Raw genomic sequence first — 61,297 nt, forward strand, 5'->3', positions numbered from 1 at the left:
AGCCAGTTGGCCCTGACTCTACCGTCCACCTTCGGTCAGTGCTCATCAGAACAGGAAGATGAGGTCGTGTTGCCTCGCCTTTCGCTGGGATGGCTGTGGAATATTGCGTGAAAATAATCCTGGAGTAGTACGGTAAAGTGACTAATTAAACCCAAGAAACACTGACCCCAGCATAACTATGCTAGAGGCACTGTTTTAATGCTCTGGGGCGCTCTGATTAAACCCCTTTAACAGATGAAGACACTGGGCTTACCAGGAAGCTCCTTGCACAAGTCCCAGTCCTTCTAAGTGGCTCCCGGGGTTGGAGGTTAACCTCTCTGCTCCAGGACCCACCTGGCCAGGCAGGCACTCCCCTCCTTCTGCCTGGAGTCACAGCGCTGCACTGAGCTGGCTCCCACCCATCTCTCTCCTGGAGACTCAGATGGCCCTGGTGAAAAGGAGGTGACAATTCAGAGCTCAGACCCCTCTGCTTCTGCTTCTCTCTTTAAAAATCAAAACCTGCAGGTGGCTTTGGCTCTCCTGTGGAGCTGCAGAACACGATCCCGGCCTGGTTTTGTCCCGAGCCTCCTGTCCAGCTTCTAGGGATGAGGCAGCACCTTGGATAATGCCGATGGGTAACTGGGGACTGAGCGTTTAATTCTGGAGCAGAGCCCGCAGTGACCTAGTTACGGAGGCTCCCTCAGGATCACTGCTCCCTAAGGAAGAAGGAGAGTTTTTTAGGCCCTTGATAATGCTTGGTGGGGCTTTTAATGGCCTAACCTGTCATTCAGGTTACATCTCTCCAAGTACAATTAAGAGCAGAGCTCTGTGGTCAAAATAATTCTTGTGCTTCTATTGAGCACTTACTATATACTGTATATCTGACCTGGCACCCTCCTCCAAAGGACCCAAAGCAACGCATAGATAATTTTACCGTGTTTATTCCTCACACAGCCATATGGGTTAGGCCTATCAATCTCCACTTTAAAAGGGAGGGGCATACATAGCTTGTAGGTTCCAGAACCTTGAGTCAAATTCTGGTCTGTCCAACTCTAAACTTCACGGGGGCCAGGGGCCTTGCAGGGTTTCTGAAGCAAACACAGGCACTTGATGTATGTTACTGGCAGCACCCAGTTTTGTCTCCAGATAACAGTTCTGGCTACTGTGACCCGCACACATTGTCAAATTGTCTAAGAGGGCATTTCACTTATATAGGGACTAATACAGTTTAGTGTGGCAACTTGCAGTCTACACCCCTCACCAGGGGTTTTTTACATATTCAGGATGAAAGATTTTAAAATATATATGTATTTATTGAACTTAGAGCAAGAGGAAGAAAGAGGGCAAGAGAGATAGAAACACTGATGAGAGAAACATCAACATCCATCAGCTGCCTCCTGCACACCCCCTGCTGGGGATCAAGCCTGTAACGGGGCATGTGCCCTGACTGGTGGGAATGGAACTGGTGGGAATCGAACTGGTGACCTCTTGGTGCATGGGTCAGCGCTCAACCACAGAGCCACACTGGCTGGGCAAGGATGAAAGATTTGATAGCCAGTGGATTATATAGGTTTCATTCTATGTTAATGGCAGAAGTCCTCTTGGGGAAAATAGGAAATCAAACCACAAAGGCAGAATCCATCTTCCTCCAGGCAAGTCCAACTAAAACCACTGCACACAGGCCTGTGTGTGTTTCTGAGGGTGTGCAGGTGTAGCAGCGAGGACTTGCTCACCCCCAGATAAGACTCAGCAATGATGGTGCCTCATCTGTCTATTTACTCTGTTATCACGGAGAATTGTCCACTACCCAGAGTAACTCTCATGGACCCCAATCCCTGTTGTCAATCCCACTGAAAAAAAGGAGAAAAATGATTCATTAAAATACAGACAGTCCTTGGGTTATGTCAGACTCGACGTATGTTGTGTCGTGGTTACATCATCATCTCCTATCCTAGCTAATAAAAGAGTAATATGCAAATTGACCATAACTCCAACACACAAGATGGCCGCCACAAGATGGCCTGCAGAGGAGGGCAGTTGAGGGTGACCAGGCTGGTCGTGGAGGGCAGTTCGGGAGACCAGGCCTGCAAGGGAGGACGGTTGGGGGGGACCCTGGCCTGCGGGGGAGGGCAGTTAGGGGCAACCAGGCCAGTAGGGGAGGGTAGTTAAGGGTGACCAGGCCTGCAGGGGATGACAGTTGGTGGTGACCAGGCCTGCATGGGAGGATATTTGGGGGCGACCAGGCTGGCAAGGGAGGGCAGTTAGGGGTTACCAGGCCAGCAGGGGAGGGCAGTTGGTGTGACCAGGCCTGCAGGGGAGGGCAGGTAGGAGCAACCAGGCTGGCAGGGGAGGGAAGTTAGGGGCAATCGGGTTGGCAGGCGAGCAGTTAGGCGTCAATCAGGCTGGCAGGGGAGTGGTTAGGGATTGATCAGGCTGGCAGGCAGGAGTGGTTAGGGGCAATCAGGTGGGCAGGCAGGCGAGTGGTTGGGAACCAGCAGTCCTGGATTGTGAGAGGGATGTCCGACTGCCTGTTTAGGCCCGATCCCATTGGGTTGAGAGAAACCCTCCCCCCGTGCATGAATTTCGTGCACCAGGCCTCTAGTTTATTTATTAAAAAAAGTTCTGTCATTTCGACATATGTACATATGTGCTTTATGTTTTTTATTATTTACCACAAGGTCAGGAATTATCTTTCTTTTAAATTTTTTTTTTTTACTGTTTCACTTCATTACTGCTGTGTATGTGCTCCATGTGAGTAATGTAGGTGGGTCCCGACTTATGGCAAAAATCGCGTTACATCGCGCCATAGGAATGGATCTCCGATGTAACCTGAGGACCTACTGTAAGCTCTTCTTGAGATCCAAGTGCAAAGACAAAATTGGGGGTTCTCTGAAAGCTCTAGGGGGATTTTGTGACATCAGAGACAGTTTCCATGGCAACCACATTTCCAAATGCATCTTTAGCAGGGCTCCTCTAAAGCCATGTTACCTGATGACTTGTTATAATACAGAATGAAAACAGCTATTTTGTCTTTCTATTTGTGCAGTACTGTCGCCTTTCCAAAACTTGAATCTTTGGAAGATGGCTTCCTTCTTTATTTCTAACTTAAATTATATATTATACATGGCACATCACAGGGCATGTGGAGGTTTACATATAATAAAAGTCGGCATATATGTCTCATAACTGTGCATTAGGTCTTAGTCTTCTGGTAGATTATTGAAGTTGTATGAATACGGTACCAAACCCATCCCTACATACAGTATTCCCAGCTTCAAGAAGAAACACAAACCTGACCAGAGAGATGAGACAGCAGCTGACAGACCTTCATGTGAAACAGCTTCGATGAGCTCCTGAAAGGTTTTGTTCACTTCCATGTCTAGAATTATCTCCTGTTGACGAGTTCTAAATCTGCATTTCAATCCACATCTGAACACCCAACAGACAACTAGAATTCTACACATTAAAAAATGATATCACTACCTTTCTTCAAAAACGTTCTCTTCCTATATTCCCTACCCTAATAAATGATACAATTTCCCACTGCTCAATCAGAGTAATAAAGTCAAATTGATTCTAACTAAAGAACTCTGGCCGAAACCGGTTTGGCTCAGTGGATAGAGCGTCGGCCTGCGGACTAAAAGGTCCCAGGTTCGATTCCGGTCAAGGGCATGTACCTTGGTTGCGGGCACATCTCCAGTAGGGGTTGTGCAAGAGGCAGCTGATCAATGTATCTCTATCATCGATGTTTCTAACTCTCTATCCCTCTCTTCCTCTCTGTAAAAAATCAATAAAATATATTTAAAAAAAAAAAAAAGAACTCTGGCCATTTCCCTCTAAAAATCAGTTCATGAAAGAGAATTCACCAACAGGTGATCTTAAACTGTTCAATTTACAAGTTGTTTATAGATATGTACTTATTGTCATTTTATTATTCATACTAGAGGCCCAGTGCACAAAATTTGTGCAGGGAGTGGTGGTGTCCTTCAGCCCAGCCTGCACACTCTCCAACCTGGGACATCCTTCTCACAATCCACGGCTGCTGGCTCCCAAACCCTCCCTTGCCTGCATGCTTGCCTGATTGCCCCTAACCGCTTCTGCCTGCCAGCCTGATCTCCCCCTAACCACTCCCCTGCCAACCTGATTGACACCTAACTGATCGCCTGCCAACCCAATTGCCCCTAACTGCCCTCCCCTGACAGCCTGGTCACCCCTAACTGCCTTCCATTGCCAGCCTGGTCACCTCTAACTGCCCTCCCCTGTGAGCCTGGTCACGCCTAACTGTCCTCCCCTGCAGGTCTGGTCACCCCCAACTGCCCTCCCCTACAGGCCTGATCCCTCCCAAATGCCCTCCCCTGCCTGATCACTCATAACTGTTTGCGGGGGCAGGGGGGAGAGACAGCCTGCGAGGGGCTGTCTGCCTACCTGATCACCCCTAATCACTGGCCTGCCTACCTGATCACCCCTAACCACTCTGCCTGCCTGCTTGATCACCCTTAACCACTTGCTTGGGGGCAGGGCCAGCCCGGTGAGGGGCCGTGGTGGTTCTGGTCTCTGGTTGGTTTGGTCGTTATGCTTATGGTGACTGGCCTTTTATCATATAAGATTATGTATGACAGGATATTGTAAAAATTATGAAAAAAATTTAAAAATATATATTTTATTGTTTTTTTTACAGAGAAGAAGGGAGAGGGATAAGAGTTAGAAACATCGATGAGAGAGAAACATTGATCAGTTGCCTCTTGCACACCCCCTACTGGGGTTATGCCCACAACCAAGGTACATGCCCTTGGCCAGAATCAAACTTGGGACCCTTCAGTCCACAGGCCGACGCTCTATCCACTGAGCCAAACCGATTAGGGCTAAGTTATGAAATTTTTATTAAAACTTTTCTTACGTACTGTTATATTGTCTGGGCCGCAAAAATATTCATTGTGGGCTGCATGTGGCCCATGGGCCGTGAGTTTGATATGCTTGCCATACAATATTGGCTAAAACAGGTCAGGGACCCACGGTTATAAAACAGCGTTTATCTTAGTAAATATATTCCATGGCATTGGCAGTGGTCAGCACAATTGATATCTGCCAAATGTTTATGTCCAGCTCAGACCTATGTCCTGCACTGTCAACAGACTGTCAGACATCCTCACCAGAATATCTCTCAGACACCTAAGACTCAACCATGTGAAATAAATTGATCCCTAAAATGTTCTTCTCCTGTTTTTAATAAAAGCAAAACACAAGAGTAATAACTAAAATGAACACAATCTTCTTATTCTGGTGTGACCTCTCCATCCAGCCTGAAATCATAGATGTTGATGATTGAGCTGAAACTTAACTTCTCAGCCTGTCACTCATTAGTTTGTTACCATATGCAAAGCAAAACTGCCTATTTGGCATGGATAATGAGAGACCACATCTTTGTCTCTTGGATCTTTTAACTTTATTCTTTTTTTTTTTTTAATCTTTGAAAAAATTTTAAAGTATTTTTTATTGATTTTTAGAGAGAGAGGAAGGAAGAGGGAGAGAAACAGCAATGTGAGAGCATAACATCAATATGCTGCCTCCTGCATGCCCCTACTCGGGATCGAGCCCACTACCCAGACATGTGCCCTGACTGGAATCAAACCTGCCACCTTTTAGCGTACAGGACGACGCTCCAACCAACTGAGCCACATCGGCCAGGGCAGCTGGGCAGTATTTATAAAAGCTAAACATAAGCCTACTCTATGATCCAGCAGATCCACATCTAAGTATAATGCTTAGTTCAATCAAAATACATGTTCAAAATTGTTTCTAAAAGTGATAGAGGCAGAAATAGAATATTGGGAACCAGCTAGAATTGTAAGAAATATTAATAATGCTCTATTAACCATGATTGTTTTGTTCTGATTAAAGAAGGCACATTCTAACCTGGTTGGCAGTTACACGCAGGACCTGGGAGCTCACCTGGAAATGCAGCCCATCCTCCCCTTTGTCTATTCTCATGGAAAGATGAACAACCTTGTTGCAGAAACCAGAATCACCAGCCCTTTGAAGACCCCAGCCTATGCATGTCACGAAGCCCTTTGAAGATCCCCAGACTCTGCTTACCTGTTAACTGCCCATTGGCGTACCCTTTGGCTACTTTCCCATGTAATCTTTGTCCTTCTACCCAATATAAGCAGCTGGCTTATGGGGGGCTGCAGAGCAGATTTTTGTGGGTGACCTGCTGCTCTCCCATGCTGCGGGCAGTATTGGAATAAATGCCAATATATGATTCAACTCTGTCTCTGCTAAATTGACTCAAGTAGTGACAGAAAGCACGAATCCACTTATTGTCCAGTTACAAACACTGTATTAATAATAGGCAAGAAATTGAAAGTATCTCACTTTATTAACAGGCTAGATAATTATATATTCACATAATGGAATACTACACAGCAATATAAAATAATAAATCTATTTATATATACTACAATATAGATGAATAACACAGGCTTTAGGTTTCCTAAATTCAGGGATCTAGTCAATCTCATTTCAATCTTCCCTTTATATGCTTATTCTTTTCTTTTTGGCAACATTAAACAAAATCATAGGGCAAAATTAAACAGTTAATCAAACTTCCTCTATTTCCCAACAGAAGTGAATATTCCTAAGGAAAAGTCCATGATTCAAAATATTTCCCAGCACTTCATTTGCCATTGCTTCTTAAAGAAACTGTTATCAATAATAGTTGAGTTTAGGCAAAAATTATCACTAATAATAAAAAGTGCAATATGCTCATTAGACCGGACATCCTTCCGGATGACCTTCTGGACGAAGCCAGGGCTGCGAGGGAAGCCCAGGTCCCGGGTGACAGAGGAGAGCTGGTGCCCGCAGCCAGGGGAAGAAAGGCCTACTCTTGCATGAATTTTCGTGCATCAGGCCTTTAGTTCTCTAAATAATTCTCTAAAAAGAATGGATTTTTTTAAACATAAAGCTCCATTTTCTATTACTTAATATGGCAGGTTTATGAACTTATCATGAGGTCACCATCTCTTACCCATATGCCTCATTATTACAATATCAAGGCTTCTGCAATCCCTGAAAATTCTATAGCAATTGCCTCTCCTAAGAAGCAACAGCTTGGTACCCACAGCCACCAAGGGCTCTGTGACTTCCTCCAGACCGGTGTCACCCATTGACACAGAGTGTGAGCCATATATACAATTCTGAACTCTCTACTAGATACCTTAAAAAAGAAACAGATAAATTCATTTTAATGATCTATTTTATTTAACGTAATATATCCAAAATGTTATCATTTCAACATGTAATCAAGTAAAAAAGTATCCATGAGATATTTTCTATTATTTTTCATATTCTCCCAAGATTCAGTGTGTATTTTACACCTACTTTGCAAACCTACAGTATGTCTCAATTTGGATGACCACACTTCAAGTGCTCAATAAAAGTGGTTGGCAAACTCATTAGTCAACAGAGCCAAATATCAACAGTACAACGATTGAAATTTCTTTTGAGAGCCAAATTTTTTAAACTTAAACTTCTTCTAACGCCACTTCTTCAAAATAGACTCGCCCAGACCGTGGTATTTTGTGGAAGAGCCGCACTCAAGGGGTCAAAGAGCCGCATGTGGTTCGCGAGCCACAGTTTGCCAACCACGGCTCAATACCATCATGAACCTGACTACCAGATTAGGTATTGCAGTTTCCAATCGTCTTAGACCACAACCAAGATAACCCTTGAAATGAGACTCTGAACTCTGTCTCAGCCTTGATATGACACCTCTACCAAGCATCTTTACACCCCATCAAACTCAATTTCTCTCCCCGGAAGCCCTAGCTCCCTCACCGATGTCCCACTACTCCACCCACCAATCCAGTGGTCGTCATTCCTGCCTGTGAAACCTAATGTACTTCCCACTTCCACACTACAAAATTCATCAGGCACCCATCTTGTCATTTTGCCAAGACTAACTCAGCAAAAGTGTTCACTTACTACTCTCTTACAAAATGTGCTGTATTGAAATTATTTTGTGAAAGTAGCATGAGATTACTGTTAATACATTTGCAATTTGGACGTGGTAGGTCAACTAACATGTGAAATGAAATCTTCCAAGAAAGAGATGGGGCAAGAAAACATGACATAAGGGAAAACAAATTGGATTGGGATTCAAGCTGGGATGTCAGTTCCAGCTCTGCCACCAGAAAGCTTTATATTCCCGGACAACCTACAAATACTTCTGACTCTCCAAAGTGTGATGCAGTATATAAAATTCTAGACTAAATGATTCTGAAGCCCCATTCAATATTGGGTACTCTATAATTGCAGAAACTATTTTCATAAAATGAAGAAGGAAGATTTAGGGGATGAGAATGAGAGGGAATAAACCCATTTGGGACAGTTAAAATTTCCTTTATATATAGAATGGAAAACATGAAGCTTGAATTCCTTATCAAAAGTAAAAATAGAAATAAAATTAAAAATTCCTCATCTGTGTTCTCAATTCCTAGTTTTTCTTTTCCAAACGGAAGTTATTCTGTCCAAGGATTTCTTCAGGGCAAATTTCACATCCTTATTCCTCAGGCTGTAGATTAATGGGTTCAACATGGGCACCACGATGGTATAGAAGAGAGAAGACACTTTGCCCTGGTCAAGGGGTAAAACAGAAGGCGGTTTGAGGTACATGAAAGCTCCTGACCCAAAGAAAAGAGAAACTGCCATGATGTGGGAGCTGCAGGTGCTGAAGGCTTTGGACCTGCCTTCAGTGGAGCTAATGTGGAGAATGCTGGAAAGAATGAAGCCGTAGGAGATAAAAATGGTAACAATAGGCAGCCCAATGCCAACGGCCACGATAAAAAAGACCACCAGCAAATTCACGTAAGAGCTGTTGCAGGCCAGCTCGAGGAAAGGAATGATGTCACACATATAATGATTGACAAGGTTGTCAGCACAAAAGGTCAGAAACATTATATGTCCTATATGCGCCACAGCCCCCCAAGTCCCCATCCCATAGACTCCCAGCAGAAGGGACAAACACATCTGCGGAGACATGGTGACCGTGTACAACAGTGGCTTGCAGATGGCAACATAGCGGTCATATGCCATGGCTGAGAGGACGAAGGATTCCGAAAACACAAAGAAACAGAAGAAAAAGAACTGAGTCACACATCCCGCATAGGAGATGGTGTTCTTCTTTGAGACAAAACTCGTCAGCATTTTGGGGGTGACGGTAGTGGAGAAACTCAAATCTATGAAGGACAAGTTGAAGAGGAAAAAATACATGGGAATATGAAGGTGAGAGTTCAGCCCAATCAGCGTGATCATGCCCAGGTTCCCCACCACAGTGACCAGGTAAAAACCCAGAAACAGAAAGAAGAGGGGGAGCTGGAGTCCTGGCCGGTCTGTCAAGCCCGAGAGGATAAACTCTGTCACCAAGGAGCTGTTATCTGCAGCCATTCTCCTCCGGGAGGGTCTGGGAGGGAAAAGGAAAAGAATTGCTTAGAGAAAGAGAGGGGAAGAACCCCATTCTTGAGAACAGTATTCGAACACAGGTTTTGAACGGGAAAGAAGATGGCATTTTCTTGTACCTGCATCTCTGTCTTTATGGTCCCAAAGTGCCTTGAGCCATGCTAGTAACTGTGGGTGAAATCTGCCTCCCAGGTAAGGGCGAATCCAACTGAGGAGAAAGTCCACCGAGCCTGGCTGGGGTGACCCTGCAGCCTGCCTCTTCCTTCCCTCTAAAGCCCTCGCTCAAGTTCTGTAAGACCTTCTCTCGGGAGCTGTTGAGAGGCTGAAGCCAGTTGGCCCTGCCTAGACCGTCCACCTTCGGTCAGTGCTCATCAGAACAGGAAGATGAGGTCGTGTTGCCTCGCCTTTAGCTGGGATGGCTGTGGAATATTGCGTGAAAATAATCCTGGAGTAGTACGGTAAAGTGACTAATTAAACCCAAGAAACACTGACCCCAGCATAACTATGCTAGTGGCACTGTTTTAATGCTCTGGGGCGCTCTGATTAAACCCCTTTTACAGATGAAGACACTGGGCTTACCAGTAAGCTCCTTGCACAAGTCCCAGTCCTTCTAAGTGGCTCCCGGGGTTGGAGGTTAACCTCTCTGCTCCAGGACCCACCTGGCCAGGCAGGCACTCCCCTCCTTCTGCCTGGAGTCACAGCGCTGCACTGAGCTGGCTCCCACCCATCTCTCTCCTGGAGACTCAGATGGCCCTGGTGAAAAGGAGGTGACAATTCAGAGCTCAGACCCCTCTGCTTCTGCTTCTCTCCTTTAAAAATCAAAACCTCCAGGTGGCTTTGGCTCTCCTGTGGAGCTGCAGAACACGATCCCGGCCTGGTTTTGTCCCGAGCCTCCTGTCCAGCTTCTAGGGATGAGGCAGCACCTTGGATAACGCCGATGGGTAACTGGGGACTGAGCGTTTAATTCTGGAGCAGAGCCCGCAGTGACCTAGTTACGGAGGCTCCCTCAGGATCACTGCTCCCTAAGGAAGAAGGAGAGTTTTTTAGGCCCTTGATAATGCTTGGTGGGGCTTTTAATGGCCTAACCTGTCATTCAGGTTACATCTCTCCAAGTACAATTAAGAGCAGAGCTCTGTGGTCAAAATAATTCTTGTGCTTCTATTGAGCACTTACTATATACTGTATATCTGACCTGGCACCCTCCTCCAAAGGACCCAAAGCAACGCATAGATAATTTTACCGTGTTTGCTCCTCACACAGCCATATGGGTTAGGCCTATCAATCTCCACTTTAAAAGGGAGGGGCACACATAGCTTGTAGGTTCCAGAACCTTGAGTCAAATTCTGGTCTGTCCAACTCTAAACTTCACGGGGGCCAGGGGCCTTGCAGGGTTTCTGAAGCAAACACAGGCACTTGATGTATGTTACTGGCAGCACCCAGTTTTGTCTCCAGACAACGGTTCTGGCTACTGTGACCCACACACATTGTCAAATTGTCTAAGAGGGCATTTCACTTATATAGGGACTAATACAGTTTAGTGTGGCAACTTGCAGTCTACACCCCTCACCAGGGGTTTTTTACATATTCAGAATGAAAGATTTTTTAAAATATATATTTATTGAACTTAGAGAGAGGAAGGGAGAGGGAGAGAGAGATAGAAATACTGATGAGAGAAACATCAACATCCATCAGCTGCCTCCTGCACACCCCCTACTGGGGATAGAGCCTGTAACGGGGCATGTACCCTGACTGGTGGGAATCAAATTGGTGGGAATCGAACTGGTGACCTCTTGGTGCATGGGTCAGCGCTCAACCACAGAGCCACACTGGCTGGGCAAGGATGAAAGATTTGATAGCCAGTGGATTATATATGTTTCATTCTATGTTAATGGCAGAAGTCCTCTTGGGGAAAATAGGAAATCAAACCACAAAGGCAGAATCCATCTTCCTCCAGGCAAGTCCAACTAAAACCACTGCACACAGGCCTGTGTGTGTTTCTGAGGGTGTGCAGGTGTAGCAGCGAGGACTTGCTCACCCCCAGATAAGACTCAGCAATGATGGTGCCTCATCTGTCTATTTACTCTGTTATCACGGAGAATTGTCCACTACCCAGAGTAACTCTCATGGACCCCAATCCCTGTTGTCGATCCCACTGAAAATAAAGGAGAAAAATAATTCATTAAAATACAGACAGTCCTCGGGTTATGTCAGACTCGACGTATGTTGTGTCATGGTTATGTCATCATCTCCTATCCTATCTAATAAAAGAGTAATATGCAAATTGACCATCACTCCAACACAGAAGATGGCTACCACAAGATGGCCGGCAGAGGAGGGAAGCTGAGGGCAGTTTGGGGAGACCAGGCTGGTAGAGGAGGGCAGTTTGGGGAGACCAGGCCTGAAAGGGAGGACAGTTGGGGGGGACCCAGGCCTGCAGGGGAAGGCAGTTGGGCGGGACCAGGCCTGCAGGGGAGGGAAGTTAGGAGCAACTAGCCCAGCAGGGGAGGGCAGTTAAGGGTGACCAGGCCTGTAGGGGAGGATAGTTTGGGGTGACCAGGCTGGCAAGGGAGGGCAGTTAGGGGTTACCAGGCCAGCAGGGGAGGACAGTTGGGGTGACCAGGCCTGCAGGCGAGGGCAGTTAGGGGCAATCGGGCTGGCAGGGGAGCAGTTAGGCATCTATCAGGCTGGCAGGGGAGTGGTTAGGGGGTGATCAGGCTGGCAGGCAGAAGCGATTAGGGGCAATCAGGTGGGCAGGCAGGTGAGTGGTTGGGAACCAGCAGTCCTGGATTGTGAGAGGGATGTCCGACTGCTTGTTTAGGCCCGATCCCATTGGGTTGAGGGACATCCCCCTGTGCATGAATTTTGTGCACCAGGCCTCTAGTTTATTTATTAAAAAAAAGTTCTGTCATTTTGACATATGTACATATGTGCTTTATGTTTTTTATTATTTACCACAAGTAAAGGTCAGGAATTGTTATCTTTCTTTTATTTTTTTTTAATTTTTTTTTACTGTTTCACTTCATTACTGCTGTGTATGTTCTCCGTGTGAGTGACGTAGGTGCTTATGTAGGTGGGTCCCGACTTATGGCAAAAATCGTGTTACACTGTGCCATAGGAATGGATCTCTGACGTAACCAGAAGACCTACTGTAAGCTCTTCTTGAGATCCAAGTGCAAAGACAAAATTGGGGGTTCTCTGAAAGCTCTAGGGGGGGTTTGTGACATCAGAGACAGTTTCCATGGCAACCTCATTTCCAAATGCATCTTCAGCAGGGCTCCTTAAAGCCATGTTACCTGATGACTTGTTATAATACAGAATGAAAACAGCTATTTTGTCTTTCTATTTGTGCAGTACTGTCGCCTTTCCAAAACTGGAATCTTTGGAAGATGGCTTCCTTCTTTATTTCTAACTTAAATTATATATTATACATGGCACATCACAGGGCATGTGGAGATTTACATATAATAAAAGTCGGCATATATGTCACATAACTGTGCATTAGGTCTTGGTCTTCTGGTAGATTATTGAAGTTGCATGAATATGGTACCAAACCCATCCCTACATACAGTATTCTCAGCTTCAAGAAGAAACACAAACCTGACCAGAGAGATGAGACAGCAGCTGACAGACCTTCATGTGAAACAGCTTCGATGAGCTCCTGAAAGGTTTTGTTGACTTCCATCTCCTGTTGACAAGTTCTAAATCTGTATTTCAATCCACATCTGAACACCCAACAGACAACTAGAATTCTACACATTAAAAAATGATATCACTACCTTTCTTCAAAAACGTTCTCTTCCTATACTCCCTACCTTAATAAATGATATAATTTCCCACTGCTCAATCACAGTAATAAAGTCCAATTGATTCTAACTAAAGGAGTCAGGCCATTTCCCTGAAAAAAATCAGTTCATGAAAGTGAATTCACCAACAGGTGATTTTAAACTGGTCAATTTACAAGTTGTTTATAGATATGTATTTATTGCCATTTTATTATACATATATTTGATCTTTTTTTTCCTTCTTTTTCAAGAAGAACCTTTAACATTTCTTGAACTACTAGTTTTGTGGTGATAAACTCCTTTAGCATTTTCTTGTCTGGGAAGCTCTTTATCTGTCTTTTGAATCTAAAGTGTAGTTTTGCTTGGTATAATAATCTTGGTTGTGTTACTGGAATAAATAGGTTCTTCCATGGTGTCACAGGAAATGAATTTCAGGGACACACATATAAGAAGATTTTAAGCACAAGTGGTAAGATTTATTAGAGCGAAACAAAGGAAGGGCTTAGGATAGAAGAGGCAAGATCACAGCAGCATGAGTGTGCCCAGACTGGGCTGCCTAGACTCAGGGAAAGATATTATAGAGGCAAAAAGGAGAGTCCTTAAAGCCCACTGCTTCCCTGATTGTAAGTTTCATGGGGACCCTTAGAGTTTAGGAGAAAAGAAAACAAAAGTACGGTCCAAGAGAAGGAAGGGCACACAGGGCACAGAGGTCCCCGCAAAGGCTGCCACACTCAACAAGGCACTTCCCGGCACTCAGCTGGGAGACTGCGTTCACTGCCACCAGGTACACCATGCCCAATGCCTCATCCATGACCAAGTGATTCAGCTCAGTCTCACTGTGGAAGAAGTCCAGCTTCCAGGGTGCCCACCAGGACCAGGAGGGCCAGTGCCAGGAGTTGCTATGCCATTACCCTGGCACCCAAGGCTTCAGCAGTCAAGCTCAGTCTCTGCTTCCAGCTGTTCTCTGGCCTATGTAAGTACCAAAAAAAGAGACTGGGACCTTTGTTAAGCTTCCTTCTATTTCCTTGGGCCTGGGAGAAGAGAGTAGGCTTTATTTCAAGCCGTCCAATCTCTTTCCCAGATTGTCCCAGGTTTCTCTCATCCCCTTCATGGTCACCATTTTGGCTTCTACCCCACATGCACCAGTGAAAGGACTTCTTCTGCACTAGCTTCTCCTTCCCCCACTTAGTGGGGTGGACTCGCTGGGGAGACTGTAAAACTTAATCAGGCTTCTGATTGGTTCGCTCCTCATTAGAAAATCAGAAGTCACACAATGAAGGTTAATATCCAACTAACTGCCTACTATAACATTCGTATGTCCTTGCTTTTATCACTTTGAATATTTTGTGCCAACCCCTTCTGGCCTGAAATGTTTCTGCTGAGAAATCAGCTGACAGTCTTATGGGAGCTCTCTTGTAGATAACTAACTGCTTTTCTCTTGTTGCTTTTAAGATTCTCTCTCTTTGTCTTTGAATAACAGAGTGACATTAATTGATTCACCCAATAAATATTAAATGAGAAACTATGTTTGGCACTGTTTTAGGGACCGTGCTACACAAAACAAAGTTCCCTGCCTTTGTTGAGCTTTTACTCTAGTAGGGGGAAAGACAGACAATTAATAACATAAGTAACTTACATAATATTTTAGAAAATAATAGGAGCTAAAAAAAAAAACAAAACAAAGAAAGGGGTATGGGTTGTGAGCTGTATGTTTAAATAGGATAGTAAATTAGGCAATTTAAGGAAAGTCTTGAGAGAGTATGGTCAGAGTTGTGCTGTTAACATCAACTACTCTAATGAACTCACAAGTGAAATACCACTCCTCCCAGGCAATGCATTATTGTCCTGGGCCTCAGTGAATGGCTTCGCCATAAGCACTGGCTCTAGTCAGGGGAAGCCAAGGACCTTTCTGAGCTTTCTTAGAAAATCAGAAGTCACACGACGAAGGTCAAAACCCACACACATTTCTGGTCTTCAAATAGCCAGCGCCAGCAGCTCTAAATTCCCTTAATTTCCAAATCAGCTCTCAGGACGGGATCTGATAAACCCCTTTGTACAGGGACTAATTGAGCTGGTGTGTAGCTACCTTTACTCCAAATATATTCACACGGCATTTACGATGTTGTTAGCCAAAGGCAGGAGGGATCTCTATTTGGAGAAACTCAAGCTTCAGTGAACAAGTGATTAAGCTATGTTTTTTTTTAAATCAGGGCATCTCATGAGAAGTTGATGAAATCATTCCACAAATGCAGAAACCCAGCTTCTTGTCAAGTCCAACTACAGTCACTATACCTATCTCTATGCTTACGTGTGTGCCCACATCAATCAATGTCTGCTTGCTTATCCACCTCTGTGAGACATGTTGAGCTAATACTCCATAATAATGGTGCTTTATTTGCAGATTTACACTTAGAACTTTGCTGTGTCCTCCAATGGCTCTAATGAATCCCCAAGCCTAATCTTAATCCCACTACACGCAAGTTAGACGTGGAGAAAAACAACGAACTATCATAAACTCTCTTAGGAATGCAACTGCAAAGAAGACCTCGGGGGTTCATTAAAAGTTCACTTTTCTCTAGGAGCCTTTGAGGATTCTTGTCTGTATGATGCAATACCAGGTAAACTTCTGCTGAGTTGATATCACTTCAGAGACTATTGCCGTGAAAACTGTATTTCAAATGCATTTCACCTATGGCTTCTCCAAGATCAAGTTCACTGATGGCTTGCTTTAACACAAGCAGGAAGCAGTATAGAAAGAAATTTATTTTTGACCATATTCATTTTGGCACGAACCCTGAATCTCTGCTTCATAGTTTCTTTGCTTTAGTTATTTCTAGCTCAGATCTAGTGTATGTTTTTATTTTATCATATATAATGTAAATCTGATACTCAAACATGTATATAATGTCTTACCTATATGTTTCAGAGTCCATCAAGAGCACTAGCATAGACTTTAGTAAGTTGTTCCTCACTCTCCACCAGAGAAACACGAAAACACACATTATTCCAAAAATGAGCCTCTCTGGTACCTAACTTTTGGCCTTGAAACACCATTTTACCTCTAAAAGAAACCAAGTTTCTGGAGGAAATGGTTATTTCCTGGTCTGAAGAATGAAACCTATGAGATGAGCTTGGAACATCTTGTCATATCAGATAGCAAGGAAGCAATTAGAGACTAATAGCATTGCCAAAAAGACAGGAGGAAAACAGAAGAGAATTCTGCAGGCCAAAGAAAAAAGTTTGGCAACAAAACAATAAAAATTGCAGTAGAGTGAAACCATAAAATATGTTTAAATTAGTGAGAGTATAAATATACTAAAGAAAAATAACTGGTCACTGGTCACCTTTGGAGGATAATAAAAAACTAAAACATTATCTAAACTAATAAAAGGGTAATATGCATATTAGTCACAATGCCCTCACAGTAACAACCCAACAGCAGGCTGGCTGCATGGGGCGACCAGGCCGGGAGGGGGGTTAGGGAGGAACGACCAAACGACTGACCAGCAGGCTGCGTGGGGCAACCAGGCCGGAAGGGGGGTTAGCAAGGGACGACCAAATGACTGAGCAGCAGGCTGCATGGGGCGACCAGGCCACAGGGGGGGTTAGCGAAGGACGACTAAAAGACTGACCAGCAGGCTGCATGGGGTGACCAGGCAAGCAGGGGGGGCAGTGAGGGGTGACCAGGCCAGCAGAGGGGGGCAGTTGGGGGCAACCAGGCCAGTGGGAGGGCAGTTGGGGGTGACCAGGATGACAGGGGGGCAGTGAGGGGCGAGCAGGCCAGCAAAGGGGGGCAGTGAGGGGCAACCAGGCCAGCAGGGGGGGCACTAAGGGGCGACCAGCCTGGTGGGGGAGGGCAGTTAGGGGTGATCAGGCTGGCAGGCAGAGGCAGTTAGGGGTGATCAGGCAGGCAGGCAGCTGAGCAGTTAGGAGCCAGCGGTCCCGGATTGTGAGAGGGGTGTCCAACTGCCAGTTTTGGCCTGATCTCTGAGATTGGGCCAAAACCGGCAGTCAGATATCCCCCAAGGGGTCCCAGATTAGAGAGGGTGCAGGCTGGGCTGAGGGGACCCCCTCTCTCCTGTGCACAAATTTCGTGCACCGGGCCTCTAGTTTTAAATATTATAAAATGAAAGCAATGTGTTTTTATTTGAGCTGTAGTGGATACATGAACCTATGCATGCAATCAAATTGCATCAATTACATACATATACAAATGAGTATTGGCAAAACTGTGGAAACCTGAGTAAGATCAGTGGACTGTGTGTGGCAATTTGCACTATCTGGAGTGTGAAGTTGTAGTATAATTTTGCAAAATGTTATCAACTTGGGAAACTGTACAAAGGGTGCAGAGGATCTCTCTATATTATATCTTACAACTGCATGTAAATCTATAATTATTTCAAAATCCTATCTAATAAGAGTAATATGCAGATTGACCATCACTCCAACACACAAGATGGCTGCCCCCATGTGGTCAAAGATCCTGCCCCCATGTGGACACATGATGGCCATCAGCAGAGGAGGGCAGTTGGGAAGGACCAGGCCTGCAAGGGAGGGCAGTTGGGGCGATCAAGCCTGCAGGGGAGGGCAGTTAGGGGTGACCAGGCCTGCAGGGGAGGGAAGTTAGGGGCAAACAGGCTGGCAGAGGAGCAGTTAGGCATCAATCAGGCTGGCAGGGGAGTGGTTAGGGTGTGATCAGGCTGGCAGGTAGAAGCGGTTAGGGGCAATCAGGAAGGTAGGCAGGAGAGCGGTTGGGAGCCAGCAGTCCTGGATTGTGGGAGGGATGTCCAACTGCACATTTCGGCCCAATCCCTCCTCTGCCGGCCTGGTCACCTGGTGGGATCAGGCCTAAACGGGCAGTCGGACATCCCCCAAGGGGTCCCAGATTGGAGAGGGTGCAGGCTGGGCTGAGGGACACCCCCCCGTGCATGAATTTCGTGCACCGGGCTTCTAGTAGTTTAATAAAAATCTTCATTAGCAATATTTTCATGGATAATATGTTACTAAATGTATTCTTTTTTCTTTTTTTGTTTTTTTTCTGAAAGTATTTTTGAAAAGTACATTTTCTTATGAACATATTTCACTTATGAATGAGGATATATGTATGAAGAGTTCTTATAAGTCTACTAGAGGCCCAATGCATGAAATTTGTGCACTTGGGGGGGGTCCCTCAGCCCGGCCTGTGCTCTCTCACAATCCAGGAACCCTTGGGGGATGTCCAACTGACGGCTTAGGCCTTAAGCCAGCAGTTGGACATCCTTAGCGCTGGTGCAGAGGTGGGAGAGGCTCCTGCCACCACTGCTGTGCTCGCCAACTGTTAGCCAGCTCAGGGCTCGCTCCTCCTGTGGGAGCACACTGACCACCAGGGGGCAGCTCCTGCATTGAGTGTCTGCCCCTTGGTGGTCAGTGCATGTCATAGAGACCAGTCAGTCCACCGTTCGGTCAATTTGCATATTAGCCTTTTATTATATAGGATTTTCTTGTGTCTCTCAACCTCCTGCCATTCTATACTGTCAGTGTGTAGGTATAACGCCAGGGTGACATTTTAATGTTCCTTATAAATTCACATTGCTTGGCTAAAATTGTATGGTTGGTTTTAGTAAAATATTTGAATTTGCTTAAGCCTAGTTAATTATGTGTAATGACAAGTAATCATAATGATAGTAACTGGTGATGATGTTGATGGTAATGACTGAGTTGGTTTTGGTGGTGGGTGGTGGTGGTGGTGGTGGTGGTGGTGTTGATGGTGATGGTGATGGTGATGGTAATGGTGATGATGGTGATGGTGATGATGATAGTGGTGGTGATGATGGTTATCATGGTTGATGACTGGGTTGTTCGTAAAATGTTTGAATGTTAGCATTAGATTCTAAATCTCCCAAGCTGCAAGATAACTCTATCAAAGGAAAATTACCACACCTGGGAAACAAAACGTGATTCACAGCAGAGATGTAAACCAAGACTTAATTGTTCCTTTAGCAAGGACTCCAGTCTCTGAAGTGACTGCATCCCATGAGAGGCTCTGCCCATAGACATATAAACATACGCCCAGGTCTCCCAACCTCAGGGCCCATTTTTTTTTTTTTTTTACTACTGCAATAGCCCCTTTGAGTAAATTTAAGACTAGAAATAAATCTGTATGGTTCTCTCATTTTTCTGACATTTATTTTCTGATTGTTGAAACCAAGGCATCCTCTAAAATTTCCAGGAGACTTCCATTCTTCCTCAGCACAGGTATTTACAGATTTAAAGCAATTTTATGAAAAATATATATTTCATGAACTCCTGTTTTTAATGTGTGATATTTCCACCATATGTTTTCCTTCATCTCTAAGTGTTTTCTCTTTGTGTGTTCTCATCAACAGCAATTCTGAGCCTTTGATGGTCTACTAAAACTAGAGGTAATAATTGTAATAGCTCATATCAAATATGTGGGTCATATTTTTCTATTTATACCATTAGATGACTATGAGAGTAAAAATGAAAACAATTCTGTCTTGTATTTTCCCATCTGCCCTGCTTTGTAAAGCACTTTGAATTCTGGTAATGGAATATTTAAGGTGGATTTTCTATCTTTTGGGTTGTTTTAAGAGGTAGAAGGGGATATATAAGAATTTTTAATCTATTGTTATCTAGAGGAAATTTATTTTTGTCTTTGTAATAAATAGAAATAATATTCAAATAATCTTAGCTACCTCTGGTAGTAGTTATCATGAAGTTAAATGCTTCTTAAATACCTCACCACCAATCATGTAACAAATAAAGTTTAAAATGCAATGCAGATTTTATTCTCTTAAACCACATCCTAAGGATTTAAAGACTCCTACACCTAGGAAAAAATAAATACAGTTAGTGCTGGCGTTATTAATATAGGACCCAAATGAGACAGTGTCTTTTAAAGTGCTACATTAAAAACCAGGCTAAAATGTTTTTAAAAATACATATATACCTATACACATGTAAATGCATGTATGCACTGAAAAAATCAAGAAGGGTAGTCATTACCAGTGTCAGTCTCCAAGGAGCAGGAAAGTGGTATTTTATTTTTGCTTATTTGAACTCCTACTTTTCTACAATGAACATATACTACCTGGGTAATTTTCTTACCTGAAACCAGCAATAAAATCTTTCCTCTACCTCCCAAAACTCAATAAATTACAAAATGAGAATAAATTTCTACACAGAGATAAGCTACAGCAAAACAACATAGCTTAGTAGAACGAAACAGACTGGTGGTGAGAAGTTCTGGGTGTTAGGCCCAGTTCTGCCTCTTTTAGAGCTTCAATTTCCTAGCGAATGGAAAAAATAACATAGCATTCCTCTTTTTTCTATGCTATGCACAACCCAAGGCATCAAGTGTAAAGCACGTTCAACTACAACATTTCTTAGAGCTGCCGGTGTGCAGATATGGAAGGCTACACACTAGGGCAGTGGTCGGCAAACTCATTAGTCAACAGAGCCAAATATCAACAGTACAACGATTGAAATTTCTTTTGAGAGCCTAATTTTTTAAACTTAAACTACTTCTAACGCCACCTCTTCAAAATAGACTCGCCCAGACCGTGGTATTTTGTGGAAGAGCCACACTCAAGGGGCCAAAGAGCCGCATGTGGCTCGTGAGCCACAGTTTGCCGACCAGGGCACTAGGGCCAAGAAAAGAAGCTAATGACCAAGAGAGAGTCGTCTGAGCCCCAAGTCCCAGTAATGGAGTCTGGCACTCAGTCTTCTCAATATGAAAATGGGAATGAAAATCCGATTCTAAACACCTTTCTCCTCATACCCCCAAATTTTAGGAGGAGTTAATAAGATGGACCTTTGAAGAGCATTATAGAAAAGTTAATAATTATATAAGGAAGCATTAAAATAGTGAGAGTTTGTGGTTTTCTTTCTTTTTTAAAAAATATATATTTTTTATTGATTTCAAAGAAGAAGGGAGAGGGAGAGATAGAAACATCAATGATGAGAGAGAATCATCATTTGCACACACCACACTGGGGGGTCAAGCCCCCAACCCTGGCATATGCCCTGACCGGGAATCGAACGTGACCTCCTGGTTCATAGGTCGATGCTCAAATACTGAGGCACACTGGCTGGGCAGTTTATAGTTTTTAGCTTAAGAAATACATCTCAGAGACAGTATGTCCGTCTATAGGTCTCATATCCAGCAATGATGATCCATGCTTCTTAGGTTCATGTCTATAATTGGAGTCCTTTGCCAGTAGGTAGGTAATGGGGCCATGGTTTAACATTATGATCTGGAAATTATAATGGTAATGATGACGGAAATAATAATAATGATGGCTGTTGCGCACTTATTCTGGACTAGTCTGTGTGCCAAGGCCCAGGCTGCATCACAGATCAATTAAACAGAGCCTCTGTTGGTGGAACCCAGATATCATTCCCTCCTTTTTAAATGCTTCAGGTAGTTATACAGTCAGTGTTGACAACCACAGTCTTATGGGCTAAAGTTTAGTAAAGAACAAATTCTAGACACCTACTGATAACTCACGTTTTTATAGCAACTGAATACTTGCAAAAAAATTCTAGCCCTAACTGGTTTGGCTCAGTGGATAGAGCGTCGGCGGGTGGACCAAAGGGTCCTGGGTTCGATTCCAGTCAAGGGCACAGACCTCAGTTGCAGACTCCTCCCTGGCCAGGCCCTGATCAGGGCTCGTGCAGGAGGCAACCAATTGATGTGTTTCTCTCACGTCGATATTTCTCTCTGTCTTTCCTTCTCTTTTTCACTCTCTAAAAATCAATGGAAAAATATCCTTGGGTGAATATTAAAAATGTAATTTCTAAATGTGCATTATCCAATATTAGTTTTACACCCACTTTGAGAAATGCTATTACTAACTTCTTTATCTTTCAGATACAAATGGATTTGTACTCAGTGATACAGTTGCCCTGTCAGTGCCTCCATTTTAGATAGGCATCCATACATTCATATTCAGTAAACATTTAGGAATTGCATAGATGACAGTGAAATTTCATTTTTTTAAGCAAAATACATCACCAACTATAAAATATGAAATACACTGCTTGTTACCTACAGGGCAGAGGTTCTCGAACTTTATCATGCACTGCCATCACCTGGAGAGAATGTTACACCCAGATTGCTGGGCCCCATCCCCCAAGTTCCTGACTTGGCAGGTATGCAGTGAGGCCTGAGAGTCTGCCTCTCTAATGTACAGGTAACACTGAGGAGGCTGGTCCGAGGACCACACTTTAGGGTATTTGAGAAACATAAAAGTGTTAGACGATCCAGCTCTTGGCCCCTTTTTTCCTCTCATCTCCTTGATCTTTGAAACACCCAGGATCTGGTCTTCCTCCCAGCAAACAGCAGGATGAGGGAAGGATGCACCAAGAAAGAGCCCACACACCCAGTTGGTGTGGTTCAGTGGTTGAGCGTCGACCTGTGAACCAGGAGGTCAGGGGTTCGATTCCTGGTCAGGGCACATGACTGGGTTGCAGGCTCGATCCCCAGGGTGGGGTATGCAGGAGGCAGCCAATCCGAAACATCATCATTGATGTTTCTATCTCTCCCTCTCCCTTCCTTTATGAAATCAATAAAAATATATAAGGAAGGAAGGAAGGAAGGAAGGAAGGAAGGAAGGAAGGAAGGAAGGAAGGAAGGGCCCAGGATCATCAGCTGCTCCAAATGCTCAACTAGCTTCACCAGACAGTCCCAGATGCAGCCTCTCACAAGTTCTCTCTTCTCCCCACAGGGCTCCCAAACAAAGGAAAATGGCCGCAGAGAATCACTCCATGGTGGTGACAGAGTTCATTCTCCGGGGACTGACAAATCGACCCGAGCTCCAGCTCCCCCTCTTCCTCCTCTTCCTGGGGATCTACTCGGTCACCACGATGGGGAACCTGGGCATGATAGCGCTGATCCGCCTGAATGCTCAGCTTCACACCCCCATGTACTACTTCCTCAGCAACCTGTCCCTCGTGGACCTCTGCTACTCCTCCGTCATTACCCCCAAAATGCTGGTGCACTTCGTGTCAGAGAAGAACGCCATCTCCTACGCGGGGTGCATGTCACAGCTCTACTTCTTCCTTGTGTTTGTCATCGCTGAGTGCTACATGCTGACAGTGATGGCCTACGACCGCTATGTTGCCATCTGCAGGCCTTTGCTCTACAACATCATCATGTCTCATCACGTCTGCTCCCTGCTGGTGGCTGTGGTCTACGCCATGGGGCTCGTTGGCTCAACAATCGAGACCGGCCTCATGTTAAAGCTGCCCTATTGTGAGGTCCTCATCAGTCATTACTTCTGTGACATCCTCCCCCTCATGAAGCTCTCCTGCTCCAGCACCTACGTCGTCGAGGTGGTCGTCTTTTTCTTAGCTGGATTCAACATCATCGTCACCAGCTTGACAGTCCTCTTTTCCTACGCCTTCATCTTCTCCAGCATCCTCCGCATCAGCACCACAGAGGGACGGTCCAGAGCCTTCAGCACCTGCAGCTCCCACCTTGCAGCTGTGGGGATGTTCTATGGGTCGACGGCATTCATGTACTTAAAACCCTCCACCGCCAGTTCCCTGGCCCAGGAGAGCGTGGCCTCTGTGTTCTACACCACAGTGATCCCCATGCTGAACCCCCTCATCTACAGTTTGAGGAACAAGGAGGTAAAGGCTGCCATACAGAGAACGCTGCGGAGAAAAATGTTTTGATGCAGAAGTTTTTCTTCCTCGATTTGAAAAGTACGTTGTTACAAACGCCAGCGAGAAGCCCTCTGAATGCCCAACCACAATGGGGAACCATCACTTTTCTCTACTTTTTAATTTTTTTAATCCTCATCCAAGGATATGTTCATTGATTTTAGAGAGAGGGACAGGGAGAGAGAAACACCGATGTGAGAAAGAACATTAATTGGTTGCCTTCAGAACACGCTCTGACCAGGGACCGAACCCACAACCTGGCTATGTGCCTTGACTGGGAATTGAACCCGCAACCTTTTGGTGTATGGAGTGAGGCTCCAACCAACTGAGCCACACAGGCCAGGTTTTGAGAGCTTACTCTGAGTCATGCAACTCTTCTAAATGCTTTATGAGTATTATTTTAATTAACCCTTACAATAGATAGGTACCATTGTTATCCCCATTTTACAGATTTGGAAACTTGGTTTAGTCACTTGTTCAAGGTCACATAGCTGGTAAACAAAGACACTGGGATTTAAACTCAAGCCTAAGTGACTCCAAAGCCCACACTCCTGGCTCTCAATCGTCATCCCCTTTGCTTTAGGCCAGTGGTCGGCAAACTGCGGCTCTTTGACTAATGAGTTTGCGGACCACTGACCTAGACTCTCGATCCCAATAATTACAGGCTGTTGTTGTTCCTTGTGATTAAGCCCCTATCCCAGTGGTCGGCAAACTCATTAGTCAACAGAGCGGCAAACCGCTGCTTTAGGCCAATACTCCCTTTGAACAGCCTATGAAGCTTGCCTAATTACGCTTTTCCAAATTTCAAGTGCCTCCTGAAAATAATTTCCCAGCCTCCCATTTTTATCATCCGCCCTAGCCTCTTCCCATTTACAAAAACTTCTCCGGGATGACGGAGGAAAGATTACACTAGAGTCACCAACTCAATCTGGTTTTAGAACTGCGAGTCCCACGTCCTGGGAGACCACTCGATCCCAAACCAACCAGAAGGCTTGTCCATCCAAGGTCACATGCTGCAGAAGCTCTTCCTGCTTAAACAACTGACAGACCTACTGCCAACCTCACTCAGTGAACCCAGTGGCCACAGGACAAAGTTCCTCCCTGCCCTCCCTGCCCCCCTTGCTTATAACGACATCAAGGATATGGGGTTTGTGGAATCCTCTTGTTATTTCTAGCTATTTTGGGTATAATGTTCTGCCAGCCAATGGTTTACTATGGGAAACAAAAATAACTCTAGTTTTCTCAAGCAGAAAGATATTTCATACAGGGAATGACTTGTTTACAGTTTTTGAACAACTGAAGAAGGGATGAGGGAGCCCCCAAACTGACTCTGAAATCGATGTGACCCAGAGGTCAGGAAGCTCACGTCTGTCACCAGGAGCAGTGCCTCTCACACTCACAAAATTGGTAACTACACAACTGGACCCTAGTTGGAAACGCAGATTTGGGGGCCTGCTCCACACCCACAGGATTACTGGGTGGGGCCCAGCAGTCTGTGTTTTCATAAGCCTTTGGATAATTCTGATACGTACTGAAGTGAGAACCACCTCACTCCCACCTTCCAAATCTCACACTGATTCGCATCCAGGGCTCCAGCTACAAGCAAACCTGGGATACGTAATTTTTATTTATTTTATTTTTTAAATATATTTTTATTGATTTCAGAGAAGAAGGGAGAGAAAGGGATAGAAACATCAATGATGAGAAGAATCATTGATTGGCTGCCTCCTGCACACCCCTGACTGGGAATCAAACAGTGACCTCCTGGTTCATAGGTCGACGCTCAACCGCTGAGCCACGCTGGCCGGGCGGATATGTAATTTTTAGCTCTCAGACCTGACTACCAGGAGGGTGGGAGGATTGCTGAAGAGCTGTTATGGCCAAGTGGCCACTCTACCCTTTTCTTCCTGACCTTCCTCCAGCAGGAGCTGAGACCTCTACCACTACAGGTCCCCTCTAACTAGAAGAAAATGTAGGGGAAAAAAAATCTTTGTTATCTAAAGATGAGAAAACCATAAAGCCAAATAAATGGGTGAATTTGATAATATTAGCTGAATGATTTTTGTTTAGTAAAGGACACGGGGGATAGACTTAACAGAAAGGTCACAAAAAGGAAGGAGATATCAAACTGGCATGTTTTAGGAACTTCAACATCGACAAAAACAAAATGGGCACAGCATACAGAACAAACAGTTTACAGAACAGAAAACCCGAAGTGCCCCTCAGCATACGAGGAGATGCTGGAACCTATTGCTAATCAGAGGAAGTGCAAAATCAAAGAAGTCGTGTCTTTACACCCACCACTGGGCAAATCAACAGGTAAACTGTAGTGGAGACTTTGCAGCCGTTAGAAGCAAAGGATTCGCTCGGAGCCATAGTGCTCTGAGAAAAGCGAGGAAGATAAAGAGACATAAAGCACACTGTTATTGGCAGTGCCCTCAGCGGTCCCCAGACCTATCTCTTGCTTCAACAGTGTTTCGACGGAACTGACCCAGGGACGCCCCTTCTTCCAGCTTCCGACCACCCTCCAACCTCTTTTCCAGTCACCGCCTTCCGAACCACCTCAGCCAGCCTCACCTCTGAGACCAGCCAACACTGTTTGTTTTTTTGTTTTTGACCTTAACTCCTATCGCCGAACAACCATGAGCTCCCAAATTCGTCAGAATTATTCCACTGAGGCCGAGGCCGAGGCTGCCGTCAACCACTGGCCAGCCTGCCTCTGCGGCCGCCCACACCTACCTCTCTCTGGGCTTCTATTTCCACCCCGACGATGTGGCTCTGGAGGGTGAGTTGGTGGAGAAGATGCTGGAGGGCGTGGAGCATCTTGTAAACATGCAAAACCTGCGAGGTGGCCGGGTTCTCTCCCAGGATGTGCTGAGGCCTCCCCAAGGTGAGTGGGGTGACACTCAGGACGCCACGGAAGCCGTGGAGGGGAACCTCAACCAGGCCCTTGTGGAGCTGCAGGCCCTGGTTCCGCCCGCACAACCCTCAGCTCCGTGACTTCCGGGAGAACCACTTCCTGGGTGAGCAGGTGAAACTCATCAAGAAGGTGGGCAACACCTGGCTCCCCTCCGCAGGCGGCCGGCCCCCAGGCTGGGCTGGGCGAGGATCGAGGATCTCTTCGAAAGGCTCACCCCCAAGCATGACCAGGAGCCTGTGGAGCCCAGAGGCCTTTGAGGGGCCCCTCTGCATCCCCCTGGTGTCTGCCTTTTGCCTGAGCCTCTCCCTGAAAACTACTAGCCATTCTTTTAACCACCCTGAAGCCCTCTCGCAAGCATTGGATCGAATGGAAACAATAAAGCTTTTTGCAGCAAAAACAAACAAAACAAAACCAACCATGATGTTATTTATGTATATTAAAGTTACATGCACACAAACCGGAAAAAAATACTTAGAAAGAAAAAAAATAACTAATACTCATTAGGCAGGTTAGAATGGTTACCTAGAGAGCTAAGATGCCTGGAAGTAGGGAGTGAGAAAAAAACAAAAACAAAACAGAAACAAAAATTCCTTTTCCTAGCCCTAACTGGTTTGGCTCAATGGATAGAGCGTGGGCCTGCGGACTGAAGGGTCCCAGGTTCCATTCCGGTCAAGGGCACATGCCTGGGTTGTGGGCTTGATCCCCAGGAGGGGGTGTGCAGGAGGCAGCCAATCAATGATTCTCTCTCATCATTGATGTTTCTATCTCTCTCTCTCTTCCTCTCTAAAATCAATAAAATATATATTTTTAAAAAATTCCTTTTCCTAGACCCACCCCCAGGTGCATACTAGTTAACACACCCAGGAGGCTCTGGCTCAGAGTTAGCCACTCCCCTGTTGAGTAGGGAGACAGGCAGGCCCCTACCCTTAATATTGTGGGCCCCGGGGAAAGACTCTCTAAATGTTTATTTATTTTCATTTAAAAATATTTATTCACTAAGTTGATTGGGGTGACATTGGTCAACATGAACATAAAGGTTTCAGGTGTGGGTTTCTATGTTACAAGGTCTGTATATTGCACTGTGTATCCATCGCCCAAAGTCAAATCTCCTGTCACCTTATAGTATGACCCCCGTGTCCCCCCACCCCCCTGCCCTCTGACAACCACCACACTGCTGTTTGTGTTCACGAGTTTCAGTTTCATATCCCAGATATTCTAAATATTTAGAAGTTAAAAATCAAGCTAACGAAAGGCTAAATATTTTCTCCTTCCTACCTTGACAAATATACCTTCATAATTAGAGAAGACCCTGTTTAAATTTACAAATAGGAGAATTCTGAGTTCCATGCCCAGAATGAAATACCAGAGTGTTGACATAAGAATGTCCAAACCCAGTAGGGAATTTTTATGAGTTTATTTGCACCCAAACTGACAATGGCCTGGAAGCAAGACCTCAAATGCTCTTGGAAAATGACAGTCTTGCAGCTTCTTTTATGCATTTGAAACTAAGGAGGGAACAGAAGGAAGATGACAGGAAGCTGGGAGAAAGCGGGAGGCGGGGACTGGGTTACCGAACAGCTAAGATGACGTGCCCCATTAGGGGTGGTTACAGTTACTTCAAAAGTGTGCACAGAAACAACGGACAGGGCTTGCTTAAGGCAAAGATGAACCTTTTACTAAAACAAGTTATAGGCCTGGCGTCCTGTTAGGAATTTATGATCAGCTCTCCCCCGGAGGGTGCTTTCTGTAGAACCCCTTTTTCATCCCTAAGAGGAAGGCTCTTCCTGGTCCCCAGCCCCCTGCCCACCACAGCTCCCCCTCCACTTCCCATTCCCAGTTTGGTCCACTCCACAGGTGTGGACATGACCTGTTTCCAAGCCCCGTGCATTAAGCCCTGCCCTCAGCACCCCGTAACCATCCCTTTGGTCGAGGGGTGAACGACCAGCTGGGTGGTCTGTCTTTTGGGGGATGGGCCTTGGAAGAGATCTATAAGCAGGTACAGTCAGCATGTCAAACTCACAGCCCGTGGGCCACATGTGGCCCACAACAAATATTTTTGCGGCCCAGCCAATATAATGGTAAGAAACCTTTTAATAAAAATTTCATAACTTAATTTTTACAATATCCTATTATACATACTTCTTAGTAATGAACTACAACATTCGCTAATGACTGATTACTATAATCGTGTTGCATTCATTTCCCTTAAGCACCATACGCGCAGGTGTCCATTTCTCCCCACTGATACTAGCAGCGAATATTTTAGCAGCTGACTGCCATGTCATTAGTCTTGGACTGACTTGTTTGATTTGTACAACAGAAAATATTTTGCTTTTTTTGCCGAAGCCGGTTTGGCTCAGTGGATAGAGCGTCGGTCTGCGGACTGAAGGGTCCCAGGTTCGATTCCGGTCAAGGGCATATACGTTGGTTGCGGGCACATCCCCGGTGGGGGGTGTGCAGAAGGCAGCTGGTCGATGTTTCTCTCTCATCGATGTTTCTAGCTCTCTATTCCCTCTCCCTTCCTCTCTGTAAAAAATCAATAAAAAATATATCTAAAAAAAAAAAAAGAAAATATTTTGCTTTTGGAGAACAAGAAAAATAGGTTTATTTGCATTATGCTTATTAATTTGTGCAGTTATTCAGGGTCTGGTAAGTTAATGTTCAAGAAAAAATATTAATTTTTATTAAAATGTTCTATTATTTTATGTTAACAATTACTCATTTATTTCAGCTCTTTGTATTCAGCATGTCTCTATTGAAATAAACATACATTTCTATGAAAGTTGAAGCTTTTGTTATTTTTGTGGCCCTCATAAACTTAAACCTTGTTTATTTGGCCCGTGTTAGCCTTTGAGTTTGACATGCTTGAGGTACAGGGTAGCTGGGCAGGGAATCCTGGTATCCAACACTGAAAGCAAAGTCCAGGAGGTACATGGGCTCTGGCTGGGCACATCCCCTTGGTTTCGTTCACCCCTGGGAAGGGACACAGCCAGAGGAGGGCCGAGGAAGGGCACCTCTTAGCAAGTCCCAGAGGGCTACTGTGGAGAGATGACCTTTGCCCATGTGTCCTCCTATAGCTGCTCCTCCTGTCCCCAACTGGCAAGTCCCACAGTTGAGATAAAATGTTTGTCCCTCAACAATGTAAGAAACGTCCAAACCTGTAGTGGATTTTAAATATATTTATTTATTGACTTTAGAGAGGCAGGGAGAGGGAGAGATAGATGCAAACATCAATGATGAGAGAGAACCACTGATTAGCCACCTCCTGCATGCCCCACACTGGGGACCAAACTCACAACCTGGACATGTGCACTGACCAGGAATCGAACCGTGACCTCCTGGTTCATAGGTGGATGCTCAACCACTGAGCAACACTGGCTGGGCCCTGTAGAGGATTTTTATAAGTGTTTATTCTAGCCAAAACTGATGACAATTGCCAGGAAGCAATGCTAAAGTGCTTTGGAGAATGACAATTTTGCAATTTTTTTATGCATTTAAAATTAAGGATAGACCATAAGGAAGATTCATGAAGGTGGGGAAAGCAAGGAGGGGATCTGATTACAGGATAGTTAATAAGCTTATGTACTCTATTGAGGGTGGTCACCTCTTCGAGGGTCATGACATCCGGTATTTCAAAGATTTGTCAACCTACATGCACAATAACAATGGACAAGGCTGCCTTAAAAACCTCTCACTAAAGAAGTTATAGTCTTGGGGCATGATGACCCACCATGACCTGACCAGGTAGGAATTTATGATGTATTAGCATTCCCTTTTCATTCACACCCTCGTATTAGAGTGTAAGAAGCATCTTTTTAGCATGATTACCCACCATGACCTGACCAGGTAGGAATTTATGATGTATTAGCATTCCCTTTTCATTCACACCCTCGTATTAGAGTGTAAGAAGCATCTTTTTAAAAAGTGAATTCAAATTTACGTGCAGAAGACCATTTGTTATGGGAAAATCATATTACATTTAAGTCAAATTTTATTTCAGCTCTCTCGTCCCCACTCCCTTATTATGGGTGTGGCGTAGTGTTTCCCTAAAAAGAAAGACTATGTGAGCGTGTATTTCATTAGCTTCTTATTCAGTTTTCGTACCGCTGATGTAGAAGAAATATGGACGCATGGAGCATTCTCTCAAACGTGTCCTCTGAGGAGCACACTCAGCCTAAACTTCACAAGGTCTCTCCCTTTTTGGCCTACGGTTAACAACACTGTATTGGACACTTAAAAATTTGCTAAGAGGGTAGATCATATGTTCTGTTCTTATCACCAAAAAAAAATTTTTTTTAAGTGAAAAGGGCAGAAGGAAACTTTCGGAGGTGGTGGTTATGTTTATAGCATTGATTGTTGATGATGGTTTCACTGATGTATACTTATCTCCAAACCCATCAACTTGTATACCGTAAATACACACTACAGCTTTTTATATGTCAATCATAGCTCGGTAAAGTGGTTCTTTATTTTTTTTAAAAAAGCATTATGCTTTAGTGTAAAAAGTCAGCAAAAAAAAAAAAAAAAAAAAGCAGGCCCTGGCCAGATAGCTCAGTTTGTTAGAGCATCACCCTGATCCGCCAAGGTTGCGGTGATCCCTAGACAGGGCACATACAATACTCAACCAGTGAATGCATGAATAAGTAGAACAACAGATCTCTCTCTCTCTCATTCTCTAAAATCATTAAAAAAACAATGCTCACAGTCTTGTGAGATAATCCATATACTGTTTACACATAAGAAACATGGGGCTAAACAGTTTGTCCCCGTGTAATCATGGTAGGTGTTGACCACACTTCGAGCAGCACTGCTTTAGAAAAAGGGTGCCCGGGTCCTCTTTATCAGTATGCGAACGTTCCTGTTTGTCTCACCAGGGAGTCTTCTGTCTTCTCCTTGTGCTGGGCTTGGAGGTGCCAAGGAGAGGCCCAGCTGCAAAACATGGCCGGCTGCTGCTAGTGCCGGGCCTGGGGCCACTTGGAAATGGGGCAGGGTTTTAACCTCCTCCCCAGGATAAAACCTAGTGCTTGCTTTTATTTTACTTTTAAAAATAAATATAGTATAGCCCTGGCTGGTTTGGCTCACTGGATAGAGCGTCGGCCTGGGGACTGAAGGGTCCCAGGTTCGATTCCGGTCGGGGGGCGTGTGCCTTGGTTTCGAGCATGTCCCCAGTAGCGGGGGAGGGGGGGTGGTGCGGGAGGCGGATGATTGATGTTTCTCTCTCATTGATGTTCCTGGCTCTCTGTCTCTCTCCCTTCTTCTCTGTAAAAAATCAATAAAATATATTTTAAAAATAAATAAATAAAATATAGTATATAAAATATGTATGTATAGTGTGTATGTATGCAGTATATTCCCCTATTAAATAAATTTTATATGTATAAAGTAAATATGTACATTTATATACATTTTATTATATATATATATAATAAATAATATATATATATATATAATAAAAAGTAGTAGAAGATGGTACTTAAAAATCAACAGACCTCAACATCCTTAACGTCAGTTCAGAAGAGGACTCCTCTGGCTACTGCCACCTGGTGGCAACGTGCCTAAAACTCAAGGAACCGAGTCAACTTGCTCAGGCACTCCCTCCCTCTAGCCCAGAAGTTAGCAAGTTCTAAAACACATAGAAAACCCGGATCTTGATGTACAAGTACATCTGTACAGGAGTTGCACGGCGGCACTAGGTGTGAGGAGAGCAATGGGCAAGGAATTACATAAATTATTTAAAAATGAGCAGGGGGATCCAAGATGGCAGAGTGGGTGGAAGTTGCACTCACCTCCTCCAAAGACCACATCAAAATTACAACTAAACAATAGAATGATTAACCTGGAGAATCATCTGAAGACTAGCTGAACAGAAGTCTTATAACTAAGGATATACAGAAGAAGCCACATCAGGAGTGGTAGGAGCGGCCCAGCCATTGTGGCTCAGTGGTTGAGCATCAACCCATGAACCAAGAGGTTGCTGGTTTGATTCCCCATCAGGACACATGCCCAGGTTGCGGGCTTGATCCCCAGTGTGGGGCGTGCAGGAGGCAGCCAATCGATGATGTTTCTCTCTCATCAATGTTTCTATCTCTCTCCCTCTCCCTTCCTCTCTGAAATCAAGAAACATTTATTTAAAATAAATAAAATTTCAAAAGCAATTTATGTGCATGAAGAAAATATAAGTAGTTAAGAAAAAATGAGATACTAAAAACACCATATTTCCTCTAGCTAGTGATTACCATTCTTAATTACTTAGTATCTATCCTTCCAGATGTTTTTGTATGGATACATATGCCTTTTTCTCTGAACTGAGACACATAAATATACATATGTTTATAACTTGCTTTGGTGTATTGCATTTTTAAATACATGGTTTCATATGATCCCCTCCCTTCCAAAAATACCTGCCCTAACCACTTTCCTCTAGGCTTCAGATTGGCTTCAGATTGCAGCAGGAAAGAGAGAAATCCACGTTGCACAATAATCTTTATACCTTAAATGACGGTGTCCGACACGGCACCATTTATTCATAACTACAACTCTTTGAGTTGTGTTTATTACCCCCATTTCACAATAAAGGCTTTGAAGATCATAGAGAGGTTAAAAAAAAAAATGGACCACTGTCATCCAGCTAGGAAGTGGCAGAGCCAGGATTTGTACTGAGATCAGACCGATTCCAAAGTTTATTCTCTGAATACTTAGTGGAACCGTATAATTTACCATCAACTGGGATATTTCTGAGAATTACAGGGGATGTCAGCAAAAATGGCAGAGGAGGAAATTCCCAAGTGTCCTTCTATCCAGAAAAGCAATGAATAAACTGGCAAAAACATTCAAAATGAACGTTCTTGGAACTCTGGATACTAATTAAAAGCTTGCAGCAACCAGGGGAACACAAGGGAAAAAGTTAAACCTCAGTCAGAGTGCTCTGTGGCATTTTAACTTGTTCTGAATGTGTCTCCTGCTCCCAGCTGGGTGCTGGCCTTGAAAACAACAGCCTGCATTCCTGGTAACAGATCCTACTCTCCAGGAATTGTGGTTGTGTGTTTTGTCCCGTCTGGTGGCTCTCTGGAAGACCCGCTCAAAGGGATTGCCTCGGTTTTGTCTAACCTGGAACTCTCCCAGGGCTGAGGCGGCTGTGGGGAGGTGGGGCGGGGGTGGAGGACGTTTGTGGAAAATGTTTAAAGGCAAAAGCATTAGTCACTGCCTCCTGGGGCAAGGGGTAACAGTTGGGGCACTAATAGATTAACCAAAAAGTTTGGGAGGAAAGACTAGGGAATGAGATGCTTAGAGAAATAAGCTCACACATATTCCTGACAGCCCAGAGGGCCGCACACAGACTGTGTGCACATGCTCAGAAAAGACCTGAGAAGACCAGAGGTTATCACCTCTGACTGACCTTCAGGCAACATTGTTTATAATAGCTCCTAAGTGGGAGCAACCCAAATGTCCATCAACTGATGCATGGATAGATAAAACGTAATACATCCATACAATCGAATATAATTCAGACTGAAAAGGCAATGAAGTACTGCCACAACACGGACAAACCTGGAAAATATTATGCTGCGTGAAAGAAGCCAGACACAAAAGGCCACATATTATATGATTCTGTTTGTAGGAAATGACAGAATAGGTAAGACAACAGAGCCGAAACCGGTTTGGCTCAGTGGATACAGCATCGGCCTGTGGACTGAAAGGTCCCAGGTTCGATTCTGGTCAAGGGCACGTACTTTGGTTGCGGGCACATCCCCAGTATGGGGTGTGCAGGAGCTCTCATCGATGTTTCTAGCTCTCTAACCCTCTCCCTTCCTCTCTGTAAAAAATCAATAAAATATATATTTTTTAAAAAATAGGTAAGACAATAGAGACAGAAAACAGATTAGTGGGTCCCAGGGGCTGGGGGCAGGAGGGAATAGGGAGTGACTGCTTCTGGCATGGGCTTCCTTATGAAATTATGGGATGTTCTGGGTTTAGACAGTGCTGAGGGTTGCACAGCACTGCGGATGTATTAGAAGCCATAGCATCTACACCTCAAAATGCTTTAAATGGTGAATTTTTAAAATGTCATGTGACTTTTACCTCAATAAAAAGTAAAAATAAAACTGAAAAAAGGAGGGCGGGGGTGCTCTAATATCTTTGAAATGAGGCCTCTCTGGCAGTTGACATCAGCTCAGAGCAACTTTCCTTGGTGTTACATCATCCAGTCAAGAGCCCTTGAGGTTCTTAGAGAAAAGTTCACTTTTAATGAACCCCTGAGGTCTTATTTGCTCTTCAGTCCCAAGGAGAGTCTGTCTTATGGGGCTTATTTGAAGTTTGTGATAATGAATTGTTTTACTCTATTTGTAAAATTTCATCAGTGGGATTGAGGGACAGGGATTGGGGTTTAGTAATGAGACTGGGGATGTAGCAAAATTCTAAGTGAAAATCTATCCATAAGACACTATCACTTCCAAGTCTTGGTTGAATGTGGGCTATAGAGAAAGACCAGCAATCATTGATAAGTCTATACATGCATGCACTCATAAACAGGCCTTTAAAAATGGATTTCAGTCTCTATGTTATGATTTCAGAACTTCTCCAAAGGAACTCCACCTTATAACTCTGACCCAAAATTTATCTAACCCACCTGCTCACTGAGTCGTAAATTTCTCCTATTTGAGATTTTTTTTTTTTTTTTTTTGCTTTGGCTGAAAAGTCTGTCCTCGTTAAAATAAAAGTGTCCCTAATAAGGAATGTGGAGTACAGGTGATCACATACCAGCTCTAGTCATCTTTGAAGGACTGAGTTTATCAAATCCCTTCCTGAAGCCAATTACAAAATGAATGGAATTTAGAGCAGACCGAGCTGGGTGCCTGAAGAACAGAATTGGGAATATATAGGTGCCTTCATTATATGGCCTTTGATTTTTAAAAAAATGCTCACAAAAGCCTCTTGCTCTTCTAAACTCTCAATATACATATCTAAAATTTCCTTCCTTACAGCAGTGCTTTGGGTGAAGGTATGGTTACTAAAGTGCATGATAAAAAGTATTGCCTGAAAGCAATGTTTCATTGAACCATGTTTACCCAATAGGACATTAGAGTAACTGATATTACTGAACAAAACTCTGGCCATGTCTCTTTCAAGTAGTATTTGCAACTTCCAACCACAGGTCATAAAAAGCACCGTGGCTTCCTGTTTGCCCTCTGTCCTGGATCACCTGCTCTGGGAAAACCACCTGCCACGTTGCCCTAGGAAGAGCCCCTCCTGATGCGGAAATGAGGCCTCCTGTCAACTCCTGTCAACACCCAACTAGGCACTGAGACCGCCAGCCAATAATCACTGGATGAGCTTGGAAGCTGACCCTCCAGTCCCGGCCAAGCCCTGGGATGCCTGCTGCTCCAGTCAACATCTTGATCGAGCCTCACGGGAGACCCTGAGCCTAACCACCCAACTAAGATGCCTCTCAATGTCTGATGTACAGAATTTTTGAGATGTTTGTTGTGTTAAGCCCTCAGCTTCAGTGCAATTTTTATGCAGCATTAGGAACTACTGTATTTCAGCAAATAGAAGAGAAGCTAGAAAGCCTGACTAGTCAAATATTTATTAAAGAACTTGAACCCACTAACCTAGATGCCTTCACCTGTAAATTGTTCCAAAAATTTAATAACTGACATGAATCTTGCACAAACTTTTCCAGAGAATAGATAAAAAGGAAATACTTCCTAACTCTCTTAGTAAGGCCAGCATAACCTGCCAAAGTCCTTACAAGAAAGCAAAATAATATCCAGCTTGCTCTTTTTCATAACTATAAATGCAAAATCCTTAAAAAAAATTTAGCAAACTGAAACCACCAAAAAATGAAGATAATATATCAGAATCAAATAAAGTTTTTTTTTCCAGGAAAGCAAGACTAGTATAACATTCAAAAACCAATCAGTACATTTCATCACAATAACAACTATAAGGAGAAAAAAGTCATATGAACATCTCAAATTATACAGAAAAGTATTTTTAAAAATTGAACATACATTCAAAACAATCACACTTAGTAAACTAGAAATATAGGAGAACTTAATGTAAAAAAGAATATCCAAAGACAGAGAGAGAGAGGAAAAGTGAGATAAGGATACCTACTATCACTACTTATATTCAGTATAATACTGAAGGTCCTAAACAGTGCAATAAGGCAAGAAAAATAAATTAAAGGCATAAAGGTTAGAAAATAAATGATCATTTTTCACAGATGACATGGTTGGGTAGACAGAAAATCCAAAAGAATCTATAAACTATTAGAATCAATAAACTTAAAAGGTTTACTGGGTAAAAGATCCATATGCAAAAAATCAGTTGTAGTTCTTTATATTAGCAACAAGTAGAAAATAAAAAAATTTTTAAGTACTCTTAACAATATTAACAAGAAAGATCAAATACCTAGGAATAAATCATAACAAAAGATGTATAGGACATCCACACTGAAAACTAAACTTCAGTAGGAATAGAAATTAAAGAAGATCAAAATAGAGGGATATATTGTGTTCATAAATTTGAAACCTCAATACTGGAAGGATATCGATTTTCCTCAAATTAAGCTATAGATTTAGCAGTCTCAATAAAAAAATTCTGAAACTGAAAAGCTGATTATAAAACTCATATACTATGTGAACCGGTTAATAATGCAGATCTTGTAATCAAAGAAAACACGATAATTCAAGAGAAACATCAAAAGTGCTTTATTCAAAGTAATGTCCATCACTAGCTACACATTTCCCCCATCTTTCAGGTAATTTGTGGATACCATCCCAATAGAACTTTTCTTGTTTTGAGGCAAACCATTCAGAGACCCAATTTTCCACTTCTTTGTACTTTTTGAAGTGCTGCTCAGAAAGTGCGTGTGCCATCGATCGGAACAAGTGGTAATCTGAAGAAGCAAGGTCTGGTGAATATGGCGGGTGGGTTAATAGTTCCCAGGCAAGATCTTTTAACGTGTCTTTAACTGGTTTTGAAGTGTGTGATGGTGTGTTATCATGAAGCAAAATTACTCTGCCGTGTCTTCTGGCCCATTCTGGTCGTTTTATGATCAAAGCGTGGTTCAAATTGACCTGGATGTTCTTTATCTTTCACATCAAAATCATCACTTTTAAACGTTTAAACCAGTGTTCACACACACGTATCTTGAGATGGAGCATGTTCACCATAAGCTTCCTGAAGAATACGATAACTTTCAGCAGCACTTTTCTTAAAAATAAAGTAATGAATTAAAACTTCGCGCAAATGCTCTTTTTTTTTGGCACGAAATTCAACATTTTTAAGCATAAAAATATCTAAGATGTTAACACCTTCAGAAAATTTGACATATGAAGTTTTGAAGCTTGTTGTCAATACAACAAAATAGCATACATATCAAATCGCATAAACAACCCAATCAAAAAATGGGCAACGGACCTAAATAGATACTTGTCAAAAGAAGACATAAGGAAGGCCAAGTAACATATGAAAACATGCTCAAAGTCATTAATCATCCGAGAGGTGCAAATCAAAACGACAATGTGGTACCATTTCACAGCTGTCAGAACGGCTATCATCAACAAATCAACAAACGACAAGTGCTGGTGAGGATGCGGAGAAAAAGGAACCCTCATGCACTGCTGGTAGGAATGCAGACTGGTGCAGCCACTGTGGAGAACAGTATGGAGTTCCCTCAAAAAAACTAAAAATGGAACTCCCATTTGACCCAGTGATCCCACTTCTAGGAATATGTCCCAAGAAACTAGAAACACCAATAAGAAAGGATATATGCACCCCTATGTTCATAGCAGCACAATTTACCATAGCTAAGATTTAGAAACAGCCTAAGTGACCATCAGCAGATTAGTGGATTAAAAAACTGTGGTACATCTACACAATGGAATTCGGTAAAAAAGAAGGAATTCTTACCATTTGCAACAGCATGGATGGAACTGGAGAGCATTATGCTAAGCGAAATAAGCCAGTCAGAGAAAGATATCACTCGTTTGTGGAATATAATGAACAACATAAACTGATGAACAGAAATAGATCCAGAGACAGAGAAGCATCGATCAGACTGTCAAACCTCAGAGGGAAGGTAGGGGAGGGTGGGGGTAAGGTAGAGAGGTCAACCAAAGGATTTGTATGCATGCATATAAGCCTAACCAATGGACACAGACAACAGGGTGTTGAGGGCATGAGTGGGGAGGGGGGGGGCCGCAATGGGGTGATAAGGACACATATGTAATACCTTAATCAATAAAGAAAAAAATTTTAAAAATTGCATATATATCAACATATGTGTAACTCCATCTATTGAAAAAATCCGCATTATTAACCAGTACACCTAGGAGAAATGCAAAATGTCAATAATAGCAGAACAATCTTGAGGAGCAATAAAACTGGGACATTTACACTATAGGGGAAAAGACCTTAATAGCATTTAAGATATATTGTTACAAAAATAGACAAATTGTCACTTGATTTATGAAAACATCAAACTGTATTGCAATGAGAAATGGATGCCCTTTTTAATAAATTGTACTGAGTTGACTGAATAGCCACATGAAAAATCATGTATCTTGACCCCTTATGACAGGTGTGTGTTACGTGCCATGGAGTCAGTTCCAATTTCTGGCAACCATGTGAATGAGTGGTGTCCACAATGCCCTGTCCTCAACAGTCCTGCTCAGCTCCTGTGGACTCAAGCCTATGGCTTCCTTTAAGGAGTCAGTCCATCTCATATTTGGTCTTCCTCTTTCCCCAGTGCCTTCTATTTTTTCCAGCATTATTGTCTTTTCCAAAGAACCCTGCTTTCCTATGTTGTGCTTGAAGTAGGACAGTTTTAGTTCTATCATTTTTGCCTCCAATGATGTTCCAGGCTTAATTTGCTCTAGGATCCACTTGTTCATCTTTCCGGCAGTCCAGGGTATCCATACAGTTCTCCTCCAACATCATATTTCAAATGAATCAATGTTTTTCCTACCAGCCTTCTCCACTGTCCTATGCTCACATCCATACATAGTAATTGGGAATATGAGGGTGTGGATGATGTTAATCTGTCTCTAATCTGTCTAATCCCATCTAACCGCTATTTCTAGTCTCCTATATGTATCTCACACTATATGTTAAAAAACTAATTCCAAATGACTGAAGAACATGATAAAGATAAATAAAAAATAATTTAGAGAACAGCTAAAATTGTTTAGAGAACAGAAAAAAATTTTAGGACATTGGAATAAGCAAAAGTTTCTTAAATAGGGTACACAAAGCACTATCCTTAAGAGAAGATACTAGATACATTGACTACCTGAAAATTATGAATTTCTGGCCATTAAAAGACTCCATTAAGAGAATGAAAAGTCAAACAATGGAGTGAGAAAATATAAATTAAACATATCTGATAGTGGTCTCATATGCAAAATATAAAAAGAATTCCTGCAAATCAATAAAAAGAGATAGACAACCTAGCCGAAAAGCAGGGAAAAGACATGAACATACACTTCACAAAAGAAGATATTGAAATGGTCAAGGTGGCCAACTGCATTCATCATTAGAGAAATGCAAGTTAAAACCTCAACCCAATGCTACTACCCACCTTGCAAAATGGCTAAATTGATTTTTAATTGCAAAAACATAATAGTAAAGATGTGGAGCAAATAAGACTCTCACAAGCTGTTGATGAAATGTAAATTAATACAACCTCTTTGAAAACTAATAAAGATGAACATATGCAAAGTAATCCCAATATACCAATTCTCCCTGGTATATAACCAAAAGAAATGCATATATATATTCTCCATAAGATACAAATAAGAATGTTCACAGTAGCCAGAAACTAGAAACCCAATTGTCCATCAATTGATGAAGATAAACAAATTGTTGTATTTCTACACAATAAAAGGAATCAAAGTTTGATATGCACAACAACATGGATGAATCTCAAAAATATGTTGAGCAGCCTAGCTGACATGGCTCAGTGGTTGAATGTCCACCTATGAACCAGGAGGTCACGGTTTGATTCCCGGTCAGAGCATATGCCCAGGTTATGGGTTGGATCCCCAGGGTTGGGCATGCAGGAGGCAACTGATCAATTATTCTGTCTCATCATTTCTGTTTCTATCTCTCTCTCCCTCTCCCTTCCTCTCTGAAATCAATAAGAATATATTTTTTAAAAATATGTTGAGCAGACACAAAAAAAAATGCATACATGCAATTCCATCTATATTAAGTACAAAACAGGCACAAATGGATGGTTCTCATAAATAGGATGTAGAGCAAAAGAAGCCCAAGGCAAAAGAGCACATACATATGATTCCATTTTTGTTTTGTTTTTTGTTTTTTTAATATATTTTATTGATTTTTTACAGAGAGGAAGAGAGAGAGAGATAGAGAGTTAGAAACATCGATGAGAGAGAAACATCGATCAGCTGCCTCTTGCACACCCCCTACTGGGGATGTGCTCGCAACCAAGGTACATGCCCTTGACTGGAATCGAACCTGGGACCCTTGAGTCCGCAGGCCGACGCTCTATCCACTGAGCCAAACCGGTTTTGGCTGATTCCATTTTTGTAAAGTATAAGGCAAAACTAAGCTATGCTATTAGAAGTTATGATAATGATTACCCTTTGGGAAATAGTAATTATTACAAAAGAGCACAAAGGTGGCTTCTGGGTGCTAGTAGCATTCCGTTTCCTGATCAGATGAAGGCTGACTGAACTGTACACTTAGAATATGTGCTTATGAATGTATGTTTTTTTATATTTCAGTAAAGATGTAAAAACTATTTTTTTCGCCCTGGCTGGTATTCAGTTGGTTGGGCATAGTTCTATGCACCTGAGGGTTGCCAGTTCGATTCCTGGTCAGGGAACATACCTGGGTTGTGGGCTCGATCCCTGGTGGGGAAATGTGCAGGAGGAAGTAATCAGTGTTCTGCTCTCACATTGATGTTTCTCTCTTTCTCCCTCCCTCTAAAAATCAATAAAAATATTTTTTTAAAAGTAAACTATTTTTAAAAATCAAAAGAAAATACATGGATACAAACCAACAACACACATTTGGCAAAAACACGCATAATGAAAAGATTCAGAAATGAGAGTGTGGAGAGGCTAAAGGGACATGAAGTAAAGGATCTCTTTTCTTGCTCCCATGCCCGGGTCACTCCAGTTAGCACACACTGGGCAGCTCTGAATCAGAGCTGGCCTCTAGCCTGGGGATGGGGAGAGAGACAGGTCCAACCCAAACATTTGTGGGCCCAGGAAAAACAGTTCAAATAGAGGCCCACATATCATATATCTAAAAAATTAAATGTTATAAATAAAGCTAGCAAACTGTTAAATAAAATACATTCTATCTGCCTGCCTTGACATATTTAGACACACACACACCCCTTCATAATGACCTGAATGTCAGATTTAAATTTAGAATCCTCCCAGGTCCCTTCTTCCCAACACGGCTAAGTCCCCACATTGCAAGAAGCCTCATAATTGCATGTGTGAGCATCCCGGGTTTCTAAATTCCATCCAGCTCCCTCAAGGAGCCTTTCCTTCATCCTAGGGGTGCACGCCAGCAGCAAGATGTGTCCACGAGAGGGTACACCCCAGGAAAAGGCCTGCACGGGCCCTGGGAACAGGCTGGGGCCAGCTGGGCACGGAATTACAGCGTCCCAGGTGCCAGAAGAGTGGTCTAGAGTAGACTCTGAGTGGGTGCATCCTTTTGGCCCCATGGACTCTTTGCCTTGTGAGAAGGCCACAGCCAAAGGGGACCAGTGTGAAGGCCAAAGTCGGGGCCTCTCAGGGCAGATGCCTTATGCCCCACTGACCTAACTCCACCAGATGGAAATAAGAGTTGATATTTACCCTACACTTTACAAAATACCTTCACCTGTAATACTCTCAGTCAATCCTCTCTATCTTGTAAGATTACAACATCATGCCATTTGATGGATGAGACTCCTGGCCAAAGTCACACAATAAAAATGAGTACTGCTGGGTCTCCTGTGGAAACCTTCCCTGCCAAATCTCAAAGGTCACTTCTTTCCACTATTCAACACTGCCACCCACCCCTCAGTTTTCTAAAGAACTGATGAAGGCTAAAAAAATAAAATAAAAAAAAATTGTAAATATATGGAAGCAAATTCAACACCAAATACAGAGTCCTTTCCGAGAAAGAGCCTGAGATCAAAGCAAATCTCATCACTGGGACAAAGAACACTAGGTAGTAGTAGTAGTAATCCCAGCTGAGTCTTGGGGTCCCTATCTCCACCCCAAACCACAAAATGAGCACCTTCAACACAATTAAGCAATCTCCACCCAAATTCCACACCAATTACATGGGAGGCCTGGCCTCGCAGCCCGCCTTCTCGCCACCACCCCACTAAAAATACTTTATTAATAAGAGGGCAGCATAAAGCCACGGACCTCCATCGGCTCCAGGACAAGCCAGAGAGCAGCCTGACACCAGCCCCCGCTGACACCCGACCCTCCTCCAGTGAGGACCCACTACGCTAGGCCTCCCTCTAATTACCAGGTGTCTGGCTCGGGGGGGGGGGGGGGGCGGCCGGTTATTTAGAGAACCAGCGCCTGCTCCTGGCACAGATGTCCGAGGAGAGGCTGGGGTTTCGGGCTCTATCTGCTCAAAGCCAGCCGCCTGCAGCTGCCATCTCCTCACTCTACTATCCTGGGACCCCTCCTGCCGTCTCTGCACCCCAAAGCTCAGCAGCATCATGTCGCTTGCACACACAGCTGCAGAGTACATGCTATCAGATGCCCTGCTGCCCGACCGCAGGGGCCCCCGCCTCCAAGGACTGCGCTTGGAACTCCCCCTGGATCGCATAGTCAAGTTCGTAGCCGTGGGCTTCCCCTTGTTGCTGATGTCCCTGGCCTTCGCCCAGGAGTTCTCCTCCGGTAAGTGGCTTCCCAGACTCCTCTTTCTCTCCTCCCTCCCTCTCTCTTTCTCTCTCTCAATATGTGTACATACTATTGATTTCAGAGAGGGAGAGGGAGAGATTCAAACATCAACGAGAGAATCATTGATTGGCTGCCTCCTGCACACCCCCTACTGGGGATCGAGCTGGAAACCTGGGCATGTGCCCTGACCAGGAATCAAACTGTGACCTCCTGGTTTATAGGTCAATGCTCAACCACTGAGCAACACCGGCTGGGTATTTCACTCCTTACATGGGTTCTAATGCAAGGCAGCTCCCACATTGTCTGGGTGGTATGGCTGGCCTGGGCATTACCCAGCAGGCTGGGTAGCATGCATTTGGAGCACCAGCAAAGCAGGGGCACCAACATTTTCTGAAAGTCATTTCCAAAATTTTGCAATAAAAAAGATTTCCTTTAGCCCTAGCTGGTTTGGCTCAGTGGATAGAGCGAGTGAAGGGTCACGGTTCAATTCCTAGTCAGGGCACATGCCCCGTTTGTGGGCTCAATCCCCAGTAGGGGATCTCTGAAATCAATAAAAAAATATTTTTAAAAAGATTTTAAATTTCAGTATTCATGTATTTTATGGACTTGCAATAATTAAACTTTTATTTTGATTTTATATGGATGAGGGGGTTTGGGGGCCTCATAATCTCTTCAGGGCCTAGGACTTCATATATATTTCTGAGAGGAAGGGAGAGGGAGAGAGATAGAAACATCAGTGATGAGAGAGAATCATTGATCGGCTGCCTCCAGCATGACCCCTTGCTGGGGATCGAGCCCACATACTGGGTATGTGCCCTGATCAGGAATCAAACTGTGACCTGGCTCATAGGTCAATGCTCAATCACTGAGCCACACCCGCTGGGCCAGACCTAGGACTTCTAAAGGTCTTTGCCATCCATGCTTTCTATGTCTCTTACCTCCTTGGAGCCTTCTTACTCCCTACCTCCAGGGTTACTGACTTAAGTACTTATGTTAGGGCCTGACAGAGCTTGGGACATCATAGGTGAATAAATCCACTCATTCCTCTCCACACACACATTAACAAACACATGTATGCAGTGTCCTAGATGACGGATGAACTCAGCAAGTCTGCCACCTCTACTGAAGAGAGGGTGGACTTCCATGAACTGGGGTTTCTGGCTTTCTTTTCTGGCGGTGTGATTACCTTACTACATTTCCCAAGGAAGTGTGTCGACTCCCACTGCCTCTTCATTTACCCGCAGATGGGAAGAAGTACTGGGTCCCATTTCTGCCTCTGTCTAGAGCCGTGGTCGGCAAACTGCGGCTCTTTGGCCCCTTGAGTGTGGCTCTTCCACAAAATACCACGGCCTGGGCGAGTATTTTGAAGAAGTGGCGTTAGAGGAAGTTTAAGTTTAAAAAATTTGGCCTCAAAAGAAATTTCTGTTGTACTGTTGATATTTGGCTCTGTTGACTAATGAGTTTGCCGACCACTGGGACAGAGAATGATGGGAAAACCAAAAACGAGACACTCTCCCTCCAAGCCCACTTTCCTTCCACCACCTCTCCTCCACCTTTTCTCTTGATTTGGGCTCAGAAGTCCCGGCAACTCATCCTCTAAATGTTAGAACCCCGGTGTCAGCTCTCTGAGAAAGGAGAGGTCATCATGAAACTGCAACCTTCTGGTGCCAAGCTGCGAGAGTGCAGGGACCGTCCCCCACTCCCCCACACACACACACACACACACACACACACTCACCGCACCTCCCACCCCTGACCCCCTGCTGCCTGCCTGCTTGCCCAGGAGTCCAGGGAGAGCCCAGAGAGCAAAAGACTGGCAGACTTCAAAGGCAAGTCAGTCACGGGCAGGCCTGAGTCAAAGAGCAGAGTGCTGTCCAGCCTTGCCCGTCCGACAGTGGCAGGGGCTTGGCAAACCCAGAAACTGGGGCACGGGAAGAAGGAAGTGCCTGCCAGGTACACACATTGGCCGAGCTGTGGAGGTGACTCCCAGAAGGTTTTAGCTGCGTGTCCCCTGGCTTCCCGTTCCTCACTCCAACTCGGGGCGTCCTCAAAGCCGTGTTCCTGTTCCAGGGTCTCCCATCAGCTGCTTCTCGCCCGGTAACTTCAGCGCTCGGCAGGCCGCCTATGTGGACAGTTCCTGTTGGGACTCGCTGGTTCACCACCAACTGGATGAGACTGGTCGGTACCAGCTGAAATCCCTCTGGCCTCACAAGGTAACCTGGGCCCGGCTCCATCAGGCCGGCCTCACCACGGAGTGGGGTGGGGCTGGGGGGCATCACTATATTCTCTCTTGTCTCTTCGCCACCCCTCCACTTCCATGTGCTGGTCACGGACTCGTGTTTCAGGCATTCATCAAATGACTGGCGATCTTGCGTTTCCCACTTTGATCTGATTGGGAGTTTTGTGCTGATGGATGACGCTTGTTGGCCAGCAGCCCTGAGTTTAAGGAGATCCCTTGGGCCATTTCGTTGCGAAAACCTCAAATGTCAGCATCTGTAATCCTTTCTCTTGGGCTGGTCAGTTTTCCCAAGAAGAATGATTCGACCCTAATTTGTGTGCAGGGGGCAGGGTGGAGCTGATATCAAGCTCCGCTGCCAACCCTCTGGGAACCAGATGTGGGTCGCAGCATTCAGTATTCACTTAGCTTCCCCCGTTCTCAGTGTGGTCCCCTGCAGGATGGACCACAAGCGCAGAATCTCTCCGTTTCTGGGAAGTGAGCCACAGCCTTCCGCAGGGGAGGGACCGGGTCCTCACTGAGTGCATCATGTTGCAGAAAGGATCTGCAGGGCTGGCTTCTCAATATCCCTGTTCCCAGCCCCGCTGGCAGCCCCTTTCAGATGTACCCGGTATCCCTAACTCCGGGGCCTTTCTGGTTCTATAGTGAAGACAGCTTGCTTGCTCGCTCCTGCCTCAGCTCCCATCCACCCACAGGCTGGTATCTTTTGTCACACAACTGCTTTTCAGTTCAACATTTTGTTGTTCTTGTCCCCTCTCCTGTTTTCTTCTTTTTTTAAAAAAAAAAAAGAAAAAAAAAGTATTTTTATTGATTTCAGAGAGGAAAGGAGAGGTAAGAGAGATAGAAACATCAATGATGAGAATCATTGATCAGCTGCCTCCTGCAGGCTCCCTACTGGGGATCGAGCCTGCATCCCCGGCACATGCTCTTGGCCAGAATCGAACCTGGGACCCTTTAGTCTGCAGGCTGACGCTCTATCCACTGAGCCACACCGGCTAGGGCTCCTCTCCTGTTCTCTTTGTTCTTACAGGATTATGTCTTTTTGATCCCTTCACTGTTGTTTCAGAGTGGTTTTACGAGGGAGCAGAAGTCACATAAATGTCCAATTCACAACGTTTAATCAGAAGTCACTCGTGACATTTTGTAGTTATGACAATTTACAAGGCCTTAAAATACCCTAGTTCCAGGACCCAGACAAAACCAGACTTAATGCAGAGCTTCACGAGGTCTCTGTCCCTGGAAATGTCAAAGCCGGATGTGGACGGCAACAAGTTCAAGATGGTACAGAGGGAATTCTATGTCAGAAAAGAGTAAAATCCCTAGGAGTGAAGACTGTATTCAAGGAATGTTATTTTTTAAAACAGGTGTGAAAAGGTTCTAGTTTCCTCTCGTCGTCTAATATACCTTTCAGAAACTCACACATTCTCTTTCTCTTTCACACACACTCCCCCGGGATGCCAGGTCCGCTGTTGGCCACGATTTCTGGTTAGCTCCTAACATTATGTAGTTATGACACTTTACAAGGCTAACATGCATGGGGAATGGGGAGTCCTCTCTACCCACCCCATCCCTGATCCCTCTCTTACCCCTTCCTTCCTCTCTCCCTCTCTTTCTGCCTCTTGCCTCTCTCCTTCCTGGGACCCTACACAGACCCCAGATCAGTAAAGTGGAGCTGGGGAGCCTGGATACCCACGATCCCTTCTTTCCCGGGCCTCACTGTATTCGGCCTTAGGTCCTGGGCCTGTGGTAGCTCCTTCCCCTTTGAGGCAGGGGCCCTTCACTCAGAACTCTGTCCACCCTGGGCCTCCCTGCTCAGCTCACTCTCGTCCCGCAGGCCCTCCCCTACTCCCTGCTGGCCCTGGCTGTGGCCATGTACCTGCCAGTGCTGCTGTGGCAGTACGCAGCCGCGCCGGCCCTCAGCTCAGACCTGCTGTTCATCATCAGCGAACTGGACAAGTCCTATAACCGCTCCATCCGCCTGGTGCAGCACATGGTGAGGATCCGGCACGAGAGTTCGGACCCCCACGTTTTCTGGGATGAGCTGGAAAAGTGAGTTCTCTCTTCCACTCCTTTCTGAAGGGCTCCTCCCGGCATTTAGGTGATATCTGTGAGGTCATGTTTAAACTAGCCTCTATCCCAGGGGTGGGGAACCTTTTTCCTGCCAAGGGCCATTTGGATATTTATAACATCATTCGCGGGCCATACAAAATTATCAGCTTAAAGATTAACCTGCCGTATTTGGTCAAACATTTAATTAGCTCACCCCTAACGCCTTGGCAGGGCCAGACCAAATGATTTCCTGGAAATGGCCCGCGGGCCGGACCTTCCCCACCCCTGCTCTATACCATCCTTCTCCAGAGTGCACAGTGGTGAACACCTCCTCTCATTAACTTCCTACCACCTGCGTGCAGGGAGAGGAGGACGGACTCTGCCTCCAGTTTGCAGATGAACACGGTCAGAAAGGGACTGATCACTCTAAATATGACTTCACATACCACTCCCTGCTCCGAAACCTCCAACAGCTCCCCTCATGCATACAGAAAAATATCCACATTCCCCCAAATATTCCTCCAAGGCCCTCTACATACACTGCCACCAACTACTTTTTCTTTCTTTTTTTAAAATACATTTTTATTGATTTCAGAGAGGAAGGGAGAGGGAGAGAGAGATAGAAACATCAATGATGAGAGAGAATCATTGATTGGCTGCCTCCTGCATGCCCCCTACTGGGGATCGAGCCCGAAACCTGGGCATGTGCCCTGACCAGGAATCAAACCGTGACCTCCTGATTCATAGGTCAATGCTCAACCATTGAGCCATGCCGGCCGGGCTGTTCTGGGCGCTTTCGATGTGTGTCCATGTGTGTGCTGGGGGGGCAGAGGTAGGGAGGAGACAAAGCTACACCTCCCCATGTGGGCTTATATTCTATCGAGGGAAGACAGACAGCGAATAATCATAACACATAATTATATGGTAGAAAATAAGTGGTGTGAAGAAAAACAGTAGAGCAGGGTAAGGGTGGGGGTGGTCAGGAAAGCTGGGAGGCTGTGGAGTGGTACGGTTTTAAATAGAATGGCCAGGGTGGGCCCCACAAGAGGATGGTTGAGCTAAGATTTGAAACCATATTCTGTCTCAGGATTATGCACACACTCTTTCCTGAAACCTACCTCCCTCTTGAAGGCCAAGTCTAAGACAATATTCTCCATAAAATTTTCTGAACACTCCAGCCCCTACAGTTATCCTCTCCTCTAATTTACAACTGGCATGGTTTGTAGTCATCATTTTAACAACAAATCAAGTGCTATTTTTATTTCATGTATGTGTAGCTTATCTGCTTCTTCCCCACAAGCCAGACTGTAAGCTCCTTCAGAACAGACTGGCTTACATATACCTGAATATCACAGCTCTCAACAAGTACTTGCTAGCACATTTATTTGTAAGGAATTTAAAAATATATATTTTATCCATTTCAGAGAAGAAGGGAAAGGGAGAGATAGAAACATCAATGATGAGAGAGAATCATTGATCGGCTGCCTCCTGCACGCCCCCTACTGAGGATTGAGCCCGCAACCTCGGCACGTGCCCTTGACGGGAATCGAACCGGGGACCCTTCAGTCTGCAGGACGACGCTCTATCCACTGAGCCAAACTGGCGAGGGCGCACATTTATTTAAATAAACTAAATGAATTGGTATAAAAATCACAAAGTATTCAGACCAAGAACCAGAATAGGCTTATTGAGACTCCCAGTCCAGTGCTAATTTACTAAGCCTTCCTGCTTCCTAAGGATCCCACTTCTTCTGCTTAGAGGTTTATTCTGCCTTGCTGGGCAGAAATCCATTGTGGCAACTTATTCCTCATTGATCGTTCACTGGGTTTACTGCATGGCACTCACTGCTTGGAGAATGAAGATGGGCTTACTTATTACCTCCTTTTGGGAGGAGGGTGGTGACGCTCTGAGAAGGCAGGTTTTCGTGGTTGAGAATGCCATGTTGGATACACAGAGTCTGTTCCTTTCCCACATGGCTCCCTCAGGATACAGTTCTCAACGGGCCCTCCTGAGCTTGCCTCCTCTCTTCCCCTGCCCAGGGCCCGCAGAGAACGATACTTCGAGTTCCCCTTGCTGGAGCGGTACCTGGCATGCAAGCAGCGCTCACACTCACTCGTGGCTACCTACCTCCTGAGGAACTCCCTCTTGCTCCTCTTCACCTCAGCCACCTACCTGTACCTGGGCCACTTCCACCTGGATGTCTTCTTCCAAAAGGAATTCAGTTGTTCTGTCAAGACAGAGCTGCTGAGCGAGGAGACCTACATCCCCGATCTCATCACCTGCAGACTGACCTCCCTGTCTGTTTTCCAGATTGTTAGTCTCTCCACTCTGGCAATATACACCCTCCTGGTGCCACTGATCATCTACAACCTCACCCGGCTATGTCGGTGGGACAAACGGCTCCTGTCCATCTATGAGATGCTCCCAGCATTTGACCTCCTCAGCAGGAAGATGCTGGGGTGCCCCATCAATGACCTCAACGTGATCCTCCTTTTCCTCCGAGCCAACATCTCTGAGCTCATCTCTTTTAGCTGGTTGAGTGTCTTATGTGTGTTGAAGGACACGACCATCCAGAAGCACAACATTGACACTGTGGTCGATTTCATGACTTTATTAGCTGGCTTAGAACCCTCAAAACCGAAACACCTCACTCGCCAGGTCAGTGATGAAAATCCGTAGTTAAGAAATCATAAAGCGCCCTAACCAGTTTGACTCAGTGGATAGAGCGTTGGCCTGCAGACTCAAGGGTCCCAGGTTTGATTCCGGTCAAGGGCATGTACCTTGGTTGTGGGCACATCCCCGGTAGGGAGTGTGTAGGAGGCAGCTGATCGATGTTTCTCTCTCATCGATGTTTCTAACTCTCTATCCCTCTTCCTTCCTCTCTGTAAAAAATCAATAAAATATATTTTAAAGAAAAAGAAACCATAGAGCAAGAAATTTTACAGGTAAAAGTCTTTCTCCTTCCTCACAAGCCTCACACACTATCATAAAAAATACATATATCTACTTTAGAATTGCTAAGCTTGGATTCAGCTGAATTATATATCCTGTAGTGTGTTATCCTAAAGGTGAGAAGATATAATCAACACATGGTAACAAATCTGAAAATTAGAGCTGAAGAGTCAAAGAACTAAAAAATCAGATCTAGAGCATAAAATAAGGGGGAAAAGCCAGAACTAAAATTAAAGTATAGACATTCTATGCAGGCAGGTTCTTCTCTCTATATGTATTCCATGGCCTTTCAGGGATATGTACTCAGCAGTGGGGTAAGCTGGTAAAGAGAATAAAGATATGAAATCCAAAGAAGAAAACAAACAAACAAACAAACAAAAAATATATGAAATCCCTGGGAACACTCTGTTGCGGCCTGAAACCCTAGGAGTATGCCCGGCTTGCTTTGTGAAAGTCATCAAAGTTGGCCAGGCCCCCTGCGGCCTGCAAAGTGGGCAGGAGAAAATGATGGCAGGAACTTGCAACATGCTCTTGGGGCTGAAGGACAGTGTAGAACAAGGTCTGGGCCATGCACCAGCCATGGCTGGAGCCATGAGGTGTGCAGATACACCTTTCCATCAGTTAAATCGGGGACTCACTTAACCAAGGGCTGCAATGTTAGGCTGTGGACTCCTTCACAACTCTTAATGGGTACAGGTGTGCTTGTCATAGCCCAGGGAGACTATACATCCACTTGGAGCCAACCGCTGAAGGGCAACCACTTAAGTAAAATGCTGGTGATCCCCTTCTCTCTCTCCTCTGACGCATCACCCCATCTTATCTGATCACTCCCATCCCTGTGCCTGTATTTAATGGAACCTTATCTGACTCCAAAAGCCATACTCAGCCCACAATACCAACTATCTCTCATTTGATATTTATTTTTAAAGGTGCACATTATTTTACCCTTTTTCATATGAGTATGTAGAAAAAAATAGGTTGTTCCTGACAAATTTGGGTAAGTTTACCTAAAACAAGCAAAGGGGCTGACACATAAACATGCATTAATGGCTTCCTATTGTCATTGGTAAAAGTCTAACTCTTCAGATTGGCACACAAGACCCTGTGCGATCCAAATACTGCCTACCCCTTCAGTCCTCGCACCCCTCTCCAAGTACAACTTTCATTCTAATCAACTACTTGCATTTTCTATGCTTCTCACGATGCCAAGCCTTAGAAGATGCTGTCCCCAGGGCCCAAGATGCCCTCCTGTTCCTCTCTCTTCAGTCAGTCTGGGCACATTCAAGAAGCCTTCCCACCCAACTGGGGTGGCTCAGTGGTTGGACATCGACCTATGAACCAGGAGTTCAATTCCCTGTCAGGGCATAAGCCAGGATCGTGGGCTCGATTCCCAGTGTAGGGTGTGCAGGAGGCAGCCGCTCAGTGATTCTCTCTCATCATTCATGTTTCTGTCTTTCTCTCTCTCTCTCTCTCTCCTTTCCTCTCTAAAATCAATAAAAATAATTTTAAAAAAAGAAATAGAAGAAGCCTTCCCTAACTGGGTGCTGCCATATCATCCACTACCTGCCTGAGATAAAACTGACTCCACTGTATTAATATTGTCCCTTTACCTGTTTGGCTCTCCCTCTTAAATAAGTTTCCTAAGTATTCTGTCCTAATAAGAACTACATATTCTTCTGAATACATAAGTGACCGAATGAGTTGCTTGATAACATTACAATGTTTGGAGCACAGAGACCCAGCCTCTAAACAATCCTGTATGGAAAAAGCTTTGTGCACGAAGATGCTCTCTGCAGCAACTGATGACCAAAAAGTCAAACAACCGGAAATAAATATGTAAAACTACTACGCCATAACTGAAAGATTGCGGGTACCAAGTGTAAAAGCCGGTGTTGACAGCCGTGGGCTGTGGGAGCCTGAGGTTCGCGCTGGGAGGGTTCCCGCCGGTTCCCGCTTCCGCCCAACTTCAGTCCTCCGCTACGCACGCTGTCGCGAGTGACTGAGGGTTACGTCAGCCGGCGCCGTGCTTTACGTTAGTCGGCGCCGTGACGTAACTTCCGGGCAGGGTTACTTCCGAGGCAGCTGCGGAGACGGGAGGCGCCGCCTCGAGTAGTGGGTTCTGGCCTAGCGCGTCCCCTAGGAGCGTTCTGGAGAGATCGGTTCCTCTGGACCCGCTTCCACCTGCGCAGACCCGCCGAGGCGGGCGCCACGCCGCCCCTCGGCCGGACGCCGATGCCCTTCGAGCCCGGGAGGCCCCGCAGCGGGGCCGGGCCATGAGCCTGCTGGGCGGCTTCGCCCCCTCGCCGCGGGCCGCGCCGCCGTTCAAGGCCAGGATGAAAAAGCTCCCGAAGCGGAGCCAGAACGAGAAGTACCGGCTCAAGTACCTGCGGCTGCGTAAAGCCGCCAAAGCCACGGTGTTTGTGAGTCTCACGCCGCTCGGCCCTTCGCCTCGACACCCGAATTCGCGTAATGTTTCCCCAAACCGTCCCCTTCCTGGAGAGGCAGTGTTAGCTTTTGCAGTATTCGTGCCTTCTTGGTAGCCCTGTGTCCTTGGACAGATCGCGTTATTTCTGTAACCCTGTGTCTTGTCTGAGATTGAATAACTACCCTGCGAAGTTGTGAAGATTAAATGAGGAAGGGAAAGAGTTTGGTATCTCGATGTGCCTGTAAGTTTTAGCCAGTATCGTTATAACCGCAAAACTCCTGGAAATGCGTTTGGTTTTCAAGAGAATCCTGAGAATGAGACATTTTTTTAAAATAACATCGAAGCCCCGAGAGATGTGCTTAAACTCATCATCTCTGTGTCAGCTCTAACCAACTTTAGGACACCGCGATTCTAGTTCCTTCATTACTTCCACCACCCAGCCTATTTCCTCAGCACCGGGTACCCCTTCCCGAAACAGATACATACGTGAAGCTTTCAGTAACTTAACCCCTTGTAACCTCTTTTGAGCCTCCCAAGTGCTTCGGCCCTCCTTTTATTGTAGAGGCACTGGGTGTACTGAAGGAAGGAATGAACTGGTTTGCCAGCCACACGTGGTGTTACAAAGTTCCGGCTCGCTCAAGCTTGCCTCAGTGTTTGGAAACAGGAGTGGAGTCCTCAAAGGTCCTCCCACTTCTGAATCACCACCTTACCTCTTCTACCAAAAACTTGGAAAATCTCCCAGCTTTTTTTGGAAGCATAAGGAAAGGTTTGGAAATTAGCACATTCATTCCCAAAACATTTATTTAGCACTTGCTGTGTGCACTGGAGAGAAATAAGAAAAGTCAGATTCAGAGGAACTGATACCTTATTTTTTTTCTCTCTTCCCTACTTGTCAAAGGCACATAAAGCTTGGAGCTTATCTTATTAGAAGGACTTTGTTTCCATTAAGTATTACATAAAAGTTTTGTGAAGAAAAGGGCTATTGTTTTGAACATTCAGAATTCGAGGTCCCACCTTGTGGAATGTCCAGCTTGGAGCATTCCCTTCAGGATTGAACTAACGAATGAATGAATGATGCTTGGGAAACAGATTGAGTCATCAGTACAGACATACAGTACTTAGATAAGGAAGTTTAAGCATTTTACATACTGGAGTTGATTTTGTTCCATCCCATTTTTCTCTTTAGGATTCATATTGCGTGGGATGCTTTGGGTTAGGTTGGTTTTCTAAGCCCCTCAAAGTGAAAGTGGGAATGGATATTCATATTTTTATGGATTGAATTTAAGCATCTGTGGATTTAAGCAGTATTCCCTTTTCTCTGCTAAAGACTACCCTACTTAGGATGACTGTACATCTTGTTTTGCCTAGAACACCCATTTATATAATAAAAGCCTAATATGCAAATTGACCGAACAGCAGAATAACCAGCAGAAGACTGGTAGCTATGATGCGCACTGACCACCAGGGGGCAGAAGCTCAACACAGATGCTGCCCCCCAGCCTGCAGGCCCTAGACAAGCCAAGGCAGGTGCCAGTGGGCACCCCCACATCACCCCACCAGTCGCCCCACAGAAGGAGGTGACTAGTGGCGGCGGTGGGGGGTGGGGCCGGTGAGCGGGCGGCACCCGGCCGGTCAAGGTGGGTGTCAGCAGGGGCCCCAAAGATCAGCCCTGATTGCCAGCCAGGCCTAGGGACCCTACCCATGCATGAATTTTGTGCACTGGGCCTCTAGTAGTTTCCCATACTGTTCTAGTATAATCATTAATAGTGCCCCCTTTTTACTCAAAGATACCCCAGTTTTGATAAATTCTATAATTACTCTGACTCTACCATTACCTAGATTCTTTTATAGTTTGCAAGTAGAATAGTTCTTCCTTCTTATCTAGCAACAAAGACTACTTTGGGCCCAGGACCAAACCAGAGAGGGTCGGACCTGCATTACCACCATTTGTCCACCATCCAGAACTGAAATATCATTGCTGTTATGAACACATTAACAACTCTTGGACATAGAAATCGGGACTCAAAAGAACTGTTGGCCCAGAAAGAAACTCACTATAGACTGATTCATTTGCCTCTCAGCATAACCATTATTGCTTGTCTCATTTTCGGTTCCTATAAGTGTATTCCTAGTATCACACGAGCTCACTCATCTAGAGGAAAAGATGAACAACATAGACTGAAGAACAAGAACAGCATTGATCAGACTGTCAGACCTCAGAGGGAAAGTAGGAGAGGGTGGGGACAAGGGAGATAGATCAACCAAAGGACTTGTGTGCTTGCATATGAGCCTAACCAGTGATCACAGACAACAGGGGGAGGGGGGCTTGCATGTGGGGGGGATTGGGAAGGGAACGGGGGGAGGGGGTGGATGACAAATATGTGATACCTTAATCAATAAAGTAATTAAAAAAAATAAAAAAAATTAAAAAAAAGACTACTTTGGTTTGAAATAGAACTCTTCTTCCCAGCATAATACTTGGATCTTTTATTCATTTTATGTGATTATATATATGTTTCTTTTTTTAAGGAAAATGCTGCTATTTGTGATGAAATCGCTCGTCTTGAGGAAAAATTTCTTAAAGCAAAAGAAGAAAGACGGTGAGCTGACTTCATTTTGTGTTCAGAATCTCAGTTTTGGTTATTGATACGGTATTACTCCGGGGATTTTTCTCCAGTGGGAGTTTTGTGCATTGCACAGCTCGTTGGCCGCTGATCAAGTATAGAGAAACCTATGACCTGTGGTATTGGTTCCTATTTACTCAAGTCATGTTAGATCAATAGTGATGAAACCGCTTCTCTATTTATCTCTCTGATAAAGCCCTCTTGCTCCAACTAATAAGCAATCTAATTATAACTCCACAATTATAAAAGAAACTCTCTTATTCTGTAAATATTTACTCTGTGCAAAGCACAATGAGTATATATACATATGCAATTCATAGTATATGCCCTTCAGAAGCCTAATACCTTCCAGATGCAAAGAGATACACTGCAATTCTTTATCCTTGGCTCCTTGAGTATTCCCCTCTGGAACTTTATTATTTTCAGGGTCCAATAAGAATGTTATCTTTATGAGTATATTAATCTTTATATATAGTTCTGGCTTCCCCAGAACTTAAAATACTGACCTGAGATGAAAGGCAGGTTCATACATCTGTTTCCTCTCCTTCCCACCTCAGGTACCTGCTGAAGAAGCTCCTGCAGCTGCAGGCTCTGACTGAAGGGGAAGTGCCGCCTGCCGCTCCTGCTCACAGCTCCAGTTTGCCCCTGGCTTATGGGGTGGCCAGCTCTGTGGGAACTCTGCAGGGAGCTGGGGCCAGTTCCGGGCCTAGCACTGGGGCTGAGGAACCATTTGGGAAGAAATCCAAGAAGGAGAAAAAAGAAAAAGGCAAAGAGAACAACAAATTGGAAGGTACCTCGGAGGACATACCAGTTGCTCCAGTGGCTCAGCAATTATTGACAATGACCTGATACTAACTGGTAGACACACACAGCCACAGATATCCTTAAACGGTCCTTAAGCAGCCCTAATAGCCTGTGAAAAGCAAGTGGATCAGAGCCACTTTGAGTGGAAGAGTTCCAATTAGACCTGGTCAAATGCGAAGGGAGCAGCTAAGGCTTCCATCTTCTTCCCTATCCCCAGCTCTCTGGGTTGCCTTCAGTTCTGTCTTCCCTAGACGCAGGGAAATGACCGACGTGGCCTTTAGAGCCCACTGCTGGCTTGGGAAATTTCTGATCTTTAAAAGTGAAGTAAGAGGCCTTAAAATGTACAAGGCTTGCCTGGCTGGTGTGGCTCAGAGGTTGAGTGTTGACCTATGAACCAGGAGGTCAATTTAGATTCCCAGTCAGGGCACATGCTGGGGTTGCAGGCTTGATCCCCAGTAGGGGGACGTGCAGGAGGCAGCCGATCAACGATTCTTTCTCCTCATTGATGTTTCTCTCTCTCTCTCTCCCTTCCTCTCACAATAACAATATATGTATTTTTTAAAGTACAAGGTTTTTAGGTCCTAAGCAGTAATATTAAAAGTGGTTACTGCTAGGTGGGTGGGTTAGAAAGATACTCGGAGCTCTGGAGAAAAGGCCCATGTGCCCATTCAGTGAGTGTGTAGAACCAGGATTGGCTTATTGCTCTTAGCACTTACATGTAAAGTTTTCCCTTCCCCTTAGCATTGGGAGGGGCCTAAGGTGGGTGACCCCAGATTTGCGTTTCAGTTCTGAAGAAAACATCCAAGAAAAAGAAAATGGAGGGAGGTGCTCGCAAGCTGGTTCAGCCCATTGCCCTGGATCCCTCAGGACGGCCTGTGTTCCCCATCGGACTGGGGGGTCTAACAGTATATAGCCTGGGGGAGGTGAGTGAGACCAGCGATATAAAGAGAGGCGAATCAGAAATATGGGAATGGGGTTGAGCCTTCCCTCCCTCTTCCCACTAGTAGCAGCCCCTTGCTGTTCCAGATCAACCCCAGAAAATCTCCAGTCCCTAGGACCAGGTCGGTTTTGTCTGCAACATAGCCTACACTTTCAGTGTGACTTGAGTCACTCTTTGCAGCCCCAAAGTGGTTCCAAAGGCTACCTGTGGACCTCTGAATTCTCCAGTGACCTCAACTGCAGGTTGGGGGGATCTTTTTTCTAGATCATCACCGACCGACCTGGCTTCCATGACGAGAGTGCCATCTACCCTGTGGGCTACTGCAGTACTCGAATATATGCCAGCATGAAGTGCCCAGGCCAAAAGTGTCTGTATACCTGTCAGATCAAGGATGGTGGTATGCAGCCTCAGGTATTTCTCTTAAAAATTTATCGAACTTTGTAGAAAACTGGTCGAGGAATTAAGTTGGATAGCCCTTAATACAAAAATACTTTCTTGGCAAAAATTCATATTAGTATAATTTTGATTTAACAGTTTTTTAATAGTCAAGGTATTTTGCAATTTAAAAAATACAGAAATTGAAATGGGGGTTTGCAGTCAAAATGGTCTATACTCCTCTTAGATGTTGTAAGAGGATATGGAGAATGATTTCACTTGTTTTTAAGAAACCAGTTGCATTTGTACTTACAGGTGTAAGTAGATAGAAAGGGGTCTGGAAAGGCATGTAACCAATTAAGTGTTGACCTCTGGAGAGCAGTCAGGCCAGGAGTATAGAATTGAGACAGTTGAAGGACTTTCTGTTTTGATTTGTGTGAATTTTAAATGGCTCTAAGAAATTGTACCCACCTCCTGGTATGGTATACATCAGCTTCAAGTCCCAGAGTAAAGAACACTTACAGGAGTAGTGTGACTTCCTCTCTACTACTTTTTCCTTGAAAAGTGCTCTTATTGCTCCTTTATCTTTCTCAGTTTGAAATCGTTCCTGAAGATGACCCTCAGAATGCCATTGTCAGCTCTTCTGCAAACGCCTGTCATGCAGAACTGCTCAAGGCCATAAGTGCTACTACGTAAGTTGACCAGCAGCTTGAAGACAAAAAAAGATCACTTTGGGAGGGGGAGACTTTTTCTCTTGCTTCTAATGAGCAGAGATCCCTATTTTATCAAATGCTTGCTTTCATCCTTCAGATGTCTTAGCAGCTAGTCTCCAGAGTGTCCAAGTCAAGAAAGCTTACTCTGGGTGTTCATGCCCACATTCCATCCCTAAACCCATTCTCATCTCCCTCTCAGCGCTCGGATTAAAGTTCTCCCTCTCCTATTTAGGGGGAAATTCATGTCTAACCTGCTTCCATCTGGAGCTGACTTTTTTGGGTTTTCTCATCCAACTATCCACAACCTGATCCAGAGTTGTCCAGGAGCTCGAAAATGTGTCAAGTAAGTGTTGTCAAATCCATTCCCTTGAGAGACGCTCCATAATCAGTGGCCCAGGGACCTAAACTGTTTGGTTCATTTGTACATTTACTGAGCTGCTTCTGTGCACAGCATGCTTGTTCCTTGACTGCCGGGCCTCAGTATTGTCTTAGCCTCTGGACAGGGAAGCAGAAGCCAGTACTCCATGTACTGTAATTGTCATTTTTTGTGTGTACCATGACAGCAAAGGAAATCTGCAGAATAATGTGTTACTAAAGAAGCCTTTCTATCTTTTGAAAGTTTCTTTTTTTTAGTTAATATGTTATTAGAAACATATTGTAGAGAGCTACAGAAAAAAATACCTGATCCCATTGGAGGAAAGAGTGGGCTGTGGCTAACAGACAGCTCTTGCTAATGATCCCCCTTGATCCTGCAGTTACCAGTGGGTGAAATATGATGTGTGCAAACCTGGAGATGGGCAGCTGCCCCAAGGACCGCTGGAGAATGATGCAGCTATAAGCTTTGAAGCCTTTCAGAGACAGACCTTTGATGAAGATCATAGTGATCCCATTCTACAAGGTATCTTTTAATATTACCTTTCTGGTTTGAAGGTTTTCCATATTTAGGCCCTCTTCATTCATAGCTGAGTTCCCCAAATGTCTGGGCAGTAAGTGACTCAGGCTTTCACTGGTCCAGTCCTGGAGAGTCCTGAGCCAGGAGGACCTGCTGCCTGTCCCCCCAGCAGTCCCCACAGAAGTCACAGGGCACAGCTGTGATCATAGTAAGGCAGGGCCCACCGAGAAACTAGGGTTTCTCATTTTCCACTGAGGTTAAGACCTGAGCAGAACTCTAAGGGAAAGTTTATGATGCAGGACTAAGATTCCAAGTGGGATAAAGGGGATCAGGTCAAGGCCTTGGTCCTGCCTCTGTTCCATGGATTCCCTACCATAAATGGGAGGAGTAATTGGGATTGGCACTGGGATCATAGGGAGAGCTCTGAACTGGAAATAAAAAAACAGAATTAAAATTCTCACTCTGCCTAATATACTACATAACCTTAGGCAAGTCACTTAAATCTACTTCAGCCACAGTAAAAGTAAATATCTTCATTGTAAAAGTAAATCTCTGTCCTATCTTACCCAACAAGGAAGAAATTGGGCTGACAGATGCAAGGATGTTAAGGATTTGAAGGAACATATATGTATCTGATCAGCCTCCTGAGATTTCTAGGCAACACTGAACTAAAGCAATTTCCCCCCCAGGATCCTTGGACCTCCCGGAGCTTCAGCCTACAGCCTTTGTGTCTTACCAGCCCATGTTCCTGGCAGACGAGCCCTTGGTAGATGACCACCTACAGCACTTGAAGTCTCCATCGCAGTGCAGCCCCACGCAGTCTTCAGATTGAACGAGAAGGGATCAGATACCACATCACTTTCATCGTGATGATTTTAACTTCAACTAAAACTTAAAATTTATGGAAAGAGGCAGCAACTTAAAAGTGAAGATTAAATTAACACATGTTGTCGTGGAGGTTCCCATGGTGACAGTTTTCCCTGAGAAAAACTTCACCTGCTTTATTTTTAGTAATAAATTTCTCTTGACAATTCTGCTTATTTTCATCTTGTCATCAGGATATGATCTGTTTTGCTTAGCTCTGCCTCAGGTAGAGTAAACTTAAGTCCTTTATTAACCAGAGTGAGAGATGGCTGCTGACTCATAAAGGAGTGAGACCCTGACAACCTTCTACCCTTGATTCTGATCCTAGTTCAAGGAATGTTAAGTCCCAGCCCCTGCACTGGAAATGGCTGTTCTATTTTTGTGTCGGTGTCAAAATCAAATCCTGCTCATCCCCAAGCTGGAGAGTCCAGCCTGAGGCACACTCCTTCCATCTTTCACATGTACATACCCTTGGAGGGGATCAAAGGTTATCTGTAACACTTTCTACATCCTCTTTGTGACTTCTTGTTGGAGAATGTGCTTTTAACTAAGTACACTGAAACTGCATGACAACACAAATTTAGAAAGGATTGGGGATTGGCTCCCAGCCTCCGTAATAGACTCACCCTGTCATTTCATTAACCATGTAATAACTGCACTCAGTGTGACTGAATTGTCTGGACCCTGCTTATGGCATTAAGGTGGAGGCTTACCACATCACCTCAT

General features: G+C 44.6%; 4 protein-coding genes across 5 annotated transcripts; 3 read left to right on the forward strand and 1 right to left on the reverse strand.

Annotated features, from left to right (window-relative positions):
* Nucleotides 1-8,463: 8,463 nt before the first annotated feature.
* LOC129148151 (olfactory receptor 8B12-like) lies at nt 8,464-9,426 on the reverse strand. Its single transcript, XM_054712848.1, has one exon. It carries the CDS (start codon nt 9,418-9,420, stop codon nt 8,464-8,466), a length of 957 nt encoding a protein of 318 aa, XP_054568823.1. The 5' UTR covers nt 9,421-9,426.
* Nucleotides 9,427-22,958: 13,532 nt separating this feature from the next.
* On the forward strand, nt 22,959-27,402 carry LOC103286955 (olfactory receptor 8A1). 2 transcript variants are annotated; one of them, XM_028146691.2, is made up of 2 exons: nt 22,962-23,875; nt 27,381-27,402. In XM_028146691.2, the coding sequence occupies exons 1-2, from the start codon at nt 22,962-22,964 to the stop codon at nt 27,400-27,402; spliced, it is 936 nt and encodes a 311-aa protein (XP_028002492.2). The 2 variants fall into 2 exon arrangements, with proteins under 2 accessions (XP_008140808.2, XP_028002492.2); XM_008142586.3 differs by lacking the exon at nt 27,381-27,402 and having other exon boundaries at nt 22,959-23,894.
* A 16,111-nt stretch (nt 27,403-43,513) lies between these two features.
* Nucleotides 43,514-50,661, forward strand: PANX3 (pannexin 3). The gene is made up of 4 exons (XM_008142585.3): nt 43,514-43,694; nt 45,768-45,910; nt 47,768-47,982; nt 50,022-50,661. Exons 1-4 carry the CDS (start codon nt 43,514-43,516, stop codon nt 50,659-50,661), a joined length of 1,179 nt encoding a protein of 392 aa, XP_008140807.2.
* Nucleotides 50,662-53,001: 2,340 nt separating this feature from the next.
* TBRG1 (transforming growth factor beta regulator 1) lies at nt 53,002-60,738 on the forward strand. Its single transcript, XM_008142584.3, has 9 exons — nt 53,002-53,354; nt 55,889-55,959; nt 56,541-56,773; nt 57,574-57,710; nt 57,992-58,138; nt 58,697-58,794; nt 59,048-59,158; nt 59,571-59,713; nt 60,397-60,738. Exons 1-9 carry the CDS (start codon nt 53,208-53,210, stop codon nt 60,537-60,539), a joined length of 1,230 nt encoding a protein of 409 aa, XP_008140806.2. The 5' UTR covers nt 53,002-53,207; the 3' UTR covers nt 60,540-60,738.
* Nucleotides 60,739-61,297: the final 559 nt, after the last annotated feature.

This window comes from Eptesicus fuscus, chromosome 23, assembly GCF_027574615.1.
Source record: "Eptesicus fuscus isolate TK198812 chromosome 23, DD_ASM_mEF_20220401, whole genome shotgun sequence".
Classification (NCBI taxonomy): domain Eukaryota; kingdom Metazoa; phylum Chordata; class Mammalia; order Chiroptera; family Vespertilionidae; genus Eptesicus; species Eptesicus fuscus.

What these genes read in the sequence shown, in the direction of transcription:
- LOC103286955 (XM_028146691.2), top strand. Translation starts at nt 22,962, where the DNA reads ATGGCCGCAGAGAATCACTCCATGGTGGTGACAGAGTTCATTCTCCGG. An exon ending in GCTGCCATACAGAGAACGCT is followed by an intron (nt 23,876 to 27,380) that starts GCGGAGAAAAAT and finishes AAAACAAAACAG; the next exon opens with AAACAAAAATTCCTTTTCCT.
- LOC129148151 (XM_054712848.1), bottom strand. Translation starts at nt 9,420, where the DNA reads ATGGCTGCAGATAACAGCTCCTTGGTGACAGAGTTTATCCTCTCGGGC.
- PANX3 (XM_008142585.3), top strand. Translation starts at nt 43,514, where the DNA reads ATGTCGCTTGCACACACAGCTGCAGAGTACATGCTATCAGATGCCCTG. An exon ending in AATCCCTCTGGCCTCACAAG is followed by an intron (nt 45,911 to 47,767) that starts GTAACCTGGGCC and finishes CTCGTCCCGCAG; the next exon opens with GCCCTCCCCTACTCCCTGCT. An exon ending in TTCTGGGATGAGCTGGAAAA is followed by an intron (nt 47,983 to 50,021) that starts GTGAGTTCTCTC and finishes TCCCCTGCCCAG; the next exon opens with GGCCCGCAGAGAACGATACT.
- TBRG1 (XM_008142584.3), top strand. Translation starts at nt 53,208, where the DNA reads ATGAGCCTGCTGGGCGGCTTCGCCCCCTCGCCGCGGGCCGCGCCGCCG. An exon ending in CCGCCAAAGCCACGGTGTTT is followed by an intron (nt 53,355 to 55,888) that starts GTGAGTCTCACG and finishes TCTTTTTTTAAG; the next exon opens with GAAAATGCTGCTATTTGTGA. An exon ending in GGAGCTCGAAAATGTGTCAA is followed by an intron (nt 59,159 to 59,570) that starts GTAAGTGTTGTC and finishes TTGATCCTGCAG; the next exon opens with TTACCAGTGGGTGAAATATG.